The following is a 72,089-nucleotide window of genomic DNA, read 5'->3' as shown; positions in this document are numbered from 1 at the left end:
TGTAACAGTCTCAACACATTATTATACCTTTCAGTATACAGTCCCTCTGCCATTAGTGCATTGCCACCAGCAACAAGGTGTATGACTGTTTCCAATTCAGTTTTACAAAACCTACATATGTCTGTTTCTCCCACATGTTCAATGGACTTTGTAAACCAGCATGTACGTAGCCCATTATCTTGGGCTGCCAATATTAACCTTTCATTTCTTAATGTGAATTCACCTCTCCTTAACCATTCCTGCATTTGTTCTTGATCAACATGTGGCTCTTCCAGACGTTTTCTATACTTGCAACTATATTTATGTTTTTTCCACATTTCTTGCCTTCTCATCTGATCTTTCATCTTATATTCTTTCTTTTGTTTTTTTAGCACATTCAGTTGCTGCCTGGTTTTAATCTACTTCTGGTTTAATTTCAATTCCTGCTTGATTTTGACATGCTTCTGCTAAATTAAGCAGAGATGTCATCTTAGATTTAGTCTCCTCATGTTTCAGAACTTTCATTACATTTGGATCCTGTGAGGTCAGCAGATATGTGTGGAGTCCCACGATTGCAGATCTATACATGTAATCAATTTCAAGGAGGCCCATCCCTCCTTCAGAATGGGGAATATATAATATAGGTATACAAGTAGAGCCAATGTAGTACATCATGTGTTTATCTATATAGGTGGCCACTGCTGCCCCCCATTGTGAAGTCCTCCCTGGTGAGATCTGACCACAGATTAGTCTCATTAAAACTGTCAGACGTACCAAACTCCTTGCAGAAAATACAGAAATATACACTTCAACAAAGCATATGGGATGGTTTACATAGCTTGACTGCACCTCCCTTCTCAGATGGGACAGGCAAGTATGCATAGCTTAACACCCATGCATTATGTAAGCAGCAGTACATCTGCATAGACTCATCTGTACCTGACAGGAGGAACATGAGCTCCTCATGGCACAGCACACTTGTCTGGTGGACAACTGCCATTAGCAGGCTGTACAATAAGAGGTGGACATTGCTGTGTGATAGTTGGGGTGAGGGTGCCCCCCCTGAAACGGAGACATAAACTGTTCAGTTAAAACAAGCACATAGTGCTGTTGTGACATCATGTAGAAACAGTATGTGACAAAATTAGCCTCCCACACAAAGCAGAACCACAGCACACATTGTAGTTACACGTGTAACCTCAAAGGACAGGCCCAGATTGTCAGTGAACTTGTACTTAATGATACTACATATAATGGGTCTTTACTCATAGCTAACCTGTTGTCTCACAGGTTCTCCATCAACTTCACTCCCCTGTATCCATCACATGTACCACATGACTATCCTACAACCTGTCCCATACCTTCCATATCTACACCGCATGTCATAACTGACCTCTCTATGGGGATACACAGCATATATTGGACATGCTAACATCCCAGGCTGTGTCCTACATGGGATACAACAAGAATTACTAACACCATTGGGAGCTCCTTGCAATCATACTGTAACCACTGGCTACATCCCAGCTGACTGGACAATAGCAACTTTTATCCCCTTGCATAAAGGTGGTGTATCCACCAGCCACTGGAACTATAGACCTATTTGTCTGAGTAGCCATATCTGTATGCCTGTAAGGCAAATCATCATGGAGCTGATCAGCAAACCTATATATAGTCTACAAACAGTGCATATTTCTGAAGCAGTCACCAAGGACCTGGGTGAGGGGACTTCAGGGCATACAACCCCATGGACTTAACCAAGCCATGTGAATCTATCCCCCACTTAGGCATCACTGAAAAATGCACCCACCTAGGTATCCATGGTAATATCATTATAGGGGTCAATAAGTGGCTGGACATTGCTGTGTGATAGTTGGGGTGAGGGTGCCCCCCCTGAAATGGAGACATAAACTGTTCAGTTAAAACAAGCACATAGTGCTGTTGTGACATCATGTAGAAACAGTATGTGACAAAATTAGCCTCCCACACAAAGCAGAACCACAGCACACATTGTAGTTACACGTGTAACCTCAAAGGACAGGCCCAGATTGTCGGTGAACTTGTACTTAATGATACTACATATAATGGGTCTTTACTCATAGCTAACCTGTTGTCTCACAGGTTCTCCATCAACTTCACTCCCCTGTATCCATCACATGTACCACATGACTATCCTACAACTTGTCCCATACCTTCCATATCTACACCGCATGTCATAACTGACCTCTCTATGGGGATACACAGCATCTATTGGACATGCTAACATCCCAGGCTGTGTCCTACATGGGATACAACAAGAATTACTAACACCATTGGGAGCTCCTTGCAATCATACTGTAACCACTGGCTACATCCCAGCTGACTGGACAATAGCAACTTTTATCCCCTTGCATAAAGGTGGTGTATCCACCAGCCACTGGAACTATAGACCTATTTGTCTGAGTAGCCATATCTGTATGCCTGTAAGGCAAATCATCATGGAGCTGATCAGCAAACCTATATATAGTCTACAAACAGTGCATATTTCTGAAGCAGTCACCAAGGACCTGGGTGAGGGGACTTCAGGGCATACAACCCCATGGACTTAACCAAGCCATGTGAATCTATCCCCCACTTAGGCATCACTGAAAAATGCACCCACCTAGGTATCCATGGTAATATCATTATAGGGGTCAATAAGTGGCTGGACATTGCTGTGTGATAGTTGGGGTGAGGGTGCCCCCCCTGAAATGGAGACATAAACTGTTCAGTTAAAACAAGCACATAGTGCTGTTGTGACATCATGTAGAAACAGTATGTGACAAAATTAGCCTCCCACACAAAGCAGAACCACAGCACACATTGTAGTTACACGTGTAACCTCAAAGGACAGGCCCAGATTGTCGGTGAACTTGTACTTAATGATACTACATATAATGGGTCTTTACTCATAGCTAACCTGTTGTCTCACAGGTTCTCCATCAACTTCACTCCCTGTATCCATCACATGTACCACATGACTATCCTACAACTTGTCCCATACCTTCCATATCTACACCGCATGTCATAACTGACCTCTCTATGGGGATACACAGCATCTATTGGACATGCTAACATCCCAGGCTGTGTCCTACATGGGATACAACAAGAATTACTAACACCATTGGGAGCTCCTTGCAATCATACTGTAACCACTGGCTACATCCCAGCTGACTGGACAATAGCAACTTTTATCCCCTTGCATAAAGGTGGTGTATCCACCAGCCACTGGAACTATAGACCTATTTGTCTGAGTAGCCATATCTGTATGCCTGTAAGGCAAATCATCATGGAGCTGATCAGCAAACCTATATATAGTCTACAAACAGTGCATATTTCTGAAGCAGTCACCAAGGACCTGGGTGAGGGGACTTCAGGGCATACAACCCCATGGACTTAACCAAGCCATGTGAATCTATCCCCCACTTAGGCATCACTGAAAAATGCACCCACCTAGGTATCCATGGTAATATCATTATAGGGTCAATAAGTGGCTGGACATTGCTGTGTGATAGTTGGGGTGAGGGTGCCCCCCCTGAAATGGAGACATAAACTGTTCAGTTAAAACAAGCACATAGTGCTGTTGTGACATCATGTAGAAACAGTATGTGACAAAATTAGCCTCCCACACAAAGCAGAACCACAGCACACATTGTAGTTACACGTGTAACCTCAAAGGACAGGCCCAGATTGTCGGTGAACTTGTACTTAATGATACTACATATAATGGGTCTTTACTCATAGCTAACCTGTTGTCTCACAGGTTCTCCATCAACTTCACTCCCCTGTATCCATCACATGTACCACATGACTATCCTACAACTTGTCCCATACCTTCCATATCTACACCGCATGTCATAACTGACCTCTCTATGGGGATACACAGCATCTATTGGACATGCTAACATCCCAGGCTGTGTCCTACATGGGATACAACAAGAATTACTAACACCATTGGGAGCTCCTTGCAATCATACTGTAACCACTGGCTACATCCCAGCTGACTGGACAATAGCAACTTTTATCCCTTGCATAAAGGTGGTGTATCCACCAGCCACTGGAACTATAGACCTATTTGTCTGAGTAGCCATATCTGTATGCCTGTAAGGCAAATCATCATGGAGCTGATCAGCAAACCTATATATAGTCTACAAACAGTGCATATTTCTGAAGCAGTCACCAAGGACCTGGGTGAGGGGACTTCAGGGCATACAACCCCATGGACTTAACCAAGCCATGTGAATCTATCCCCCACTTAGGCATCACTGAAAAATGCACCCACCTAGGTATCCATGGTAATATCATTATAGGGGTCAATAAGTGGCTCACCAATGACACACATACTCAGAATAGGGTAATCTGCCTCCAGTAGCTGATCTGTAAGCAACAGTGTTCAACAGGGCTCAGTCCTGGGCCCTCTACTGCTTGGAATCCATTTAACCATGATACAAACAAATACTAAATGTCTGTGGCTGACAACATTGGCTGATGCCTGCAAACTGTGAGCAGTCATAGACTCTGAGTTATGTCAATATCCTACAAGAAGGTATTGATGAACAAGTGTCTGTTGACATACTACAGACCATACACTCCATGCAAATATATATGTAGTATCATTTCCACCAGTAACACCTATGTTCCTGGTAAGTAGCACATCAGTAGCAACATATGATGCACATACTCAGGGGTGATACACCTAGGCACACAGGCCTGGCCACACAGGTTTACATCTAATGTACCTAAGATCACCATGTCTCCCCAGTGGCAGGATGGGAATTATATGTCATACAGAGGGCATAGTTACCTGAAATTGACATACTCATAACCTCCATATACTCTTCCCTCAGCTTGCCAATATTTGAGTGCAATGGTCATTAGTTAATGCACCTTTTTTTCAAACACTACTGGCAATTGTACACAACACAATGTTCCCTCACAAGGGAACTTCACATCTTCAGTATCTGTTCAATGGGGATCATCTGAAATCAGTGTCATTGTAGCCTGTGGCATAGACTACTCAGAGGTGATATCTGCCTTGCATATGGGGCAATGTGTGACCCTTTTTGATTGGAAATGCTGCATATCTGTAGGTGAGTTGGTACATGGACTACTCACTCTAAGGACATTAACCAGGTATGTGACATTAGTAATACATGCCAGTGGGAGAGATCTATCTAGCAGACTTGAACACACCTTTGAAACAGAATCCTTCCTAATGGCAAACAGAGCACCTCAGTGGACCTCATCAGATGCCATCTGTATGATTGACTGGGTGCCCATCATTTCACCACAGGGCTTCTGCCTTGTCTCTAGTGGACAGGGGCAACATGTGCTGATCATGTAAATAAGGTTATAAAGTTGGCCTGGATTGTGGGGGTTGTAGGGCCATTATGCTACTAAAGTCCAAAGATCCTATGATTCCATAAGCTGATGTAAAATACTCTAACAGCCACACACACAAACCTGGGTACATTGAGGATAGCACCACTTCTAATTACTATTTGCAGGACACAGCACAGCACATGCACACTGCATGTTGGCTGCATGTAGATTAGAACACTTACCTATCTAATGGTACACACTACAGATCACAGTACTTGATGCATATGCTACACATCAAGTTTGCTATTATTGACTCTGTAGGACATCTTGTGCTTGATGACATCAGCAGGCCTAGTTGTGGTCAGGCATTTGGAGGCCCACATCACCTGCTACCACCAAAATACTGCAAAACCTTACCTCTTTCTCAATTACAGAGGTGATCCTAGTTATGTCATCTGGAGATACACACACTGAGTGGCCTGGAGTGAGATTAGAACCCCTACCTATCTTCTTTTACACACTACAGAACACAGTACTTATTGCAGCTGCCATGGCTTAAGTCTGACATTGCAATGGCAGCTGATAGTCTTTAGGTAAATTACATCAGCAGGCCTTGTAGAAGAAGGAAGTTTGGAAGCTGGCAGCAACTAACAGGCCAAAAAATGGCAGAACCACTGCAGTTTGATGTTTAATGAGGGATTCTCAGTTGCTTTGTAGGGGGATCCATGCACACACAGAGTGGCATGGAGTAAGATTAGAAACCCTACCTACATAGTCTTAAACACTACAGATCACAGTACTTATCACACACACCACAGCTTAAGTCTGACATTATAATGGCAGCTGCGAGTCTTAAAGTAAATGACATCAGCAGGCCTTGTAGTAGAGGGCAGTTTGGAAGCAATGTACATGGCCAAAAAGGGCAGAACCATTGCAATTTAATAGTCAATGAGGGATTCTCAGTTGCTTTGTAGGAGAACACATGCACAAACACACTGAGTGGCCTCAAGTGAGATTAGACCCCCTACCTATCTAGGCTTACACACTACAGATCACTGTATTTATTGCACATTCCATGGCTGAAGTATAACACTACAATGGCAGCTGGTAGTCTTAAGGTATATGACATCAGCAGGCTTTGTAGAAGAGGGCAGTTTGGAAGCTGGCAGAAACTTACAGGGCCAAAAAGTGCAGAACCATCACAGTTTGATTGTCAATGAGGGATTCTCTGTTGCTTTGCAGGGAATACACCCACAACAACTGAGATTAGAATGCTCACCTATCTTACACACTATAGAACACAGTAATTATCACACTCGCTACGGCTGACGTCTGTTGCATACATGACTGCAGACAAACTACTTGTGGATTACACAAACTTGGCTTGTGTTATACAGCATCTGTGGCCTGCAGAGTGATATTGCTTCATATTATCTGCATCAAGTAGCCTAGCAGTCAGATAATTGCTATTTATCCTAGCTATGTGGCTACAGTTACCAGTTTGATCATATGTGGCTATTTGTATTTGGATGAGCAAGCCTGTGGGCAAGAACAATGTGCCCTGTCCATGCATGCTGAGACAACATTATACATTACAGCATCGGCTCACCTTTTGCTGTATGTGTGGTGACATCCAGCAGGCACAGGGGTTTGTAGATAAGTGCATTATGTACTTTTGAGCCCTTACTTTGGATCCTTTGAGCGACATTATAGATGTGTGATAGTGCAGCTTTACTAACCATTATCAGGGTATGTAGGACAATGCATACATCCATGCACATATTTATGTATATAACAGGGATGTATATATAAATGTAGCTGGTGTGTGTATATGATATATATATATATATATATATATATATATATATATGAGATGAATGTTATATATATATATATATATATATATATATATATATATATATATATATATAAATGTGTGTGTATGTGTGTGTGTGTGTGTGTGTGTGTGTGCGTTTATAGGTATATCTCTATTTATATATACATAGAGATAGATGGGAGAGAGAGATAGTGACAGGTGGATATGTATACATATATGTAGGTATGTATAAACATATCTCTGCATAACAGGTCATTTTGAGCAAGGAGCAACAGAATTTCACTTTGTTTAACTAAGTGTATGACCATGCCCAGAGAGATTGTCAGTACTTATAAACTGACTCCATGCCACACCTACCTTACTCTACTCCGGGATGTTGTGTGTTACATACAATGGCATCTGTCACTGTTTCTGCAGTACTGCACTTTACTCAAATTGTCCACGGCATTCTTCAGCTGTCTGATATAATTAATATGTGACAGAGGTTACTAATGTTACACCACACACAGGTTGACAGTCTGTAAAAAACAAAAAAAAAAAAACAACATAATAATACCTCACATCCAAAAGATGTGGATACTTCCAAATTAGAACCATCAACACCATCACCTATGCTAACTTCCCTAGATCACTGAGCCATACAAGCTGCCAGACAGATAGGAGTCGTTCATCGCACTATCAACATCATAAATATGTATGTTGTTATTCCTGCATTAAGTGAGACCTACAATGTATGATCCATTTCTATGTTACTGCCCTGAGATTGCCTAACCTGCTGATATACCATTGATGATTTACTGTTAAATCAGTTACATGGGAACACTGCTGTGTTGGGGTTAGGGGAACAACACTGCATGTTCTGCTGGGATACACAGTAGTCCAAGTATCATGTAATCCCCCTGTGTAACATCTCCCTTGACTGATGTAGTGAATATTCCATGCATGAGGCCTAGTGAATATTAAAGGATGCATGATAGTGGACTGGGTATATGTAGTCTCATGTGGCTGTTACTTCTCTAGCCAACTATATTTCCTTGCATAAATGTACCAAATCCATACATACAATACTACATCATATTAATCCTTACAAGTACTGTGTAGGTTACATTGCAAATGCAGCAGTTGACAGAACTGTAGTTCAGGTCTAACTCTGTCTGATACAAGCAGTACACAGCCAATACATGGATAGCTACAGATTGTGTGAGTTACCTGGCATCAAGTGTAATATACGTATGTGAGTAGGAGTAAGGTGTTAGTCCCTAGGTCCTTAGGTTGTCAGTGAATGTGCTACGCATTATCTCTTAGGCAAAGCCTAAGGGACATCAGCAGGGGGTTTCTTCTCTGAGTGCTCCAGTGACTGTGGCTGTAGTGACCTAGGCACTGGTGGGTGTATCCCTTCCCTTTGCTGATCCTACTGCAGCTGTTTCCATAGGATCCGATTATGTAGCATATCACATACCGGGAACATATTTGCACATGTGCCTGGAGAGTACTGCAGGGCTCCACCAGATATATCTAGGCACAGGAACCGTGACTTCAAAAGCCCAAACACATGCTCTATGATTTTTCTAGTTTGTGCATGTGCCTCATTATGGAGTTCTTATGTGACTATGTGCATTTCTGATGGGTGTCATTATCCATGGTTCCAGGGCGTAGCCAGCATCCCCCAGTAAATGGTCATGTAGGATGTTCCCCCTAGCAAACATCTGGTACAGCTGTAATGCATGCCACATATAAGAGCTGTGATAACTGCCAAGGCTGACATCACACACATTCAGGATAATCACCTGGGCATTGATCATGACCTGGTAGTTGGTGGAGTGGTACCCCTTGCATTTGATGTAGATTCTACCCTCCTCACCTGGTGGTGCCTTGATATGTACATGAGTGCAATCTATGGTATGCAGTACTTCAGGGTAGTGTGCTACATGGTAGATGTGTTGCATATTGCTGGCCCTCACCTCAGTGGAGAGGGGAAAAGATATGTGTGGCTGGCATGTGGTGGCATGCCATCCAAGAAATGTTGGAGTATTCTAGATTCAGATGCCTGTGAGACCTCCATCATGTCCCCAGTTGGTATTTGAAAAGTACTTGTAGCTAGTATCCTAAAGGCTACACATACCTTTGTTTCCACTGGGATGGGTTCCCCTCTGTTGGCTCTGAATCTGAGTTGAGGGTGGCAGAGCTCTGTGAACTCTTTTAGTATGTTCCTGTCCATCATGTAGTGCTCTGCAGTTTCCAGTTCATGTAGCTCCTGGAAGATTACCCTGGACTTGAACACTCTTCTCCTTCTCTGCCTAGGAATATTGTCAGCACCTCCAGCAACACTAACTTCAGCATCTAGCACATACAGATGTAGCAGACCTGCAGCAGCCTCTAGCAATATCTCAGTTAAAATTCCCAAGTCTGTACTCCAATGGTCTAGAGTATTTGGGGAAAATCAGAATATAGGGTGTATGCCTACATTATACAGCTCTGCTGTAGGTCCAGAATATGTGATTGGCTAACTATGATGCATCACACCTGCCTACATTATAATTAGCATAATTTAATGGCCCTATTTCAATGTATGACACCTCGCACCACACATCATAGCTTATACAAAGGTCAAAATCAATAACTGAATACATCTGGTTGTAAGAACATGCTCAGCCAGGCAGCATGCCATGCAAACACATGCACCTAAGCTTAAAAGCTCTTATAAGTGAGAGAACACACCCTTGTGCAAACATCAAAATGGTCTAAGAGCCTACGCGAAGCAGATATGAGGACATGATTACTCCTTTCTGCTATTCAGTAACTCCACATCATGTGCTTACATATCGGTGCTGACAGCCTGGAAACTACACACTTCATAGCCCTACAACCTTAGCAAAAGCATCAATGCACCATTGTAGGAACCCCACGCAAGGTCCTATAATACATTTCTGTCACATAGTTTAAAATTCTTTTTTTTCCTATTTTTTTCTACTAAGCATGTTTGCACACAGTAGCATGTACAGCAAACATGTCAAGATTATTAGAAAACATATATTAATTTAACAAATTCCCTTAATCTTTCTGACATACAGAATAATAGTTTTCCTCATATGTGTATGTGGTATTACATTTTTCAGGGGATTTATAGCCATATTTCGACAGTTTTACACCCCATTTTGTCTGTCAAGACTCCTGTACTTAGAATTTTTCTGCATACACTATGGACACTGACACAGGGTATGAACAGATGCCTTTCTTATTCTTGGATTGCTCTACCTCCCTGAGTTGCATGAGATTCACCTGCTTATGAGGCAATTTGCATGCCAAGGAATTTTCCGTGTTTGCACGTGAATGCGTACCACTCAGCATCACTTACTGAATCTTAATATGTTTGTGTAAGCATCGTGGTGTGATGTCTACATGAAAAAAAATGTGTAGGCTTTATCGAATTCCCTCACATTGACATGGACATGGTGCTGTATGGGAAAGATAAGGTTGGGAGTGAAAAAAGAAATTAAAAAAATGGATAAAAATGTAATCATTGCTATTTGGTATTTATAGAGAGGAAAATGTGAGGAACTGGTGTATAACAAAAGAAAAGATGAAAAAGAAGTAATATGTAATATAAAGAAATGGTTGCTAAATATATTTAGGAAATGAGTATGTAAAGTATTCGTTAAGATGTATAACATGTGAAATAAATTTGTTATTTGTTATCAGAATGCTTTTGACTGAAGTAGAGAAAAACATATCATCATGGAAAGACTTTCCCCAGGAATTAATAACTCCGCTCTGTGTAGAGCCTACATGGAATGTACCCATGTACATGGCCACAGTTCCTCCTTGGCAGCAGGCTATGCATATTAATCATGGTGCACTGCCGAGGGAGAGCATAGTAATAGGGATATCGAATCCATGTAGGCAGAAGTGTAGAAGCTGGTCAGATGTTATGTGCATGGTGAGGCTCCCTGTAATGTTCCTTGCTACTGTTGAAATGTGCTATGTATTAATAGTTTGTGTACTAAATTTATAAAGTGTTATTTTTTTTTTATTTTTAATTTTTTTCTTAATGTCCGTTTGCACGGTGCAGAATACAGCAAAGCCAAGCATCTCTTACACAAAGACAGCTGACACCTGCCAGACATCTAAACATAGAAACCAGATGTCATTAATTATGATAACTGTTTTTTTTTAATATTTTATTTAATGTCTGTTTGTGTGGCATGGCACGGAGTGGTGCAAAGTCAAGCTATGCTTACATATCGAGAGCAGACACCTGCCAGACATCTAAAAATAGAAACCACATATAATTATTTATTTCTGCTTTTGTTTATGCCCATTTAAGCCCGTTTGCATGGCATGTCATGATTGCTTAGTGTATGCAAAGATATACTACTTTATATACAATCCAAATACCTAAATGGGTAGAGTGACAGTCTAAAGCATCGCAGCTCCTGGGTTCGAGTTCATAGTACATATATCATTTGTTGAATGCAAAGTAAAATGTGGTTTAAATCAAAATCAATATTTTTACATTTGGGAGAGCTGTGTGGTGCTAAGAACTGCTTAAATGTGGTTAATGGCTCATATTGTTTGTGCACTGCTAAGCTTTGCTAAACCAAAAATGTATGAGTTTTTGCGATGCTCAGCTTTGCTGGTTTGCATGATGCTAAACACCATGGTGCTTTTTTGAATTTTGCTAAATGATTATAAGGGCAAGAAAATGGCCTATATTAAGGCCAACAGGCAGGGGTTCTGTACCATTTGTTGGAGTCTGCTTATCTGCTGATATGCCAGGAGTGTTGGAGAGGGTGCATGCGTTCGGGCACAGAGATGGGATGTGCAGGAGTCCAGGGCTTTTGCTGGAATACTCTTATGCAGATAAGAACCCAGGCTGCTGCAAGGTGGTTACCAGGGCTCAGAGTGTAAGGCTGAGGCCTGGAATCAGTTGGCCAGGGATCTTACCAGTGTTATTATATCTCACACACTGGTGAGCAGTGTTGTCACCACTATGATGACCTGAAGCAGAGAAAGAGGGGAACATTGGACACCTGAGTCCAAGAAACTAGGGCTGGGCATGCCTCATAAATCTGTAAGCATTTTTTCCACTGTTTTACCAAAATGCAAGCTGAATGTGTGCAAAACTGGTATGCATAATGGTGTGCTTCTCTCCCAACAGCTGCAGCTGATAGGATTTGCAATATTCAGTTCCATGCAGGGCACCTGGTCAGGTTGTGCCATGAGTGTGGTAAGTATGGATATATTATGATAACCATAGCGCAATAAGCAATAAAAAATAGAAAAAATGTACTGCAATAAAGAATAAATAAAAACTGCAGTGCAATAAATAGGCAATTAGAACTACAGTGCAATAAATGAACAACTGTATTGCAATGAACAATAAACAATACCAATAACAGTAAGCAAAAAGATGTAAAGCAGGATTAAGGACTCATAACATAATTGCACTAGAGCTGTATGCATTGCATGTCTATGGTAAAGTTGTTGCAGTCAAGTGTACAACTGTAATAGCTGTAGAATGCAAAAATAATGGCCTAAAAATTTTACTGATAAACTCATAACATGGTTCAAGGTTGTCTCCAGGCCAATTCCAGTCACAAAATGCTCTCATTTTCTTCCACTCCAGGAACAAAAGGTATCTGGCTGAGGTAACCCACTTTATGTGCAGATACTGTGTGTAGATTTCACAGACAATTATCAGCAATACTGTTAAGCATCATTGTGGATTCCTAAATAAATATGTCCTAATATTTGCAGCATGGCTGTATTCATTGCATGTGTGTTCTACTGTCACTGCCATCAAGTGTAAAACTGTAATAGCTGTACAATGCAAAAGTAATGTCCTGTAAAATATTTTTCTCAGCTCATAGATTTCACAGAGAATTATCAACAAAACCAATAAATTGTTAATCAGCATTGCGGTTTTCTAAATAAATCTGTCCTAATATTTGCAATAGAGATGTAGTCATTGCATGTCTGTTCTAATAACCTGTAGTCAGTTGTTACATTATTTGCAGATGTCTCCTGCAGTCACAGCTATTGGGTTCTACTCCTGTGCCTGCCAACTAAGGCATGATGCCTGTCTAGTTTACTTAATGTAAACAAACATGCCTCTCTCTGTCACTATTTTTTATAATGTTATTACAGCTGCCTAATCTGTCTGTTCCCTGATTACCACATAAATGATTACCTGGAGGGCTATATATTTTCAAATTAATTTACATAGCACCTTGGTAGCTATGTAAGTCCACATTATGTGAAACTGTTCTGTGTAGTAGTTGTATACCTGCATTTGTTATTGGTTGGACCATACTGTCCCATGCTAACAGGTTGAGAGGTATGTATGTGCTACATTAGCTATAGAAAAGTTGTAGTCACTGTACTCACAACTGACTCTGCACACTGGTAGAAGTATGTAGTTGTACCCTGTGTAGAAATAGTACCTGTGAGGTAATAAATTATATGTTTTTCTCTCTCTCCCCACCCCTTATCTTTTTAAATTTATTATTATGATATAGTATTAACATATTGTGTTACACTAACTGTTTTACTGGCCTTATGGTTTAATTCCTACTAATTTGCTGTTAACATACTTACTGTTATGTCACTTAGTGTTGTGTTGCACATAATATATTTTAATATGTATTTCCATTAATAAATATTATGTTCCATTCTGTTAATATTAACATTGGTTTGGTTAATACTAACTTTAACTTCTTGTTATAACTACTTTACTATAATGTGAGCCCCCTCTACTGCCATTGCACTACCTGTAGTGTCTGGTAGTACTGCCCAGAGAGATGGTGCCAGGCTCCCCTCTGGGAGCAGTGTTGAAGGGGGAGTTGTCACCCATAGCAAACTGCCTGGTATAGTGCACAGTATCATCACACAGCTTCACTAAGCTCAGCTAAATGAAGCTATACTGATATATGTGTTTTAAATAATACACACCTGTCCCCAACATCAAACCCAAGACCAATACACCTGCAGGGTGCTGCATTAACTGGACATAGCACACAGCTGTTAATTAAAACAGGCGGTTTAAGCAAAGCATAATAATTGCAGGTTACAGTCATTAAAGTTGTTTTAGCAGAACTGCGCATCATGCCACGTCGAGCAAACATTCTTGAAGAGTAATGCAAAAAATAGGATTGCACCTTGGAGTCTGGTGCAAGAGTACACCACTAGAAAGCCAAACACACAAGAATGGATGTAAGTGAGTTCTCCAATAGCAGGTAAATATCACCTTTTATCAGCAGCATTTACAAGTACACCCGCTAAGTCATTACTGGCAAAATACATGTACAACAGGGACCTTGGTACAGAAATACATCCATATAAAGCCATGAACATCATGATGGCTGTAAAAAGGTATGTCACAGCCTGTATGCATGCACTTATATCTTGCAAATACATTTGCTGTAACAGTGACTCCGTAGCTCAGTCTGTTAAGTACCTTGCAAGCCGCACATTTTGCCACACACAGTCCTGGGTTCAAATCCAGTGGTGTGTAGCATTTAAATAATATTATTGTGAAGTCACCAATTAATCACTGAATCATGCACTCTTTATCCACACAGTGCATTACAAATAAAATGCCTGCTTTTCAGTGATGGAAGTCACAGGCCTGCAGATAAGAACAGACTTCACATATCGCTATAGCAAAACTATAAGTGCATAAAGTGTCACGTCATGCATTAATATGCATTCACAGAGGATTTTAACTCAGGAAATGCAAATGAAGCCCCACTACTATCAGAGTGCAGTACACAATCCATTCAAACTCACAGTGCAGATTAGCACAGCTGCACAACTAACATACACATATGAAGCCCCAGCTTGTAACAAGGACTGCCAGCATACATGTTCTAAATGAGTAACAGACTGTAACACATGGCCTGACAGTTGCCCAAATGGTGGGCAAAATGTTATATTTATCCCCTATGTTACTCAAGGGCACAAAAACATGTAGCCTAGTACTGTGTTAATGATACCATTGCCTAACATACATACCTTAAAAACATGCCTTAATTGAAGTAGAATGCCTACCCTCACTCTGGCTCTGTCTCTACTACAAGACCTATTGGTTCTTCTGAAGGTGCTAAAACTACTCCTCTTTCAAAGTTTTTGGACTGGAAACTAAAAATGTCATGGGGCAAACAGGCATATATACCCAAGGACTCTTGGGAGTTTTTGAGTAAGGTAACACAAGAACGTTATTCTCCCCAACATGCCTTTCAAGTGTACCTCATTACGAGGAACGTACCTCATTTGGGGTCTTAAATGTTCATATTCCTCGAAGTTCCACAAAGTTCCACATTGAAACACATTCAGTGTTGGGAATTTTTTTAAGTGAAATCCATGGTAAATAGAAATAAATCATATTAATTTATTAAAAAATCTTCTTTATAAGAAAAACCAGCATACTTTAACCATCCTATGACCTTCCTAGCTGAAGTTGCTAGTAAGCCATTAGTAAGTGTTCCACATTTTGCCCATTTATTCCACATTATGAAGGCTAGTGTTCCTTGTTTTAGAGATGGAAGGTTGAGAGCTATGCTCCCCAATTGGTATTTGTTACAGTTGATGTAATTGACCTTTTCTCAGTGATACCACATGACATTGGTCTCATGTGGTTAGAAGAGGCTATGAGATCCAATCCAGACATCACTGAAAATTTGATTTTTTATGCTTGGAACTGGCCGAAATAGTTCTCAAAAATAATGTGATGTACTTTGAGGGTGAGTTTTATAAACAGGAAACTGGAATAGCCATGGGGGCCTGTTGTGCCCCCATTCTTGCAGATATAGTCCTATTAGTTTGGGAAAAGAAATATGTACAAGGAAGCAAGTACAAAAAATATTGGAATATGTATGCCAGATTTTTGGACAACATCTGCATTTTTTGGGTGGGAGGTGTAGAACTTTTCAAGGAATTTATTCAGTATCTTAATACTACTACAAATTTTCTTAGATTCACATACCATGTTTCTCATGACAATGTAAATTATTTGGATGTTTCATTAAGTAAATTGGAACAAGGATTTATGTCTGCTATACATAGGAAAAGTACTTGTTCTAACACATATATTCACTTTTCATGTGCACACCCCCTTTTTCAAAAGAAGGGAATTGTAAAAGGCCAGTATGTTAGATCTAGCCATATGACATCATTGGCTATGGACTATGACTATGAATGCACTATCCTAAAAAGTATGTTTTTAGAGTGTGGATACCCCATTGACCTGATAACTAACATTTGTACTGAGGTCACTAATGGCAGGAAGGACATTTACAAACCCATTTTAGGTTTGGGATCTGAGTTCAAGAACCAAAATGGTCATTTAATTAACAACACCATGGGATATAATAGAGTATTTACAACCAATTTTAGTGGTAGTGCATATATAATAAAGAATATAGTGGAGAACGAATATAAAAAATGTACTGAATTTACAGACCTGCTTAACTTAAAAAATAAACATATGAAGGTAGTATTTAGAAAAGGAAAAAATCTTAAAAACTTGTTAGAACAAACAAATTTCAGGAATGTTTTCTCCAATAAAAGAAAGGGCACTTATAATTGTGGTGCCTGTAACCAGTGTTCCTATATTATGCAAGAAGAGCAACTCAATATTACTTCAAGGAATAAAGTTATTCCAAAGGGTATTCTAATTTCAATAGTTCTGGGCTGGTATATTTGGTTTGTTGCAAAGGATGTGATAGTTTCTATGTAGGAAAAAACAAAAGGTGACTTAAGCGAAGGATATATAAACACACCAATAGTATCAGCAACAAAAGCAACCATAATGCTTTATACAGACATTCTTTGACATGCTGCAAAGCTAGCTTTTGTTTTTTTGTCATTGAGACAGTACTGAAAGATCCCAGGGGGGGGACCCTGGGAATCTAAGTTAGCATATAGAGAGGCCTACTGGCAAATCTTTTCGGAAGCCAATAGACCTCCGGGTTTAAATGACAGCATTTCCCTCATACCCTTTTTAAAACTCAGGTCAGCAAAATTGTAATAAATATCTCATTAATTACTATATACAATTAATATACATTCACCCTTGTGTATTGATGCATTTTCTTTTTATAAATTCATGTATAATGTTATATATTTCTTATTTTTTGTACCTTAATAGGAATTTTAATGATTTTTTTAACATTTTAACCTTTTGATATTCATTAATTTGTCAGCTTGCCTTATTGAATAATAGGAAGGCTTTTGATTGATGTGTATATAAATTGGATGATGACATGTGACATTGTATCTGATGAAGTCTGAAGTTATCGGACGAAAATGCTGTTTTTTCATACATGAGATTTTCTGCGTTAATATATTATTAAAGACAACTTTTATTCAAGATGAGACTGTCTTTACAGTTACGGCTGGTTGGAGTTCCTTCTAATAGTCCGTTGTTTGATTATAGTTGTTTGTTTTGGGTTCACTCCTTTTTTGCAGTTCTACTACAAGGCTGCCACAGCTGCTACAGTTACCCCTACCACTTGTTCTCCAAAGTGTTCACACTCTCTGCCTGGGCCTATTAGCTGCAGCAGCAACTGCAGCCTGTATCACAGATGTCTCTATGTAACAGTAGCTTCTACAGACCTACCATCTGAGATGACATTGTCTTCTCACCCCAGTAATGTCCAGCACAACATATCAGAAAGGGCTTGTAATCTACATGGAGGCCTTATATACAGTGTTTGCATGTCAATGGCTGATAACAGTGCAAATCAGCTGTATTGCCAGCAATTAGCATTTCAGAACCACAGATTAGTTAAGAGGCAATCACCTGCTAATGAGAAGCAAATTAAAAGGCAAACATGCTGGCTATGGGGATCCATTCTGCACACAGAACATGTATTTGCAAAAACTTAAATATCACCACATATCAACAGAGGAGTTTTGCACTCCAGCAGGTATGTAACCTTTTTATTTAAAACAGGATGCAAATGTATACTTACAAGGAATAATGGTTATAGCATTTAGCCTTTCTTAGAACTGTGAGACTGACATGTCATTGATATCCAGATTTATTACACCTACAGAGGATGTACAATACATCAAGGATGGAATGCTTTTTCTCAATGTGGCACACTGGTCTCTTTGGACTGTCCCTTTTTAGTGGTTGTAATAGCACACTGCTATTTGTTTGGCACTGTTGTTTTGACATATTATTGGGGGGGGGGTTGTCCCTAGGGGAAAACAATAAACTCTAGTGATAGGTTGTTAGATTAGGAACTTTTATTTTAAAGGAGTGATTACACATTAGACAGGCTAAAGGGTAAAATTGGCCTAGAAATTGTGTTTATTTTATGCATAAAAGACAGTTAAGCAGAAATAAAGAATAACTTCACTGGTTAAACATGAGAACCTCTTTATTAGAAAGGAAAGATAAGCATAAAGTGTGTAGAAAATACTGAAATACAGAATGCTCTTTTAAGGGAAAGATGCAATCTTGCCAGCTACAGAATGTTTCTTAATGGAATATTAAATAAAGCACATATGAGACAAAGCCTGAGACCAAGGTTAGGGGAAGTGAATAAGGAAAATTATTGGACTGAAGCAATATAATATGTTGTGTTCAGGACAGCAGTTCAGTTAAGGTTAGTTATTTCATTCGACCCGATATTACAGAGAAGATTACAAATACTCGAGCCTGAGTAATGAAGTCAGGTCAAATAAAGACTGGTTCCATTTACATCATTCAGGACAATCAGAAGATATGGGCAGAATATATTTAGCAGCACTGTTAATGAAAACAGTATTTGGATGTTGTGAACATCTAATAAAGCCTTGTTAAATAAACTGCAGTGTTTAGAGAATTTAATCTGAAAAGTACCAAGACTTGGCCCATAAAGAAGAGACTCGCACCTGTTCAGCATGAGTCTGGGTAATTAACAGATAAAGACTTTCAGATCAGTCTCATTTCAGTGTTTCCAGTTAATTACAGTACAGTCATCAATTCTTTTAATGACAATCCACTATAATGGGGGAAAACTCCCAAAACCCCATAGAACTTTGCATCAGCAGTCAGATTACATGTATTCTATAACAATCTACAGAATAGCAGTGTTTTGTTCAACTTCATGTGTTCTACAGACTATGGAATATCAGTGTTTTTATTCCAGTGCATCACTCCTTGTTTCATTCAACTACATGTGTTTTTCAGAGCAAAATTATTCCAAGCAACCTTATCAGCAACACTTCAAAACATAAAACAGAAAGAGCTGCAGTAAGTAATCCTTTCAAGTACAGTTTTTAGTGCAGCAACCAGCTTAACTTCAAGGTTTAACAGTTTATAGTGACAACAATTGTTTCATAACAGACTTTTCAGCAGCATACCAGTGGTTTTTCATAAAGACTGTGAACTCTGTACAGAATAAGCCAGAAATGATGGCACTGCAGTTTCTCATTACAGAAAATACTTTCAGTAAGACAGCACTACTTCATGCAGAAAACAGACACAGCAGATGACCTCTGCATATGGCCAATGCAGCTGTTAACCAAAGTGCACAGCACCAATGTTTACTTCAGAAAAAGCCTCAAACAACTTCATCAGACCAGTATTAAATCAAAGCAGGGCTCCTTCAGAACATAAAAAAACATTATCCAGATAACAGCTATCTCCATAAATGTTCAAGTTTCCAGTGTGACATCACACAGCCAAAAAGCAAGAAAAAGCTTAATAAGCTATAGACGATGGCACATATTCTTCCAAAATAAGTCATGTAAGCCTTTATATGCACTTTATAATTAACAGCTCAAAAAAGTTTATAAGCATGTCAAGTAATAATTCTACAGTTAAAACATCAGTAAATCTTTGGTTTAATTTTAAAAACCAGGCTAAGCAGCCTAGAAAAAAATGTTCTTTTAAAGTTAAAGGTTATCAGGGTTGAGAAGGTGGCCTAATGGTTAAGATGTTTGCCTTACAAACACAAGGTACAGGGTTTGAGTCTCACAAGGGATAATTGACTCAGCTTAAAATGGCTTATAAGGGCAGTTAGCCTAGTACAAATCTATGAACCTATGTTAATTATGTCTAAATGCAAAAGGGTTAAATCACAGAGTCAACTTTTGTCAGTGCAGTCTCGATCTTAAATCTAAATGCTTCAGCACAAACAATTCAACATAATGATTTCAGTTGTAGTGTAGTTCCACATGCAAATGTTCAGAATGTAATACATGTAATTCAAAATACAGAATTATGTTGCAATATTAAACATACAATTGTCAACACAGTCAATGTACATAACATGCAGGCAATGTCTCAAGTTCGCATTACTTCATCTAGTTTCTTATTTTCAGAATCAAGTGCAATATTTGCACTGAAGAGACAGGAAAAATCAGAGTGCAGATTTTAATAAAGTAAATTCCAGTAATCTGTCATTGTTTATTTCATTGTTTACAGATGAATCAACTTCAGTTACACATAGATCTTTATTAGAGGACACAAATGCAGTTTTGTCAGGATTTAAAGGGTCAAAGATTACAGCAGCTAACAGTTCAAATTGTAACAGCTCTGCACTAGGTATGAACATGTCATTAGAGTTATATGGTGTTTTAGACTTCAGTGACAAAATTTGTGCAAATGTACAGATTTTAAAGAATTGGTTATGACAGAAACATGCAGATTTATGGGTTAAAGATAACATAGATTCCAGTTCAGCTGACACAGCTGAAGTGCTCAGAAAGACATATTGGGTGTGTCCAGTTAGATAAAAAGGGTAACTGTATACCTCTATGTCTTGTAAGGTATATCAGAAATAACAGTCAAATTAATTTGTAGAATAAAGGGTTTACAGTTACAGATTTGGCAAATACATTTTTTGTGTTATTGTTTTGTTTAGCAGTCATTAGTTAAGAGCTTTGTATTAAAGTGTTGCAATGCATAAACAATAAGCAATGATATAGACAGAGACAAAATAATGTTTGCTAATTTACAGAATGTAAAATTTGAAGTTAATACTACATTGTCAAGGTGACAATATACTTAAGAATTCAGATCCTATGTATAAAAGGGTACCATTATGTAATCTAAGGCTATATAAGTTTTGTACGGAGATGGCAGTTTGCCAAGCACATCAGATCTGATTACAGCCAGCCTAGCAAGTTACATTAAAGACAGTACTATATACCATAAGGCTGCATGGCAAAAATCAATTTAATGTATTTACAGTTTTACTATTTATCTAAGAAAATTGTAGACAGTAATGATAAATTCTTGCAGCATTCAGTACCACTGAAAATTTAAATGATGTCAGCCAAAGAAACGGTTATGGCAAGACAGTGGGTGGAGTTTCACTCACAGAACAGTATGTTAAAATCTAAGGGTCATGAGAAAAAAATGTAAAAGGTTCAACAGTTATATAGGTGCAGAAATGCACAGTTACATTACTACCTTAGTTTCATTTGAGGTTATCAGTTTGCTTACAGACTTGTAAGAGTTTATTAGCAGCAAATGTTTATTTCCTGCAGAAAAATGTAAATAAAGTCAGCACAGTAAGCAATACTATCAGTTTATAATTGTTAAATCTGCAAATGCTTATTTCATGCAGAAAAATGTAAATAATGGTCAGGACAATAAGCAATACTATCAGTTTATAATTGTTAAAGATGCAAATGTCATTTTAAGGATCTTATACTAAATACAATCAAGAACTTTAGTCACCCAGCCTTGCACAAGAAATAAAAAGAAGAGGTCTAAAGGCCTAACTATAAAAAGGACACTTTGACATTAAAGCAGGCCTTCATTTACCTCATCAGTGACTGGGACAATGCAAAGTAAAATATCGCAAGAGCTGTGATGCAAAAGTTCACTGTCTGTGTTTCAGTTATTTCTTCAATGTTTGTTTAAAGTTAAATGCATCAGTTAAAGCAAGTATGTATGTTTTCAGACAATTGTACAATAGTACTAGTTTTCAGTCCATGTTCAGACAATCAAAATGTTCTCATGATTTCAGACAATTGTACTACTAGGTTTCAGCCTTTGTTCGGACAATGTGCTCATGTTTTCAGACAATTGTACAACAATACTAGTTTTGAGTCTATCTATGTTCAGACAATCAAAATGTTCTTATGTTTTCAGAAAATTGTACAATAGTACTAGATTTCAGTTTATCTATGTTTAGACAGTGCTGACAGAAAAAACAGATTTCAGTTATGTTTTCAAACAGTTATATAACAGTACTAGTTTCAGTTTATGTTTTTATCTATGTTCAGGCAATACTGAAAAATATATATTAATAGTTTAGTCTCCAAAATATAACAATAACATATTTCAGTTTATCTGTGGTCAGGTAACACTGTCAAAATGTTCTCATGTTTCAGACAATTTGTCAACAGTACTAGTTTTCAGTCTATGGTCAGACAATACTGACAGGAAAAGGTACTAATATAACATGTACCAGTTTCAGTTATGCTTTTATCTGTGTTCAATTAACACTGGCAAAATATATTATTTTACTATTAGTTTGGTTAGTTTCCAGAATATATACAGCTATTTTAAATATTCAGTATACTCTAATATGAATTTCAGTCAAGATTCAGAATATGACATTCATACTCAGTTATGTGTTCAGTATAGTACATTTCAGTCAAACCTCAGAATATAAAAATAAAGCTCAGTTACTTCACATTATTAGTTAAGGGTAATGCGACAGAATTATTTTTTACAGGCTTATTAAAATAAGTTATCTAAATAATAGGTAGTAATAGTTATTCAGTATACTCAAGGTATAACATGGCAGGCTTAATGTGTTAGTTAGTTTGCAAATTACAGTGCACTTTACATAATTATTGTATATTAGAAAATTAAAAGGATGCTAACAGACAATGCAAACATATAGATTTGAAATACAGAAAGTATAGGTTTTAGTAAACTATTACAGTTCATAAATATTCATAAAATTTAAAAAAGGTAAGCAGCATTATAGAGCACATTTAAATAAAAAATATAGGCACAAGTTATCACAGGATATGGTAATTATGCTTCAAGACCACTTATAAAGTCATGTCTTTAGTGCAGATTTTAATTAGTCTTCAGAGAATAGCCATCATGCTTGATAGGCTATACAATATAAAACAGTACAATGTTTAAAAATTTTAATTTTTAAACAACAGAAAAAGGTTTCATTTGCTATAAGAGAGAGACATCATAGTACACTAAGGCACCAGGTCATAAAGTAAAAAACATAAGCAATAAAAATGTAACTTTACCATTACAGCATACAGAGATAAGGAAGAAAAATAGGCAGGGTGAACAATTCATACTTTGTCTACCTGAAATAAAAATTCACAAAGACAGGTTAATCAGCTTCAAAAGCCACAGAATTAAGAAACACTCATTTTCAGAATAATGTACAGGTTTTAAATATATCGCTCATACATCAGAACTTAGACTTAAAGACTCTAAGGACTAAATCTAGGTAATCTTCTTCTTTTGGCTGCTCCCGTCAGGGGTCATCACAGCAGATCAACTGTTTCCATTTCTTCCTGTCCTCTGCATTTTGCTCTGTCACACCAACCGCCTGCATGTCCTCTCTCACCACATCCATAAACCTTATCTTAGGCCTTCTTCTTTTCCTGTTACCTGGTAGCTTCATCCTAAGCATCTTTTTTCCCAATATACTCTGCATCCCTCCTCAGCACATGTCCAAACCAACGTAATCTTGTCTCTCTGGCTTTGTCTCCAAACCTTCCAACCTGGGCTGACCCTCTAATATACTTATTCCTAATCCTGTCCATCCTCGTCACACCCAGTGCAAATCTTAACATCTTCAACTCTGCCACGTCAAGCTCTGACTCCTGCCTTTTTGTCAATGCCACTGTCTCCAACCTGTATAACATAGCTGGTCTCATTACCCTCTTGTAGACCTTCCTTTTCACTCTTACTGGTACTTGTCTGTCACAAATCACTCCTGACACTCTTCTCCACCCACTCCATCCTGCCTGTACTCTCTTCTTCACCTCTCTTCCACACTCACCATTACTCTGAACTGTTGATCCCAAGTACTTAAACTCATTCACCTTTACCACCTCTACTCCCTGCATCCTCACCATTCCTCTGTCCTCCCTCTCATTCACACACATATATTCTGTCTTAGTCCTGCTGACCTTCATTCCTCTTCTCTCTAGAGCATATCTCCACCTCTCCAGCGTCTCCTCCACCTGTTCCCTACTCTCACTACAGATCACAATGTCATCTACAAACATCATAGTCCATGGGGACTCCTGTCTGATCTCGTCTGTCAACCTGTCCATCACCATTGCAAATAAGAAAGGGCTCAGAGCTGATCCTTGATGTAATCGCGCCTCCACCTTAAACGCATCCATCACTCCCACTGTAGACCTCACCACTGTCACACTACCCTCATACATATCCTGTACCACTCTTACATACTTCTCTGACACTCCCGACTTCCTCATACAATACCACAACTCCTCAAATTTAGGTAATATAAAAGTAAAATAATAAGGTTAAGAGACTTCAATCCAAATAGGCCATAAATGCTCAAGTAACACCTAGTGTTCAAAAATAAAATTGCAGATTTACCAAATAAAGACAATTCAGATTATGAGTCAGGTATCATAAAGCTGTATACAGTAGCTAGCAATACAGATATAAGGTAACTACAGAAGCAGGTCCATGTAGACTTTTCTCAGGGACCTCAGGGGCAACTGCTAGATTAGGGACTTCCATTTTAAAGTAGTTATTAGACATTAGACAAACTAAAGGGTAAAATAGGCCTAGAAATTGTGTTTCATTTAAGCAACAAAGAAAGTTAAGCAGAAAGAAAGAATAACCTTGCTGGTCAAGTATGAGGAGACAGTTTATTAGAAAGGAAAGATAAGCATAAAGTGTGTAGAAAACACAGAAATTCAGAATGTTCTTTTCTCAGTGGAAAAATACAATCTTGCCAGCTACGGAATGTTCCTTAATGGAATGTTAAATAAAGCACATATGAGACAAAGCTTGAGACCAAGGTTAGGGGGAGTGAATAAGGGGAATTACTGGACAGAAGCAATATAATGTGTTCAGGATAGCAGTTCAGTTAAAGTTAGTTAGTTAGTTCGACCTGATATTACAGAGAAGATTACAAATACTCAAGCCTGAGTAATGAAGTCAGGTCAAATAAAGACTGGTTCCATTTACATCATTCAGAACAATCAGAAGATATGGCCAGAATATATTTAACAGCACTGTTAATGAAGACAGTATTCGGATATTGTGAACATTTAATAAGGCCTTGTTAAATAAACTGCAGTGTTTAGAGAATTTATTCTGATAAGTACACAAGACTTGGCCCATAAAGGAGAGACTGACACATTTTCAGCATGAGTTTGGGTAATTAACAGATAAAGACTTTTGGCTCAGTTTCATTTCTGTGTTCCAGTTAATTACAGTACAATATAGACTTATTAATTATTCATAGGTGTATGATCATACAGCAGTATCTGTCATGGCACACATGGGAATAGCTGACTATCGCTAGTATCTTAGTTGTATCCACACACTTAGTATGTTTGCACACTGCGGAATATGACATGTGTGATCAAGCAGTGGATACTGCCAGCCATTCTGTTTTTGCTGTATCTGTACACAGTGTACTTCCATGTATGTGATCCTGACACACGTTCACATTCTGCTGTCTTTCAGGACACATGTACCCAAAATGCTGTGCATCTTTCATGGATGCAGAGAATGAGATTATATTTGAAGGCCTCTGGCAACATCATGAACTCCTACTGTCCAGGGGAAGGCAAAACAGGGAACAGCGGGCAGCATTGTAGGCTGACTTGTCTGTGATGTGAATGCTACAGGTCATCAGAGCAGGACATATTAGCAGGTTTGACACCACACCACAGACATGATCAATGCTTCAAGAAGAACAGCAGCAGATGTAGCCAGGGATAGTGACTGCACTGGTGGGGGGCATACAGCAGAACAGCCATTCTCAGCCACTGAGGAATTCTTGATGAACCTAGGCACCCACAACAGCTCCCAGGCATTCATTGTGGATGTGGGTGCCATAGTTTCCATGGCAGAGGAGCATGAAGGTAAGCTTAGTCTGATCACCATTGCAATACTGTGGCATTCAGTGTGTCATGGTGTACATACTCTTATGTGGGTGTCAACTCTGTTTTCCATGGGGGTGGAAGGATTTAACTGCACTTTGACTCTCCTGCTGAGATGTTGACCGAAATAATAATTAATATAGTAGCTACTATAAATGTGAGATATATGGATGTATTACCTTGTTGTGGTACAATATGTGGTGGTACTGACATTACTTCTTCCTCTACTTTTCACAAGTCCATTAGGTATCAGACAAGACCATGGTCCTGCTCCTGGTAAGCACAGCACTGTTTTGTTATAGATGTAGATTTAGAGCAATGCAATCCCTAAAGTGTCATCACAGGCCTGTTGCCTGGAGTGCTGTAATGTCAGCATGATTGCTAACTGCACAGATACTTTAAGACTGTACACAAGTTACAGTCATACATATGCCTTATAGTTGTCACCACACTGATAGATGCGACAATATTGTCAGGACATTGAAGATTGCCATATGTGCCAACTTTGCAGAGTCTTCACAAATGTCAACAGTGTACCTCATCTTTGCTGATGAGATTGTTGTGTAAAGAGCTTTTATTTACAAGTAACTACAGCTGTTTGTGGGAATAGTAATGTCCTCTTGTCCAAGTATATGAGGTTGGGGTTTCAACAGGTCTGTAATAGGACCAACAGTGTCTAGAGCTGTACATTTATTGCAACATAGTACTGCAGAGCATAATAGTGTAAGTATTAATGTACTGCATTTTCCTCCCTTGTCACAGATGACTGGGGGGGTTGATCTCTATCCCCTACACAACCTGATGTCAGTGTCTCTTCAGACTCTGATGATGATGGTGGTCACAGTGAGACATAGGTGAGGGTTTCAGGGGCTGAATATGTCTAAGAGGCTGATATCACTTTTCTGCCATCATTGTCACTGCACACAGTTAGTATGCTTCCACATACCCAGTCCCCAGAGGTCACAGATATTGGACAGTTAGAGGGTAGGGACATTGAATAGGAAAGTGTGGCAACTATGGTTCCAGTGAGTGCAGACATTGGCCATAGTTAGAGACTTGGTGAAGTTCCACACAGGAGGATTGATAGGGTTGCTTATAGGAGACCTACTGTCCTCCCACCACCTGTTGCAGGTGTCACATCATGGTTCACTCAGCGTATGTTTTGGGCACAGGCACATTCAGAAAGGAGATGCAGATGAATGCTCTGGGTTATGGATACAGGACAGTCTGATATCCATGACTACCTCCACTGCATTGGTGACACCCAGGATCAGTTCACTGATGCAGTGGACAGAAGGTGGGCTGAGACATTGTCTGTCTTTGAATACACAGTGTCTGTGCTTGAGTGTGTGGTTGGAGTTGAGCATCAACCTCATAGACGTAGGTCAGCAGCCCCATCTGCTGAGATTCCACATGGCCATGCACAATCACCCTCCTGTAGTGGCAGTACATTCAGCGCTACAGAGGGGAGTGTGCTGTTCACCCCAAGATGTGCAGGCCATGGGCTCATGGTGCAGGGCATTCCCATGGAGGGCATGGTCCCAGTAGACAGCAGTCACTGCTAGGTACTAGCACTGCTTCTGACCTTGGGCATGGAGGTGCCAATGCAACTCCTGGCAGAGCCAGTTCCCATGTTCAGGCTCAGAGATGGTGAACTGTCAGCTCTACCATGCACAGTTCAAAGCTGGCCAACATACACACATGTAGAGCTAGTACTGAGCTTGACTGTGTGCACACAAACACTCACTCACCACTGCCAATTGCAGGTCACATACAGACACACATGACACAATTCCATGGTCCAGCTTGCCTGCTTCCCTTCCTGACTCATGCACATGCTGTAAACATTTTGGGTCAGCTTAGCTCTCCTGCACCCCCCACACAACACCCTGTGCAAGTGATGATACCTGTACCACATCCTTGCATACTCATCATTGATGCAGCTAAATGAAGCTATGTGTCTGATGCACAGGGTGACTATATAAATCAACATGTACTTGTGTAATGCACTGTTTAGCCATGCTACTTGTAGTGGTTACTGACAGATACTGTATGCTGACCTTTGTAATGAGTAAGTCACATCATTTTGTATATCTTATGTTGTATGACTTTGTAATGGCTGTATACTTACACAATGAAAGATGTGTCATGGACCTGTTTCTGTTTCTGTTTCAGGATTCTACTGGGGACACCTATGGACACACAGCAGCAAGACAGCCATAGAAATCACAGCACAGGATAGAATGTCAGCACAGAAGAAATATGTCCTCAGTAAGGTACAGCACTATAGGTGCATGGCTCCATAAGTCCATATGTGTGTAACAGGCTAACATGGACAATGGCGTCATTCAGCTTACTCATGCTTCCCTAATCTGTGAAAAGGTCTGATACCCTAGATAAGTATCACCAGGGTTTTGTGAGCTAAGACATCTACAAACTGTGGTGCTGGGGATGACCCATCAACAAATTTCCTGTGGCCAGTACAGACATTTGTCTGAAAATAGCTATGATTGCTGGGTTCTGTATCCCATGGTGTAACCTGAACATGATGTGTGTCACAGCAGATTTGTGCTTCACATGCATTGGGGCCCTGTTACATATGAGGTGTATGGTCTGTATGACATACCTGTCTCTACAACATGTAGTATTTATTCCACAGTGACAGTGTAGGTGTGTAGGACAGGTAAGATAAGCATTAGTCCTGCCATGGATGTATGGGAGGTACGCAGTGGGATCTGACACCTCCCTGTACGGCAGCCATACACATCCTCTACAAAGCATTTATGCAACAGACTACACATGTACGGTCTTAACACAGACTCCACAGGACATGTTATCTGCAATATGTACTGCTGTACCATGGAACCTGTGTGGTTACTACAGTTGTAAGATATGCCTGCATAGTGACATAGCAAGTGTGTCATTGTATACAATGATAGGTGTGATGAGTGCCACATATAGTATGGCAATGACAGTCTGGGAGTTATATCACAGTTCTGTCTGTTTAGGTTGTTCAACATTGAATGCATCCCCTCATCTCACTGACCAGTGAAAGTCAAAGGCTACATTTGTCACTGTGTCCATACATCAGTGAGTAATGACTCAACTGTGTGTGGTGTGTTTCCCCAGGGGTGAATGACATTCCAAAGGATAGTACTGTGCAGTCACTGGCATTTAGTGTTTGTCAGTGTCTCAGACAACAACTGAATGTGTGTCACAGGCCATCCTGGTTAACTGTTGGTTCTGTGTGGGATTCAGTTACAGCTCCTGATATGCAATCACCTGCTAATGTAGCCAGTCAGAGGGCACTGACAGTGGCTGTGACTGCAGAGAGGGAATTGTTAGAAGGGGTACGCCATCAATGCTGTCTGGTGAAATGCACTGGTGACTGGCATCATTGCAGAAGTCCCACAATGCTATCTTCACAGATTCTGACTGTCAGACACTTGTCTACTCACCAGTTGACATAACACTCAGTAGATAACCTATACAGTTTCCAGCAAGGCTTGCTGGCTTAATATTGTCAAATACCTTATTAGGCCATGGTAGGAAGAGTGGGTAATATTCCTTACATCCGCTGCACAGTGTAATACTCAATGGGATAGACCAATTACAGTTGGTAAGCATGATTTGGCTTTGAGCATAACAAACAGTGTGTGGTACAGTGCCAGCAGGCATACGACAGTGTTGCTGCTCATATCCATGCTAACTCATTTCATGACATTTCATGTCACATGACTCAGAGATTTGGGGACACTTCTTGGCACTACATGCTAGTTGTCCTTTGCACAACTAAGTACTGCAGTTGCTTCTAGCATGTTCCAAGAACAGTGTCATCCAAGGTGTCTGTATAGAATGCAGACACATACATTAGGAAGTCTAATATGTATACCCTTTGAAGGTAAGATAGGGGTTTTACACAGGTATTCTGCAGTTGGACACTACCCAAGTGGTGTGCACTGGAAGGATACAATTACCTTGTGAAGACTGTGGAAAGCAGGGGGTCCAAAGAATTGCCAGTGCCTGGAAACTACGAATGCTGGTCTCACCAAAACCACTCTCACATAGGATACCATGCTATAAGTTTTCTGTCATTACACACAAAACGGTACTACGAAGCCCATGCTGACAAGCAGGACACAGCCTGTTTGTTCATAAACATAGCAGTCCTACATCATGAAAAGCTCTGTAGGCTTCACATACAGTTTTCCAATTAGATGCCTTGTTCAGGAACCTAGGCAATCATTTGGCTTTTGCATGAGTTATGCCATCTGTTCCAGGGTTGGTGGTATGTCACTAGAAAACTGAAAAGAGGGGGGTTAGTAGAACTACTGTAGTGTCACAAAATAATATACAATGTCCATTAACATAGATGTCCAGTCTTGCTGTAACAATCAGCACACTGGTAGTGAGCCATTGTAGGTGACACTTTCACAGTACTTCATGCATCTTCCCCTTCAACACATTACTGGTGCATATCTGCATGACATGGCTGTGAGGCTTACTGCAGTGGACTGACCACCTTTGACTAATGTGTGCCCATATGCCACATGTCCTGGGCATGTCAAACTGTACAGTTATGTACCCGGCACACATGCCTGTGTACCCATATAATATCACAACAACCAGTGTGCTGTCTAGTTGCTTGATAGGCATCGTACACTTGCAAGACCAACATAATGTCAGCAAAGTTGAACAAGTCTGCTATGCATGCATGGGCATCTACATCTTCACTGCAATGTGTGCCTACAAACACTGTATATCAGACTGTCAACCCCAAGGGTATGGCAGCATGACCCTACCTTTCAGGACCTGCTGCTGAGGTGTTGGGCTGTCCCCACCCCTAATGAGGTGTTGGGGTGTCCCCACCCCTCTACTCCTATGACACACAAGCACAACATGAAAAATGGGACTGTATTTCAAACCTTGCTGCCATGGTGTCTCCAAAAGCAGTCATTACATATGGCAATGAGCATTATGCCAACATGCACAGCTCACATTCTGCACCACCTACACCCACATCACACACACCTGCATGTGTGCAGCTCCTTACCAGACACATTTCCAAACAGACACCTCAGAACATACTGCCTCTGAAGTGCACAGTACATATAATATTGCATGCACCACTCTCTCACTGGTCAAACACCTGAGGCAAAACACAAAAGGTGATGACATTGTGAGACACATTGACATCTGTGTCAAGTGGCTACATATGGGACAGGTCACAGATGGCTGTCTGTGGGTTGACACCATAGGCCTTACCACACATTCCTGCAAATCAAGGGATATCAGTTAACATAATGTTGACATCATAGTTCATGCAGGTGTGTACAACTAGGGACATACGTCACCAGCCTGTATGCAGATGCATAACTGTGCTTAGTCAGTGTGTGTCTCTCACAGGTATACTCATACCTTTCTGCTGCAGTTGACACTCACCTGGGATGATGGCTCCATTCACACAGAAACTGATGGAAGTCAATAATTCCCTTAGCATGTGGTGTCATTGTCAGGGGATCTACTACATGTCTGCCTGGGATGCCTTGCTCAACAGACATCAATGCTTCACCAGTGATGGTGTTTATCTCTCACCCCTGAGATCTGGAGTAATGACCATGGCTACTGACACCTCCACAATGCATCTTAGATGCACTTTTCAGAGAAAAGTTGGCAATGAGAACACCATCTTTATATAACATTATGGTTATACTGATACACGGTAGGTATGGCAACACTGAACCCCACTCTGTGGAATGTGTCCCCACCATGGATTATGCAGACATATGTGCAGTCAAGGACATCTGGTTCAAGGCTGTGGACAGCCCCACAGCCATACTAGACTATATATCCCTCTACATCTTCACACCTCAACATGACAGTGTTCAAGTTAATCCAGGTGTTGTATACATACTCATTAAGGATAGATACACATCCAGATTTTGTGAAACACTGTGATTTCCAGGAGACAATGCAGGTGCATTTCAGTACTGGAAGGGCACATAATCAAGAAATAGCCACCTACAGGACTAGCTCTATGTATCCAGACACCCACTGTGCATATTTGTATGTACATGTGTCTACCAAGATATATCATTACACCATGTTTGTGGGGTGGCATTAATTGGCCACTAGTTGTGTTGCTTAATCATGCTTCAGCTCACTTGCCCAAAGTTTAGTCTACATCCTTAACAACAATCTCCTGGAGCAGGGCTGTGACATCCCCCCAAGGGGAACCAACGTATTGCAACATGTGTTTACCCATATGGGTAAACACTACAGCCCTCCCAATGTGAGATCCTTTCTGGTGGGATCTGACCACAGATCAGTGTCATTAAAACTACCAGCACTCACCCCCTTGCAGACAATACAGATAAATATTTCAACAAAGCCATTTATTACCTCCTGTGCAATTGTTTACTTAGCTTGACTGCACCTCCCCCATCTGATGAGATGACATGTATGCAGAGCTGTACACCCATGCATTATAGCAGCAGCATTACAACTGCAGGAACTCAGCTGTACCTTACAGGAGGAACACAGGCTCCATATAACACATCAGACCTGCCTGGTGGACAACTGCCATTATCAGGCTATACAATAGGAAGTGGACATTGCTGTGTGAGAGTTGCGGTGAGGGTGCCTCCACTAAAATGGTGACACAAACTCCTCAACTACAACAACCACATAATATTGTGATGTTGTGTAGACACAGTAAGTGACAATATTAGCCATGCACACAAAGCAAAACCACAACTCACAGTGTAGTTACATGTGTAACCTCAAAGCACAGGCCCAGATTGTCAGTGAACTCACACTTAATGATGCCACATAGAATGGGTCTGTACCCATAGCTAACCTGTAGTCCCACATGTTCTGCATTTGATTACTCCCTTGTCCCCACCACAAGTGACACATGACATTCCCACTACCTGTCCCATAACTTCCATATCTACACAGGAGGTCATAAATATCCTCTCTAAGGAGGATACACAGCTTCTGTTAGACATTCTAACATCCCAAGCTGCATCCTACATGGGATGTGTCATGGATTACTAACACCATTGGGAGCACCTTGTAATCATACTGAAACCACTGGCTGAACCCAACTGACTGGACAACAGCAACTGGTATACCCTTGCACAGAGGTGGTGCATGCACTGACCACCAGAACTATAGAACTCTTTGCCTGAGTATCCATATCTGTATGGCCATAGGGCAATCATCATGGTGCTGATCAGCACACATATATGTAGTCTACACACAGTTGACTATACACAGTTTGAGTGTCTGAAATGGGGATTATGATTGTTAAACATGGTGGACTTTTCCAAGGCAGTCACCAAGGACCTGGATGAGGGGACATCAGGGCATACAACCCTCTGGACTGAGCCAAGCCATCTGACTATATCATCTACTCAGGCATCATGTACAAACCACCCACTTAGGCATCCATGGTACTATCATTGTAGGGATCAATTAGTGGCCCACTGATGGCACACATACTCAACATAGGGGCATCTGCCTCAAATAGCTGATCTGTAAGCAGCAGTGTTCAACGAGCTCAGTCCTGGGTCCTCTACTGCTTGGAATCCATTTAACCACTATACAAGTGAATACTGACTCTCTGTGGCTAACAGTGGTGGCTGATACCTGCAAAGTATGAGCAATCATGGAGTCTGTGAGTTATGTCAGTATCCTACAAGAGGGTATTGATGAACATATGCCTGCTGACATAGTAATGGCCAAAGGCTCCATGAAAATATATATGTAGTATCATTTCCATCATTAACACCTATGTGCCTGGTAAGTAGGACATCAGTTGCAACCTGTGATGTACATACTCAGGGGTGAAATAAATGGGCACACAGACCAGGCTACACATGTTTACACCTAATGTGTCTCAGATCACTGTGTCTCCCCAGTGGTATAACAGGAATCATATTCTTAGCTGAGGGCACAATCACCTGTAATTGGCATACTCATAACCTCCATGCACTCTTCCCTCAGCATGCCAATATCTGAGTGCAATGGACATTTGGTAATGGACCTTTCCAAGCAGAACTGGCACTTGCACACAACAATATGGTTCCTCACAAGGGAACTGCACATCTCCAGCATATGTTCAACGGGGATCATCTGAAATGAGTGTCATTGTAGCCTGTGGTATATAGACTACTCAGAGGTGATCTCTGCGTTGCATACTGAGCAATGTGTGACCATGCTTGATTGTAAATGTTGCATATCTGTAGGTGACATAGTACATGAATTAATCACTGTAAGGACATTTACCACTGTAAGGGCATTAACCTAATGTGTCATTAATAATACATGCTAGTGGAAGAGATTTGTCTAGCAGACTTTAACCCACCTTTGCTAGAAAGCCCTGACTAATGGCATGCAGAGCTCCTCAGTGCACCTCTGCACATGCCATCTGTATGACTGGCTGGGCAACCGTCATTTCACCACAGGGCTTCTGCTTGTGTCCCTCTTGGACTAGGGCAATATGTGCTGATCATGTAAATAAGGGTATACAATTGTATGTGATTGTGAAGGCTGTATGGCTATTATGCTAGTGAGGTTCAAATGTCCTATGATTCCATAAGCTGATGTAAATGGCTCTAACAGCCACACACACACAAATATGGTTACATGAGGATAGCACCACTTCCAATTACTGCTTACAGGACACAGCACAGCACACACTTAGTGCAATTTGGTTGTATGTAGATTAGAACACTTACCTATGTAATTGTACACACTATAGATCACAGTAGGTGATGCACGTAACACGCCTCATGTTTGATAGTACTGTCAGTTTAGGGCATATTATGCTTGATGACATCAGCAGGCCAAGTTGTGGTCAGGCATTTGAAGCCACATCACCTTCTACAACTAAAATTCTTTCAAAACCCTACCACTTTGTAAGTTACTGAGGTGATCATATTTGTGTCATATGGACATGCACACACACACACACACACACACACACACACACACACACACACACACACACACACACACACACACACACACCTAGTAGCCTGCAGTGAGATTAGAACCCTTACCTATCTAGTCTTACACCCTATACATCACAGTATGTATTGCATGCACCATGGCTTAAGTCAGATGCTTTACTGGCAGCTGGTAGTCTTAAGGTAGATTACATCCCCAGGACTTGTAGAGGAGGGCAGTTTGGAAGCCAGCAGCAACTCACAGGGCCAAAAGGTGTATAAACATTGCAGTTTGACAGCCAATAAGGGTTTCTCAGTTGTTTGTCAGGGACTCACACAAACACACCAAGTGGCCTGCATTGAGATTAGAACCCCTACCTATTTAGTTTTACACACTATAGATCACAGTACTAATCACACATACCATGACTAATAGTTGTTTTATATGTGATGGCAGGCAAACTACTTGTGAATTACACAAACTAGGCTTGCGTTGAACAGCATCTGTTAGCTGCAGAGTGATATTGCTTCATACTGTTATCTGCATCTAGTATCCTAGCAGTGAGATAACTATTATAATTCTAGCTACTGTATGTGTCTACAGTTACCAGTATGGCCATATGTGTCTTTTTGCACTTGAACAGATAAGCCTGTAAGCAGGGACAATGTGCCCTGTCCATGCATGCATAGACAACATTATACATTACACTAGTTGCTCATGTGTTGCTGTTTATGTGGTTACACCCAGCTGGCACAAGGGTCTGTAGGTAATTCCATTATGTACAGTTGAGCCATTACTTTGGAGCAACATTATAGATGTGTGATACAACAGCTTTACTCACCAGTATTAGAGTATGTAGGACACTACAGATATCCACTCCCATATTTCTGTATATAACAGGGATGTATATATAACTGTAGCTGTGTGCGTATAATATGTATATGTGTTATGTAGATATATGGGGACAGACAGAGATGTATGTTTTTATATATGTATATAGCGATATATATATATATATAATATATATATATATATATATATATATATATATATATATATATATATATATATATATATATGTATATATATATATATATATATATATATATATATATATATATATATAGGTATATGTCTATTTGAAAATACATAGAGATAGATATACTATGTATGTGTGAGACAGATAGTGACAGACAGATATGTATATATGTATAGACATATCTCTACATAACAGGTAATTTTTATAAAGGGGCAACAGGATTGCGCTCAGTTTAACTAAGTGTTTGGGCATGCTCAGTGGGACTGTCCATATAAAGTGACTCCAGACCACACCTATCTGCACTCCAGTCCAGGATTTTGTGTATTATGGACACTGACATCTGTCCCTGTTTCTGCAATACTGCACTGCACTTCACTCAAAATGTCCAAGGCATTCTCCAGTTGTCTGATGTAACTATGTGGCAGAGGTTCATAATGTTGCACCACACACAGACCGTCTGTGACAACACCAACATTATACCTCACATGCAAAAGATGTGGATACCTCCAGATTTCAACCAATAATGGCATCACCCATGTTAACTTCTCTAGTCCACTGAGCTACACAGGCTGCCAACCAGAGAGTAGTCATACATCACACAATCAGCAGTATACATATGTACATTGTTATTCCTGAATTAAATGAGACATCCAGTGTGTGCTCAGTTTCTATGTTACTGGCCTGAGCTTGCCAGGACTGCTGATATATCATTGATGACCTACTGTTAAATAAGTTATATGGGGAAACTGTTGTGTTGGGTCTGGGTTTGCACCTCCACATATTCTGCTGGGATATACAGTAATCCAACTGTCATGTGACCCCACTGTTTAACATCTCCCTTGACTGATATAGTGCATATTCCCACCATGAGGCCTAGTGAATATTAAGGAACACATACTAGTGGACTGGGTAACTGCAGTCTAATGCGGACATTACTTTTTTTTTACATAAATGCAGCAAATCCTTACATACAATAGCATATTATAATAATCCTTACAAGTTATGTGTAGGTTAGGGACTTACTTTGCGAATGCAGCAGTTGACAGAACTGCAGTTCAGGGTTGACTTTTTCTAATGCAAGCAGTACACAGCCAACACATGGATTGGTACAGGTTGTGTGGGTTGCCTGGCATCAATTTTGCTATACGCATATGAGTAGGAGTAAGGTGCCAGTCTCTAGAGCCCTAGGTTGTCAGTGAATGTGTTATGCATTGTCTGTTACCCAAAGCCAGGGCATACTGGGCATGTCTACATCTGCCTACAGGGACATTATCAGGGGGCTCCTCCTCCAAGTCCTCCTGTGACTGTGGTGACCTAGGCAGTGGTGGGGGTCTGTGTATCCCTTTACAGATTATGTTGCAGCTGTTTCCACAGGATCATATTGTGTAGCATAGCTCATACTGTGAACATATGTGCACATGTGGCTGAAGAGTACTGCAGAGCCCACCAGGTATATCGAGGCACCAGAACCGTGACTTCAGAAGTCCAAACACAAGCTCTACTATGTTCCTAATTTGTGCGTGCACCTCATTATGGCATTTTTTGGTGGGTGGGTGTGCATTTCTGATGGGTCTCATCATCCATGGTTTCAGGGAGTAGACAGCCTCCTCCAGTAAATGGCCATCTGGGATGTTCACCCTAGTAAACATCTGGTACAGCTGTGATGCATGCCAAATATGGGATTCTTGATAACTGCCAAGGCTGCCAGCACACACATTCATGATAATCCCCTGGGCGCTGCACACGACCTGGTGGTTGATGGAGTGGTACCCCTTGTGGTTGACGTAGATTCTACCCTCCTCACCAGGTGGTACCTTGATGTGTACCTGAGTGCAAGCTATGGCACCCAGTACTTCAGGGTAGTGTGATACACAGTAGAAGTGTTGTATATTGCTGGCCTTCACATTAGCAGTGAGGGGAAAAGAAATGTGCTCACTGGCATGTAATAGCATAGCATTCAAGAACTGGTGGAGTACCCTGGATGCTGATGCCTGTGATACCCCCATCATGTCCTGAGTTGGTCTTTGGAAAGCATCTGTAACTAGTATCCTTAAGGCTACACATACCTTTGTTTCCACTGGGATGGGTTCCCCCTGTTGGCTCTGGGTCTGAGTTGAGGACAGCAGAGCTCAGTGAGTTATTTTAGTATGTCTCTGCCCATCCTGTAGCTCTCTACAATCCTCAGCTCATGTAGCTCCTGGAAGGTTACCCTGGGCCTGAACAATCTTCTCCTTCTCTGTCTAGGCCTATTGTCTGCAGCAGCAGCAGTATTGACTTCAGCATCTAGCACATACAGGTACAACAGACCTGTAGCAGCCCCTAGCATTATCTCAGTTAAAATTCCAAAGTCTGTACTTCAATGGTGCACAGAGTACTGGGGAAAAATCAGAATGTAGGGCGTATGCATACTTTATAGAGCTCTGCTGTAGGTGCAGAATGTGTGATTGGGTAACTATAATGCATTCCACCTGCCTACAATATATTGTATATTATTATAATTATGTTATAATTAACATAGTTTAATGGCCCTATTCTAGCTTAAACAAGGGCCAAAACTAATTCAAAACATTTTTTAAAACATGCTCAGCGTGGTGGCGTGCAACACAAACATGCACACGGAAGGTAAACAAAGTTAGAAGTTAGTGGAAGCACACCTCTGTAGGGATGGCCAGGTGACTCACCATGCAAACATGTGCACCTAAGCTGAAATGAGCTTAGAAGTCAGTAGACACACCCCCCGATGTCAGCTACCTCCTGTGTAAACAGCAACATAGGTCTAAGCCAACACAAAGGGGATATATAGACACGATTACTCCTTTCTGCTATTCAGTACTTCCACCTCATTTGCATAACTATCCGTGCTCACAGCCTGGAAAGTGTATGATTCAGAGCCCAACCACGTTAGCAACAGCACCAATGCACCATTGTAGGGACTTCACACACAGTCATGTTTTCTGTCAAATACCAATTTTTTTTTTTTTTTTCAATTTTTTTTTATTTTTCTATAAAGCATGTTTGTGCACTGCAGCACGCTGTGCAAACATGCCCAGATTATTAAAAAAATTTAATTTAACTCATTGCCTTTAATTTTTCTGACATACAGGATGATAATTTCGATCATATGTGTATGTGGTATGTCATTTCTGTGAAAATATCTACATTTTTACAACCCCTTTTGTCTGCCTACACTCCTGTACATGGAATTTTTCCATGTACACTACAGACACTGACACAGTGTCTGAAGAGATGCCTATCTGCTTGCTGGATCACTCTACCTGCCTCATTTGCATGAGATTCACCTGCTTATGAGGTGATTTGCATGCCACAGGAGTTTCTGTCTGAGCATGTATACACAGTGCTCAGCAGTGCTTACGGAATCTAAAAATGTTTGAGGCCATGTAAGCAGTGTGGCTCAATGCCTACATGGAAGAAAAATGCATAGGCTTTATTAAATTACCTCTTTCTGTTTCAAAATCTGAAAGTGCAATTAAAAAGAAAAATAAATGTACAGTTCAGAACACCACATCTTCACAAATTTAAGCTGAACTTTTTTCTACCTGTTTGTAGTAAAACACATGATGTCAATAAACTGTATAGTGAAAGAAAAGTTTGGATAGGAGGGTAGGAAGTATGGGTAACACTGAATGAAAGTACAACATGAACCATGTATAATAATGATAAATTGAAAAATAATCTAAAGCTTGTTTTTTTTTTCCTTTTTATTTTTGTTTTATACCATAAAAGAAGTAAGTATGTTGGGAGATAAACTCCAAGAGTATAAAAGCATAGTAAGACAATGGAGAGAAACAATGGAAGAAATTAAAAAAAGTTTTTGGTTTGGCAGAAAAGTTTTTACATTATCATTTTAAAAAGACATATCAGAAAACTAACATACTTTGGAAGGTCTATATGCTTCCAGCTAAGATTGAGAAAGACCTAACTGGGAATTTAATAAAACCTACTCAGTCTTTTTTACAATGTAGATATTGTGCCACGCTGCTTCCATGAAAGTAAGCAGGTTTGTAATCCGGTAAGCACTGCTGGATGGTGTGCACCCACGCACCAACATGGGAAGTTATATGGCATGCAAATCACCTCATAAGCAGGTGAATCTCATGCAAATGAGGCAGGTAGAGAGAACCAGCAAACAGATAGGCTGCCCTGCAGACCCCGTGTCAGTATTCATAGTGTACAAGGAAGAATTCCATGTATAGGAATGTAGACAGATAAAAGGGGCTGTAAAATGTAGATAGATGGACAGAAATGACATACCACACACAGATATGAGTGAAATATCCCCTGTTTGTCTCAAACATTACAGAAATGATGTTAAAATATATATTTTTTTAATAATCCGGGCATGTTTGCGTAGCACACCACAGTGCTCAAGCATGCCTTAAAAAAAAAAAAAATATGTGAAAATAAATTTAATATTATGAAACAGAAATGTATTACAAAATTCTGCATGGAGTATCTACAGTGGTGCATTGGTGCAGTTGCTAACATGGTAGGGCTTGTAAATGTGCAGTTTCCAGGCTGTAAACACTGATCTCTATGCAAATGAGCTTGATTTACTGAATAGCATAATGGGGTAATCGTGTCCACATATACCCTCCATGTAGGCAGAGAACCATGTTGGTGTCCACACAGGAGGTAGATGACTTCAGGAGAGGGTGTGTCCAATAACTACTAAGCTGACTGGAGCTAAGCTGCACCTGTTTGTGTGGCGCACCGCCATGCAGAGTGTGTTAGTCTGGGGGGGAGTGCACTGACATCTAAGCTTTGTTTACCTATGGGGTTCGTGTTTCCATGTGTTTGTGTGGAATGCCACTGTGCTGAGCATGGAAGTCTGGGGGGTGTGTCCACTGACTGCTAAATTTTGTTTAACTATGGGGTGCACATTCGCATGGCGTGACACATTGCTGAGAGTATCTAAAAGGCAATGATGTATTAATTAGATTTGGCCCTTGTTAAACTTAAACTAGGGTCATTAAATTATGTTAATAATAAACTAGGCAGGTGCCTTAATATATCTGGTGAAGCCCTGCATTACTCTCCAGCCACATGTGCACATATGTTCACGGTATGTGCCATGCAGCACAATATGATCCTGTGGAAACAACTACAGCAGGATCAACAAAGGGAAAGGAGACACAGCCCCCCACCAGTGCCTAGGTCACCACAACCACACTCACAGGAGGACTCAGAGGAGGACCCTGCTGATGATGTCCCTGAAGGCAAACGTAGGCATGCCCAGTACACCCTGGCATTGGCTGAGAGACAACTCATAGCACATTCACTGACAACCCAGGGCCCTAAGGACTGACAGCTTACTCCTACTCACATACATATATTAAAATAGCTGATGCCAGGTAACCCACAAAACCTGTACTTATCCATGTATTGGATGTGTACTGCTTGCATCACACAGAGTCAGCCCTGAACTACAGGTCTGTCAACTGCTGCATTCACAAGATAAGTCTCTAACCTACACACTAATTTCAAGGATTACTATAATATGGTATAATATGTATGGATCTGCTGGTGTTTTACAAGGAAATATAGTGGGCTATTTGGGCAGATGTAACATCCACATGGGACTACAGATACCCTGTCTAACAGTATGTGTTCCTTAATATTCACTAGGCCTCATGATTGGAATATTCATGACATCAGGCAAGTGAGATGTCAAACAGTGGCCACACATGATATGAGAACAACTGTTTACCCAAGCTGATCATGTGCTGTTGTTCCCCCACCCCAACATAGCAGTGTACACATAAAACTGCTTTAACAGCAAATCAGCTATGATGTATCAGTGGACCAGCCAATCTCAGTGCTGTAACATAGATATCGCTCACACATTGTATGTCTCTCTTCACGCAGGATAACAATGTACATATTTATGCCACTGATTGTGTGATGAATGAATCATCTCTGTCTGGCGACCTGTCTGGCTCAGTGGACTAGGGAAGCTAGCATGGGTGAGGGTGTTGATGATTCTAATCTGGAATTACTCACACTTTTTGCATGATGTAGTACTATGTTGGTGTTTTCACAGACTGTCATACCTCTCAACCTCTTAGTGCAAGAAATGTGGATAAAGCCAGAAAGATTGGGGGCGCAAAGGCCCAAACACATCGGCAGATCTTAAGTATTGTTTCCATAAACCTAGAAAGTTGCTGGAATTAAAGGTGTTACATTATTACATATTTTCTGAAGGATATAAAGGTTGAAACACAAATGCTTGTCTATATTTAGTATAATGTAGTGGCATCAATATTCAATAATTCACCAGAAGACCACAAATGTATGAGGAACAAACCAAATATATGAGGCAAAACTCTGGACATTCTGTGAAAATCAGGACAGTTGAGAGGCATGCAGACTGTCAGCCTGTTAGTGGTGTAACATTTCCAACCTCAGTCACATATTAAGTACAGCACACAGCTGGGGAATGCCATGGACATTTTGAGTGAATTGCAGTACTGTAGAAACAGGGGCAGATGTTAATGTCTGCAACATGCAAAATTTCGAACTGGAGTACAGGTATGTGTGGCCTGGAACCACTTTATCAGTACTGACAGTCTCACTGGGCATGCCCAGACATAGCTAAAATTAGTGCAGTTCTGTTGCTCCTTCATCAAAATGGCCTGCTATGTATAAATGTCTCTACATATAGACATATATGTATACATATCCATCTGTCACTATCCCTCTCTGACATGCATAGTATATCTATCGCTATGTACTGTCAAATAGATATATACCAATATATATATAGCTACATATATTAAAATGTTACACACACTCACCCTATATATCAACATAATGTATACACATAGCATACACACACACACAACTACATTTATATATACATCAATGTTATATACAGAAATATGTGAGTGGATGTCTGTATTGTCCAACATACCCTAATAATAGTGAGTAAATCTGCACTATCACAAAACCATACTGTTGCTGAAAGGATCCAAATTAAGGGGCAGCAACAGTACATAATCCACTTACCTACAGATCCCTGTGCCTGCTGGATGTCACCACATAGACAGACACAGGTGAGTAGGTGGAGTAATGTATAACGTTCTCAACACACGTATGGATAGGGCACACTGTCCCTGCCCACAGGTCCACCTATGTAACTGCAAGCAGCCACATATGGCCATAACTGGTAAATGTACACACATAGCTAGGAAAAAAACAGTTATCTCACTGCTAGGATACTCTATGCAGATAACAGTATGAAGCAATATCACTCTTCAGGCCACAGATGCTGTTTAACACAAGTCTAGTTTGTGCAATGCACAAGTACTGTGCCTGCCTTCACATATACAACAGACTTAATGTGTCATGTCAGTTATAAGTATTGGGATCTGTAGTGTATAAGACTAAATAGGTAGGGGTTCTAATCTCACTCCAGCTCACTTGGTGTGTGTGCGTGTGTGTGTGTGTGTGTGTGTGTGTGTGTGTGTGTGTGTGTGTGTGTGTGTGTGTGTGTGTGTGTGTGTGTGTGTGTGTATTCCCCTGCAAAACAATACACATACCCTCATGGGCTATCTGCCTACAATGGTTATGCACCTCTTGGGCATGTAACATGCTGCTGGCCTCCAGACTGCCATCTTCTATGAGGCCTGATGATGTCAGCCACCTTAAGACTACCAGCTGACAGTACAGGATCAGATGTAAGCTGTGATGCATGTGATAAGTACTGTGATCTATAGTGTATAAGTCTAGATTGGTAGGGGTTTTAAATTCACTCTAGCACACTTGTGTGTGTATGCATTGATATGGAATAACCTAGACATAGGTAGGGTTTTGCAGTGTTTTATTTCTAGCAGGTGATGTAGACCCCCAAAGGACTGACCACAACAAGGCCTGCTTATTTCATCAAACATAATATGTCCTAAACTGATAGTATTAGCAGACATGATGTGTGTTGCATGCAATATGTACTGTGATCTGCAGTATGTACCTTTACATAGGTACGTGTTCACATCTGCATACAGCCAACTTGCAATATGTTGCGTCTTGGAATGTCCTGTACACAGTGATTGGAAATGGTGCTAGCCTCAACATAACCATGTTTGTGTGTGAGCCTGTTAGAGCATTGTACATCATGTTATGGAACCATAGGATGCTTTTATAATGAACTAGAATAATGGCCATACAGCCCTCATGATTATAGACATCATTATACCCATAGTTACAGGTTCAGCACATATTGTCCCACTCCAAGAGGGACACAGGCAAATGCCCTGGGTTGAGATGATGGTCACCCAGCCAATCAGACAGATGGCATGTGCTGAGGTGCACTGAGGTGCTCTCTGTGCCATTAGGCAGGGTTCTGTTCCAAGGGTGTGTTTCAGTCTGCTAGACAAATCTCTTCCACAAGCATGTAGTACTAACATCACATACTAAGTTAATATCCTTAGAGTGAGTCATCTATCTACTATGCTATATAGCCAGTACAACATCATACAACATAAGGTACACAAATGTATGTAGTGCACACATGACAAATGCCAGCATACAGTATCTGTCGGTAACTACTACAAATGGCATGGTGAACCAACACTGCATTATACAAGTGCGTGTTAACTAATATAGTCACCTTGTGCATGAAACACATAGCTTCATTTCCCTGCATCGATAGTGAGGATGACAGGGATGTGGCACAAGTATTATTACTTGCACAGGGTGTTGTGTTTGGGTGCAGGAGGCCTAGGCTGTCCCAAATGGTAGACAACATATGTGTGAGTCAGTAGGAGAGTATGTAAGATGGACCATGAGGAGATGCCATGTGCATCTGTAGGTGACCTGCATTTGACAGTGGTGTGTGAGTGTGCACATGTATACAGTCAGGCTCAAGTGCTAGCCCTACACATGTGCATGTTGGACAGCTTTGGACCATACATGGTAGAGTTGACAGCTCACCATCTCAAGCCCCGAACATGGGAATTGGCTCTGCCAGAAGTTGCACTGGCAACTCCATGCCCAAGGTCAGAAGCAGTGCTAGTACCTGAAAGTGACTGCTGTCTGCTGGGATCGTGTCCCCACAGGACCACCCAAGACCATGAGCCCATGGCCTGCCATGTCATGGTATTGACAGTACAATCCCCTCTGTAGCACTGGATGTACTGCCACTACAGGAGCATGAATGTGCACAGCCATGTGGACTCTTAGCAGATGGGGTTGCTGACCTTCATTAACAGGTCTGATGCTTAACTCCAACCACATGTTCCAGAACAGACAATGTGTGGTCCAAGACAGACACTGCCTCAGCCTGCTCTCTGTCCACTGCAGGAGAGGCAGTCATGGATGTCAAACTGTGCTGCATCCATAACACTAAGCATACATCTGGTGTTCCATTCAGAATGTGCCTGTGCCTCCATGATAGCCAGAAACATGCACCGAGTGACCTGTGATGTGACACCTGCAACAGGTGGTAGACAGACAGCAAGCCTCCTACAAGCACCCCTGTTAATCCACCTGTGTGGGACCTCACCAGCTATCTGGCTATGGCCAGTGTCTATACTCACTGGAGCCATAGTTGCCAAACTTTTCTGTTTAATGTCCCCACCATCTGATATATCTGTGGCCTCCGATGACAGGGAATGTGTGGGCATACAGACTGTGTGCGGCAACAATAGGGGCAGAAGAGGGTGTCTACCTCTGAGGCAGATTTAGCCCCTGACATTCCCACCTGTGCCTCACTGTGGCCACCATCATCAACAGAGCCCAAAGAGATACTGACATCAGGTTGTGTAGGGGACAGACACCAATCCCCATGGTCACCTCCAATAAGAAAGAAAAAAGCAGTACATTAATACCTGCACTATTATGTATGAAAAGCTTCCAAGACTCATAACAATGAAGACGCACAAGATAAGTAAAACTGCAAGGAACCACCATGAAAAGTAAAAACGTTTTAATATAGAACGAGCGCTTTCACGCACACACAGGTGCGCTTCATCAGGTTACTGAAGACGCACAACTGGATTAACAGTCAAACATTTTTCTCCACTTTCATCCACAAATCTCTTCCTTGGAACAATATACAAATTCAACTCAGGACCTTTATAACAATCACTTGCAGTAAATCTAGTAAAACATGACCAGTAATTAATCAATATGATACTACACTTGAAAAAACAACAGATAAAAACCCAGTACAACTCTCTTAACAAATATATGGAAATGCACATTTCACTGCCTAATGTATTTACCTTGAACCTGTTTGTATTTTAAAAGGCATTTTGGATTCCTTGCTTCATTTAAACCAGGTGCCTTATCTGCACTTAATTGTAGCTGTTTGTTGAACTACACTACTGGGACTACCCCTTCTAGAAACCTTAATTACCTGCTCTAGACAGAAATTTAAAAACATCCTACATTGTTTACACATATAGCTATGTTTACATAGGGCATTATTCTGGCCCTTAACCATACTAGAATATAATTGTTCCTTAACAAAACAAGTGTCATGCTTACCAGGAGCAGGACCATCTCCTTGAGCAATACCTGACAGACTTGTGAAAATTTCAGGGTCAGGTAATGTCAGTACCACCGCATGCTGCAGCACAACAAGGTAATATGTCCATATATCTCACATTTAAAGTAGCTACTGTGTTACTTGTTGTATTGGTCACAATCTGTGTATGAGTGTATAACTGAGGTTAAACCCCGCAAAGAACAAAGACCCAACACCCACATAAATGTATCTACTGCCTGACACACTGACCACTACAGTATTACAATGCTGATCACAGTAAGCTTACCTGCACGCTCCTCAGCTCTGGAAACTATGGCACCCACCTCCAGATATGTGGTGTGATGATTGCCTAGGAGCTGTTGTGTATACCTAGGTATGCCAGGAATTCCTTAGTGGCTGAGAGTGGTTGTTCCACTGCAGGACCTCCACCAGTGACAGTATGATCTCTGGCTACATCTGCTGCCCTTTGTCATGCAGCATTTATCATTTCAGTTGCCTGGTGTCAAACCTGCTCATATGTCTTCCCCTACTGGCCCATGCCATTCAGTCACGGACAAGGTCTGCCTACAATGCAGCCTGCTGTTCTCTGCTTTATCTTTCCCTGGATAGTAGGATGTGATGATGTTGCCTTAGTGTTTGCAGTATAATTTTATTCTCCACATCCGAGAAGAGTGCATGGCATCTACGGTACATAATTCCTGAAGACAGCAAAAGGGGGACACATTACAGGATCACATATGTGGATGTAGACTATGTACAGATGCAGCAAAGCCAAAATAGCTGGCACTAACCACTGCATGCTCACACATGTCATACTCCACAGTGTGCAAACAAACAAAGTGTCTGGATACAACTGAGATAGTAGCAATAGACAGGAATTCCGATGTGTGCCACGACAGCTAGTGCTGTATTATGATACACTCAACACTCATGTCTACTATGGTGTGTCCCCTATGGGCAATCCCTCGATAATATCAACCATCTAAAATATAGTCAACTCAGGAATGACACAAAAAAATCTATTTTACAGGACAAAAAAAGCTTCTACCATAATTTCCTACAAAAACACCAAAACAACCCCCAAAAGTTCTGGGCAGACTGAAATCAACTACTTCATCCAGGACATTCTACCACCCCAACCCCGGCTAACCATACCCATAGTTTCCCAGGGACCATAGCTAGCGCTTATAACTTTTTCACTGAAACAATCTAATCCCTAGCAAATCACCTAACCACCACAAACTTAAACCACATGCTTAATTTATCCACAAATCACCCCAAATTTAGCCTCCGACCAATATCCACTAGTTTTATCAAAATTATCATAAAAAAACTAAAACCTACCACCCTCACTGCTGACCTCCTCCCTGGAGAGTTCCTACAAATATCTGCAGATGCCATTGCATCCCATATCTATCCTTATCAACAGAAACTTATCCGAAAATGCTATCCCCTCTCTCTGGAAAATATCCCACGTCATCCCACTCCATAAAAATGGTAGCTCAATAGACATGTCCAACTATAGAACCATTGCCATTCTTTCCCTAATAACCAAAATAATGGAGAAATGTGTACACAAGCAACTAATGCAATACCTTACACAGAATAACTTACTATCCAACTCCCAGCATGGCTTCAGGCCATACCACAGCACCACCTCAGTCTTCCTTTCCTTTACTAATGCCATAAACAATAACAGAAATGTCAAAATGCTAACCTCCACCCTCTTCCTTGACCTATCAAAAGCCATTGACATGGTCAACCATGAACTTCTCATTCTCATTCTTTCTCTAAAATCCATTTCCCTCAACACACACACTATCCAGTGGTTCCAGTCCTACCTAACATGTAGACAACAGGCAGTACTATGGCAGGGCAAACTCTCCAGTCAGCTACCTCTCACACTTGGTGTCCCTCAAGGCTCGATACTAGGCCCACTACTCTTCTATATTTTTATCAATAATCTTCACACTGCTATCCCTAAAGCTACCTGTATTCAATATGCAGATGATTCTACTCTCATCTCTTCAGCCACCTCCCCATCCAAACTACAAATCTTAACCCAAAATACATTTAACACTATTGAGAACTGGCTCGCCAACCAATGCCTACTACTGAACCCCAATAAAACTAAACTTCTATGCTTCACCCCCACTAGTAGATATGCCACAATTTCATTCTCTGTCACATCTAACAATGGCACCACTATCTCCCCAGATCAACACACTAAACTTCTAGGGGTTATCATAGACAATAATCTCAAATTTGACCTACAGGTCAACAAAACCATACAGACCATCCGTAAGAAGCTTGGATCACTGTATAGAAACAAGACACTCTTAACCCCACTGGCTAGGACTGAAATCACCCGATCACACCTACTCTCTACTCTTTTTATGCCTCACCTGTACTCTCAAACCTCAATAAAACCAAACTAAGTAAGCTGTCCTATACCTACAACCAGATTGCTAGATTCACCACTGGCTCCACCTATAGAGCCCATCACTGCCAGAATGTGAAACAACTAGAATGGCTAGAACTGCCCAGCTTAATTCAATTCAATCAACTCCTAATAGCGCACAAAGTTCTGTACCACCCTAAAGATACCCCCTCTCTTATAAATATTATTAAGCCATATAGCAACCTGAGATCCCTATGGTCAGCCAAAAAATTACTGGTCCAAACTCACAAAGCTAATAACTCAGCTGGTGAACCCCTGTTCACCAACTTTGTTGGCAAAACCTAGAATGCCTTGCCAAACTATATAACCCTACAATCCTCCAAAAGTCTCTTCAAAAAAAAAAAAACCTCAAACAGTATCTCAAATTGAGCTGGCTATGCCCATGTACCAACCCAGATTAAGTTATAAAACAATAGCATAATCAGTAATTATCATAGCATAATCAGTAATTATCATAACATCTAACTACATCACCATGCTATGTATCCAATCTTACTTGTAATTGCGTCTGCCCATGAGAATTGTGAGTCACTACTACGGAACATTACTAAACCAATGTACATAAGATATATTACCACTTTGTTTTTATATATTCTAATTGTTTTCTAACTTCTTGTGTAACCTTTGTATGTCTGTCCATGAGAACTGTGAGTCCCTACTAGGGAACACTTCTAAACCAATGTACATAAGTTATATTACCACTTTTTTATATATTCTAATTATTTTCTAACTTCTTGTGTAACCTTTTGTATGTTTGACTATGTGGAGCTTTACTCCTTGGGCCTCCACTGAAAATGGACATGTATCCAGTCGGACTATCGCGGTAAACAAATGTAAAATAAATAAAATATATAAAATATGTCATAGGAACAATGCCACATGAGTAGCAGTGTGCTATTACAACCACTATAAAGGGACAGTCCAATAAGACCAGTGTGCCACAATGACAAAAGACAATGTACCCTTGATGTTTTGTATGTCCTGTGTATGTGTAAGACAGCAGGAGGTCACTGGCATGTCATTATCACAGATCTAAGACAGCCTTAATGCTGTAACCACTATTCCCCATAAGTCCGATCACCCATCTGCAACCTGTTGTACACAAAAACATTTGCATACTTGATGGAGTGCGGTACTCTTCTGTTGATATGTGGTGATAGTATAGTTGCCACAATATCATGCTCGGTGTGAGGAAGGTCTCATACAGAATGGTTCCCCATAGCCAGCTGCTTGCCTTTTAAACATGCTTTCCAGCTGTCATTCTGAAATGCTAATTGCAGCCAGAACAGATAATTTACACTATCATCAGCCAATGACATGCAACCACTGTAGAATATATATAAGGCCTTTATGTAGATTAGGGACCCTATCTGATATGCTGTGATGGAATTCACTGGGGTGAGGAGACTACATCGTCACACAGGGTAGGTCTGCAGCAGACACCTTTACATAGAGATGAGTGTGCTACAGGCTACAGTTACTGCTGCAGGTAATAGACATAGGCAGAGTGTGTGAAGACTTTGGAGGACAATAAGCTGTAGGAGTAACTGTGTTAGCTGTGTCAGCCTTGTTCTAGAGCCAGGCCCAGAGTGAGAGTACCCTCTACACTCCAATGAAGGCATGTGTTTAAGGTAAGTATGTTAGGCAACAGTATCAATAACAGAGTACTAGGCAACATGTTTGGTGTGTTCTTGAGCAAGATGGAGTATATATATATATATATATATATATATATATATATATATATATATATGTATATGTATATATATATATATATATATATATATATATATATATATATATATATATATATATATGGGTCTACTTTAAAACACCGGGGACGAGAACACCAAGACCGGAAGATCGACAACTGAGATGACCAACAGTTTAAAAGCCCAACGCTGAGAACACCGACATGTTAAGGTAAATGTGCGATAGTGACAGACTTTAGGGTAAGGGGCGGGTTAAGTGAGTTAGGGTTAGGGCGCGGGTTAGGTGAGTGTGCGATAGTGACGGACCTTAGGGTTAGGGTTTGGGTTAAGGTTAGTGCATAGGTAGTTGTGTATGTAAGCTTTAGTGTAGGTTTGTAAGTTTTTTGTTGTGCTTGTGTTGTGTGTGTGTCTTTTGGAAAAGGTATTTGTTTTGTTGTGTTGATTGTCGGGATTGTGGTTTGTCGGGTATGTGATGTTTCGTGCTTTTAAACTGTCTGTCATCTCAGTTGTCGATCTTCTGGTCTCTGTGTTCTCGTCAACGGTGTTTTAAGTGTCGGTGTTTTAAAGTAGACCCATATATATATATATATATATATATGTGTGTATATATATATATATGTATATATATATATATATATATATATATATATATATGTGTGTGTGTGTGTGTGTGTGTATATATATCTATATATATATATATATATATATATATATATATATATTTATAGATAGATAGATATGTGACTATGCCCACCATTTGGTCATCTGCTAGGCCATGTATTACAGTCTAGTAATAATTTGTAGCATGTATTAGGGCAGTCCTTGCTACAAGCAGGGACTTCAGATGTGTATGTTCATTGTTCAGCTGTGGTAATCTGCACTGTGACTCTGACAGGATTGTGTGGTACACTCTGATATTAGTGGCCTTAATTTGCAGTACCTGAGTTGACATTCTCTGTGAATGCATATTACTGCATGACGTGACAGTTTATGCACATATACATTTGCAATAGAGATATGTGAAGTTTGTTCCGACCAGCAGGCCTGTGACTTCCATCAGTTAAAAGCAGTCAATTCATTTGACTGCATTGTGTGGATAAAGAGTGCATGACTCTGTCATTAATTGCAGCTTCACAATACTGAAAATTCAGTGCCACATACCACTGGAATTGAACCCAGCACAGTGTGTGGCAAAAATGTACTGTTTATGAGGCATTTAACAGACTGAGCTACTGCATCACTGGTAGGACAAGTGTATTTGAAAGACATATGTGCACACCTACATGATGTGACAGGTTCTACATCCATTAGCATATGCAATGCTTTATATGGATATATTTCTGCACCAGGGTACCAGTTGCACATGCATTTTGCCATTAATGCCTTAGCAGGTGTCTTTCTACATGTTACTGATAAAAGGGCACCTGTACCTGCTATCAGAGGCCTCACCTACATCCATTATTATGTCTCTAGCTTTGTAGTGGTGTACTATTGCACCAAAGTCCCAGGAACACTCCCATATTTTTCATTAAGTTTTATTCAAGTTTGCGTGGTGTGGCTTACAGCTATGCTGAAATGTGCTTAATGACTGTAACTGGCAATTACGATGTTTTTTTAAAGCACATTTGTCAAGTAAGAGTTGTGTGGCATGGCAGGTAAATACACTGGTCTGCAGGTGTGAAGGTATTGGGTCCGAAAAATTGGACAGGTGTTTATGGTCTAAATGTGTAATAGACTTTTAAGGACACATATAATCAATATAGTTCTATTTAGCTAAGCTTAACAAAGCTGTGTGATGCAGTGACCCCCAGAGCATCACCCTAAAAAATAAAGAAAAGAAAAATGGGAAGCTAGGAAAGTGGTGAAATGGGGAACAAGCAGGGGGAAAAACATAGTGGAAGGTAGGTAGGGATGTGCAGGAAGGCTGTAGGAAAGAAACATAGCTATCCACTTCTTGTACAGCAACAGCTGTGCACTTTGACAGAATATATACATAGATTTGAATTCTCACCCAGAGAGAGAGGGGTGAGGACAACATAACTGCATTATCAAGCCAATTGGGACTAAATTACTTGCGTCCACTGGACACATGGGTGAAATGGAGAGCTATGTATGGGATGATATTTTTTTTGGGGGGGGGGGGCAGTTGCCCATTTTTTTTAAGGTGTGAGTGGAATGTTGGGGAAGGGAGATAGGTACCTGTGTCAGAGGTAAGTTTGGTAGGTGAGGATGCATTTTCAGACAGACAAGACAGCAGACAGGGGCAGTGTGTGACACATGAGGGGGGTGAACACTTTGGAGAGGGAGGGTGTTATGGAATCCAGATCCCATGTGCCTATAGATGGCAGCAGCATTACTCAGATCCCCACCCATGGGACTGTTGGCACTGTTCCTTCACTGCCCCGAGGGTGGCAGTGTTGGAGGCTGGACACTGGGATGAGGCTGCCTCACCAGGTGAGCCAGCATGCCCTCCATCTGGCACAGGCAGTGGTTAAACCCCTGGTAGACTATCCTGTCCACCAAGACCAGCAGCTCATCCTGGGTGACAACACTCCCTCCACCACCACCATTCCGGTACAACCTGATACTGCAGGTAGTGCAGGGGCAGCAGAGGGGGCACCACCTCTCTGGGTCCCAGATGACACTGCTAGCTGAAGCAAGTAGGGCGATCAGCCAGAACCAGCCTACTTTGACATGCTGTGATGATAGAGGTATAGATAGGTTAAGGTTAGTAATAACCAAACCTTTGTTAGTATTAACAAAGTAGAACATTTTAAATCATACAAATACATATTAATGTATAGTATGCATAACACAACAGTAAATAACATAACAGTCAGTATGGTAACAGCAAGCCAGTAAGAAGTAAGCCATAAGGGCAACAAAATAGTTTAACAAAGTTTGTTAATAGTGAATCATAATAACACATAACAATATTACATCACATTTTGCAAAAATATAGTTAGTTAAACAATATATGATATATTAAATCATAATAATAAATAAATGAAGATAAGGGGTGGAGAGAGAGAAAAACATTCCATTAGTGGCATTGCAGATTATATCCCTGAAAACACTGATAATAAATACTCTAGTGGTGTGTTGTGTCAGTTTTGGTACAGTGACTACAATTCTCCTATAGCTGATGTAGCACATACATACCTCTCAAGCTGTTAGCATGGAGTCAGTATGGGCCAAGCAATAACAAATGCAGGTACACAACTACAGAGAACAGTTTCACATAATGTGGACTTATATAACTACCAAGATGTTCTGTAAGTGGATTTGGTAATACATTACATTCCAGGTAGTCTTTCTCTGGTAATCCTGTGACAGAAGGATTAGGCAGTTTTAATTACATCACAAGAAATTGTGACATTTGAGAGGCATGTTTGTTTACAGTACATAAACTAGACAGTTGCTGTGGCTTAGTTGGGAGGCATGGGGATAGAACCCAATAGCTGTGACTGCAGGGAATATCTGCAAATGTTGTAATAATTGACTGCAGCAACTTAGTGCAGACATGCAAGGAATGCAGCCATACTGCAAATAAACAGATTTATTTATGAATCAACAATGCTGGTGAACACTTTCTTGTTATTGATTTTAAAATTCTGTGAAATGTAAACACAAAATCTGCTCATAATATGGGCTACCTCACCCATATACCTTTTGTTCCTGGGGTGAGAGAAAATGTGAGCATTATGTGACTGATACTGAAAATTTAGTTCTACACATCACTGGATTTGAACCTGGGACTGTGTGTGGAAAAATGCATTGTGGATAAACATTTAACAGACTGAGGTACTGAGTCACTGCTTACTATTTAGTAAATGACAGTGGCCTAGAGATAACCTGGAACCATATTATGAGCTGAGCAATACTAGTTATGGGACATTCTTCTTGCATTCTAGAACTATTACAGTATTATAAATTGACTGCAGTGACTGTAGAATGCACATGCATGGAATACAACCATTCTGCATATATTAATACAGCTTTATTTTAGAATCAACAATACTGGTGAACACTTTTTATTGGTACTGCTTTGAAATATCTGTGAAGTCCACACACAATATCTGCCCATGGAGTGGGCTACCTTACCCATATACCTTTATTACCTGAAGTAGGAGGAAAAGAGAGCATTATGTGACCGATATTGGCCTGGAGACAGCTTTGGACAGTACTATGAGTTAAGCAATACAGTTTTCAGGCCATTATTTTTGCACTCTACAGCTATTACAGTGTTACCCTTGACTGCAGCAACCTTACCATAGACAATCAATGCATACAGCCCTACTGCAATGGTTATGATAACACAATCCTGCTTTACATCATTTTGCTTACTGTTATTGGTATTGTTTATTGTTTATTGCACTATAGTTGTTATTGTTCATTTATTGCACTACAGCTCTAATTGCCCATTTATTGCACTACAGTTGTACGTGCCCATTTATTACACTACAGTTTTTCTTGTGTATACTTTATTGCAGTAAATGCTTTACTTTTTCTTGCTTATTGCACTACAGTTAGCATAATACATCCATACTTAACACACTGTGCAATCTGGCCAGGCGTCAGGCATGGGACTCGACATTGCAAGCCCTCACAGCTGCAGCTGTTAGGAGAGAAACACACCATTATGTATACCTGTTATGCAGACATTCAGCTTGCATATTGGTAAAACAAAGGAAAAATTACCTACATATTTGTGGGGCATTCCCTGCTCTAGCTTCTTGGACCCAGGTGTCCAAGGCTCCCCTCTTTCTCCTCTTCAAGTTGTCATAATGGTGATGACACTGCTGACCTGTGCAGGAGATACCAGTAACACTGGTGAGTTCCATTGTCAAATGGTCCCAGGCCTCCACCTTACATTCTAAGCCCTGATAACTGCCCTGCAGCAGCTTAGGTTCATGTTTTTTTTCCAGGAGTCCAACCATGATGCTGGACTCCTGAATACCCCACTTCTGTGCCCAAAAGTGTGCATCTTCACCAGCATTACCTGCCATATCAACAGTCAACTGAACACCACTGAATACTGCAGAATTCCCATCTATTGCACTTAATATAGGCTGTTTTCCCACCCTTACAGATCATTGAGCAACATTCAAAAAAGAGCTGCATTACTTAGCAGTGCGCAAACCAACTAAGCAGAGCTGAGAAGCATGAAAACTTGGACAACCAAGGTTTTAGTGAAGCTTAGCACCGCACAAACATTGGTAGCCATTAGCATATTTATGCAGTGCTTAGCATGGTTGAGCAATACTTACAGAGCACAGCAGTGCAGTATTTCACAAAGCTTTTATTAAATTAAATAAAAATTGTACATTGAACTACAAACATGGCCTGCTTGCGATGGACTTGAACCCCGGACCTACTACACATAAGGTTATAACTCTTCCTATTTAGCTACTTGGATATTATGAACACTGGTATACCTTCACACATACTGCTTGGCTACCTGTTAGTGCTGCTGAGCACAGTGCCATGCTGTGCAAACACACATAACCAAACCTATAAATAATTAATTAAATCTGGTTTCTATTTTTAGATGTCTGGTAGGTGTCAGTTATGTATGTATAAGTAGGGCTCGGTTCTGCGGCACTTTGCGCTGTGCTGTGCAAACGGCAATTACAAAAAAATTACAAAGGAAAAATAAAATAATTACTTATGATAATTGATTATATCTGTTTCTATTTTTACATGTATAGCAGGTATCAGCTGTCTATATGTAAGCATGGCTTGGCATTGCTGTGCTCCATGCCACGGAAACATGTAAAAAATTATAATAAAAAATAAATAAATAAAACCATATAACTTATATATTACACATTCAACACAATTCACAGCATTTCAACAGTGGCAAGGTGCATTACAGGGAGCCTGTACATAACATCTGACCAGGCATCCACAACCATGGATAGCCTCTACACATCACCCTACACTGATTAAACATCCCTGTTCCTATGCTCTCCCTCAGCAGCGCACCATCATTAATATGCAAGAGGTGCTGCTGAGGGGGACCTTTTTCTGTGTACACAGATACATTCCATGCAGGCTGTACATGGTGCCTACACAGAGTTTATTAAATCCTGGGGCTAGTTAAAAAAGGTGTGATATAGAATAAAAAGAAGAAGGAGATTTGCATAAACAAGTAGTACATTTAGTACCTTATGACTGTTTGGAATAATAATAAATGTAAAACAGAGAAACAAAACGTAATAGGAAAAATGTTATATGTGAAATATGAAGAAGTATGGAAAATCAAGGAGGGAAGAAAAAGAAGTAATAAATAAAAGACAGAAGAGAGAATATTAAAATAAAACTAAGTTATAGAAGTCAAATTTAAATAATTTATTGGAAATAGGATGGAAGGTATAATATGCTAATAAAAAAATGTACACTTGAATTCATGAAAATAATTAAAGGAAGAGGTAAAGAATACTGTAAAAAGTAGAGAAAAAGGCTTGAGATGTTTTATGTGTCAGGGGATTTTCTATGGAGATTTTTTCCTCGATGAATTACCGATAAAAGATAATATGAAATATAGAGTAATAGAGGAAAGGAACTGTAAAGTATGCAATGAGAAAATATTGTTTTCTGGGATTAAAAAAATAAAATACTTTGATGAAAGTATAAAAATGTGTATAAATGGAATGATTTAGATTCAGAAATATAAATAAGGGTATGATACTGTATAGAAAACGCGATAAAATATTGTTTGTATCATATGGATTTTGCAAAAAGACAATCCCCAGGGTTTCATAAACTCCGTGCAGGCTCCATGTAGAGCCTACATGGAATGTACCTGGGTACATGGCCACAGATCCCCCTGGGCAGCGCACTATGCATATTAATAATGGAGCACTGACAAGGGAGAGCATAGTTACAGGGATACTGAATCCATGTAGGCAGAAGTGTAGAGGCTTGTCAGATTTTATGTACATGTTGAGGCTCCCTGTACTTTATTTATTTATTTATTTATTTATTTATTTATTTATTTATTTTAAATTTGTTTACCAGGATAGTCTGACTGGATACATGTCCATTTTCGGTGGAGGCCTGGGGAGAAAAGCTCCGAAAAGACATTCAACAAACTGTTACATTTTTACAGTGTAAAACACAAAATAAAACACAAATAAAAGGATTTTACACAGATGTAAACAAACACAAAAACAGATACATAAACAAATGATTAAATTTTTACTCAGATGGAAAATTCTAGACAGTGTTTTTAAGAATTATAGGGTATTGAACGACTAGTAGGCTAACCTTTTAGTAGATCCAAGGAGATCATAGAATTTATAAGTTAAGAAACAATAAAGTGTAGGCAAAAGTCCTCCATGTGCACACAAGTGATGGTTAGAATTAGTCTGGATTAGGACAAGGACATAGCCATCATTTTTTAAAGTACTGAATCAGACTTTTCTTGAAATGAGGTAGAGAGCATTCAGATGTAAGATTAGCAGGAAGAGAATTCCAAGTTTTGCCAACAGAGTTAGCAAATAGAGATTTACCGGCTGTGTTGTTGGATTTCAGAGTTTGAACTAGTAGTCTTTCAGATGAATGAAGTGTGCTAAGGTTACTGTAAGGAGTGATGAGGTTTTTAAATACGGGTGTATTATCTGGTTGGTACAGTTCTTGTGTGCAACTATTAGTTGGTTAATCTGAAGTAGGTTAGGCAGTTCAAGCCATCCTAGTAGATTTAGTTTATAACAGTGATGAGTTCTGTAGGCTGCATCGGTAGCAAATCGAGCAATGTGATTGTAGCTGCTAGAAAGTTTATTAAGGTCAGTTTTGCTGAGGTTTGTAAATAGACGGGAAGCATAGAGGAGGGTGGAGAGTAGATGTGTATGACCAATTACAGTTCTGGCTAATGGCGTTAGGAAGGGCTTGATCCTGTATAGTGAGCCAAGTTTTTTATTAACTGTTTTAATAGTTTTATTTATATGCAGATCAAACTTAAGGTTATTATCTATTGTAACTCCTAACAGTTTGGTTGAGGGATCTGGGGAAATAATGGTGCCATTGTTGAATTTTAATGTAAAGATTATAGAAGCAGACCTGTGAGTGGGTGAGAAAAGCAGCAGTTTGGTTTATTAGGATTTAACATGAGACAACGGTTAAGGAGTCAATTTTCAACTGTGTTAAAAGTATTTTAGTATAGAATCTGCAACTCTTTAGGTGAAGTGTCAGAGCATACTAAAGTGGAGTCATCTGCATATTGAATGCATGTTGCATTTGGGATGACGTTATACCAATTATTGATGAAAATGGAAAATAATAGTGGACCTAGTTTGGAGCCTTGGGATACTCCAAGGGTGATGGGTAAAAGGGTGGATAGTTTGCTCTGCCATAGGACAGCTTGTTGTCTACCACTGAGATATGATTGAAACCATTGGATGGCCTGGTCCTCTAGGGAGATGCATTTCAACATGTGTATGAGTATTTGGTGGTTTACCATACCAAAGGCTTTTGAAAGATCAAGAAAGATAGAAGAGGAAAGTTTATTATTGTTTCAGTGTTGGTTAATGATGTTAGAGAAGGCAAGGAGGGCTGAGGTTGTACTATGGAATGGTCTAAAGCCATGTTGGGTGTTGGCTAAAAGATTATTATGGATAAGATAATTCAGGAGTTGATTGTGGATGCATTTTTCCATAATTTTAGACAAGGGTGACAGAATAGCTATGGGTCTATAGTTTGAAAGTTCAGGAGACCTGCCCCCTTTATGGAGTGGGATGACATGAGATATCTTCCAGATGGAGGGAATAGATGCTTCAGTTATAGTTCTATTGATCAGGATAGTAATGGGGTATGCTATGGCATCTGCAGCTTTTTGTAGATATTCTGCAGGGAGATCAGCGGACAGGGTGGTAAGCTTTAGTTTTTTAAGTAATTTTCGGAACAAAGATGTGCAAACTGGCTTGAAGTTAAAGGGAAGTTGGGAGCAGGGTGTAGTGGCCCAAGAATATGGCCATCCAGGGGATTATTGGTTAGCTAAGTTCTGGATGGTTGTTGTAAAGAAGCTGTTAAAGGTATAGGTAATTTCTGTTGGGTAATTTTTTTGGTTAGAATCCAAGGGGGTAGGAGTGGAGGACTGTCCTGGACTAAAGAGTTTGTTTATACCTATCCAAAACGGTAATAGTTCTTCTTGTCTAATGTGGTGGATTTTTTTGTTTCATTTTGGAGCAGTCTGTATCTAAGTTGATCTATGGGTTTTTTTGTTGTGGTCCCCAAAGTGGCCCAAGCCCTATTTCTAAGTAGCATTTTATGCCCGGTTTCTTTTGAGAGCCAAGAAGCAACTTTTGTTTTGGTTCTAATAATCCGTGCTGATGTATGGGTGTCAAAGATGGATAGGAAATTGGTATTACAGTAATTTACTGCTTCTTCGACTGGTAATTGTTTCAGAACTGAGCAACTGAAAGATTTGAATTCATTTTGGAAATTTGTGCAGTTGACATTTTTATTGTATCTTATTGCTTAAAAAATGGACTGGTTATGGATATCAGCTTTTTGCCTGATTAAATAGGTGAGGAGGTGATCACTTACATCATCAGGCAGGGTCCCACTCTTGTATTTGAGGGGATGGGTGTTAACAAGAATCCAATCCAGAATACTTGCTTTATTGTGGGGTTTACTGGTCCTAGGGGGGATTATATGACCTGTGAAAATCCATAAAGGTTTATGTGGTGAGTGGGGGGTTCTGAGGAACATGTTCCATGCTACTGATGAAATGTGCTATGTATTAATAATTTGTGTTTTAAATGTATAAAGTGTTATGATTGTTTGTTTGTTTTTTAATTGTTTTAATGGCCATTTGTGCAGTGCGGCATGGAGTGCAGCAATGCCAAGTCATGCTTATACATACACACTCACAGATGCCAAACATCTAAAATAGAAACTTGATGTAATTAATAATGGTAACTGGGGTGTGTGTGTGTGTGTGTGTGTGTGTGTGTGTGTGTGTGTGTGTGTGTGTGTGTGTGTGTGTGTGTGTGTGTGTGTGTGTGTATGTGTGTTTAATTTTTTTTTAATCTCTGTTTGTGTGACGCTGCACAGAGCTCAACAAAGCCAAGCTGCTCTTACAAATACACAGCAGACACCTGCCAGACATCTAAAAATAAAAAAACAGATGTAATTATTTATTTCTGCTTTTGTGTATGCCTGTTTAAGTCCATTTGCATGGCATACCATGATTGCTAAGTAGTGTATGTGAAGATATACTACTTTATATACAATCCAGGTAGCTAAATGCATAGAGTGACAGTTTAAAGGTCTGTAAATCCTGGGTTTGAGACCCTAGCACACATACCATTTGTTGAATGCAATGTAAAATGTCTTTTAAATTAAAATCAATATTTTTATATTTGAGAGAGCTGCATAGTGCTAGGCATTGCTTAAACATGGTTAATGGCTAATATTGTTTGTGCATTACTAAGCTTTGCTAAAACCATGAGTGTGCGAGTTTTCACGATGCTCAGATCCACTTAGCTGGTTGTCATGATATTAAACCACCCAGCACTTTTTTGATGGTTGCTAAATGATGTGTAAGGGTGGGAAAACAGCCTATATTAAGGCCAAAAGGTGGGAACTCTGCATTATTTGTTGGAGATGGCTTATCTGTTGATATGCCAGGTGGTCTTGGAGAGAATGCATGCTTTCGGGCTCAGAGATGGGGTGTGCAGGAGTCCAGGGTTTTTGTTGGGCTCCTCATATAGAATTATAAACCAAGATTACTGCAGGATAGTTACCAGGGCTCAGATTGTAAGGCTGAGGCCTGGGATTGGTTGGCCAGGGATTTTACCAGTGCTACTGATATCCCCCACATCAGTGAGCAGTGTCGTCACCACTAAGATGACCTGAAGAGGAGAAAGAGTGGAACATTGGAACCTGGGTCCAAGAGGCTAGGGTGGGGCATGCCCCACAATTATGTAAGTATTTTTCCACTGATTTACCAAAATGCAGGCTGAATGTGTGCAAAACTGATATACATAATGGTGTGCTTCTCTCCCAACAGCTGCAGCTGAGATGACTTCTAATATTCAGTCCCTTGCTGGGCACCTGGCTAGGTTGCATCATGAATGTGGTAAGTATGGATATATTATGTTACCTGTAGGGCAATAAGCAATAAAAAATAAAAAATGCACTGCAATAAAGAATAGACAATAAAAACTATAGTGCAATAAATGGCCAATTACAAATGCAGTGTAATAAATGGGCAATTATAAACTGTGGTGCAATAAATGAACAATAACAACTGTATTGTAATAAACAAGAAAATTATCAGCAATACCAATAAAGTGTTAAGCAGCATTGTGGTTTCCTAAATTAATCTGTACTAATATTTGGAGCATGGCTGTATTAATTGCATGTGTGTTCTACTGTCACTGCAGTCAAGTGTAAAGCTGTAATAGCTCTACAATGCAAAAGGACTGTTCTGTAAAATATTTTTCTCAGCTAATACTATGGTACAAGAATGTCTCCATGCCAATGTCAGATACATAATGCTCATATTTTCTTCCACTCCAGGAACAAAAGCTATATCGCTATATTGAGGTAGTGCACTTTATGAGCAGATAGTGTGTGTAGATTTCACAGATAATTACAAACAATGCCAATAAAGTGTTAAGCAGCATTGTGGTTTCCTAAATAAATCTGGCTTAATATTTGCAATAGGGATGTAGTCATTGCATTTCTGTTATAAGCTGTTGCAGTCAATTGTTATATTATTTGCAGATGTCCCCTTTAGTCACAACTATTGGCTTCTACTCCCATGTTTGCCAATTAAGGCATGATGCCTGCCTAGTTTACTTAATGTACACCAACATGACTCTCAACTGTCATGATTTTTTGTAATGTAATTACAAGTGCCTAATCTGTCTGCTCCATGATTACCACATAAATGATTAGCTGGAATGCTGCATATTTTCAAATCCATTTACATAACACATTGGTAGTTATGTAAGTCCTTATTATGTGAAAATGTTCTGTGTAGTTGTGCACCTGCATTTGTTACTGCTTGGCCCATACTGTCCCATGCTAACAGTTTTACATCAGCTATAGAAGCATTGTATCACTGTACTCACAACTGACACTGCACACCTGTCGAAGTTTGCAGTTGTATTTTGTGTATTAATATTACCCAAAAGGCAACTAATGGTATGTTTTTCTCTCTCCACCCCTTAGCTTCTTTAATTTATTATTATTTATTATTATGATTTAATATTAACATATTTTGTAACTAACTGTTTTACTGGCTTTATGGTTTAATTCATACTGGTTTTGCTGTTAACATACTTACTGTTATGTTACTTAATGCTGTGTTATACATGATATACCTTAATATGTATTTGGATTAATAAATATTGTTATGTTCCATTCTGTTAATACTAACATTGGTTTGGTTAATACTAACTTTAACTTATTGTTATAACTACTTTATTACAGTGCGTCAAGGTCAGCCGGTTCCTCGTGATCTGTCTACTTTGCCTCCTACAGCCATGGAACCAGGTCCCAGCACAATTGGGAATCCAGCCTGGTAGTGCTCTGTCCGCTATCCCTGCACTACCTGTGGCGTCAGGTATTACAGCTGCACTGGATGGGGATGGGCCCCCCTCTGGAAGCGGAGGTGGAAGGAGAGTTGTCACCCATGATGAACTGCTGGGTTTGGTGTACTGGATCATCCACCATGGCTTTAGACAATATCTGCATCAGATGGAGAATATGCTGGTCACCCTGGTGGGGCAGACTTGCCCCAGAGCCCAGCCTCCATCACTGCCACCCACAGGGCAGTGATGGAGCAGTGCTATCAGTCTCATGGGTGGGGATGTGAGTCACTCTGCACCTTGTGGAGGCACATTGGACTGAGAAATCAAAACAGTCTCCCCATCCAAGGTGCTTTCCCCCTTTTGTGTTAGACACCACCCCTGCCTGCTGTCCTCTCTGTCTTGTCTGTCTGCAAAAGCTTCCTCACCTACCCAACTTACCTCCCCCAACATTCCACTATCACCTTAACAAAATGGGCACCAGTCCCAAAGAAAAAATTTCATCCCATACATAGCTCTCCATGTCACACACTGTCCACTAGACACACATAATTTGTTCCAATGGGCTTAATGATACAATTATGGTGTCCTCACCCTTCTCTCTGGGGGTTAGAGTGCAAAGTCAGTTACAAATTCTGTCAAAGTGCATAGTTGTTGCTGTACAAGAAATGGATAGCTGTGGTTCTTTCCTACACTCTTCCTGCACATACCTATCTGCCTTTCACTATATCTTTCCCCCTGCTGGCACTCCATTTCACCACTTTCTTATCTCCCCATTTTTCTTTTCTGTATATATTTCTAGGGTGACGCTGCATGATGTGATGTGTTGTGCAGCTTTGCTAAGCTCAGCTAAATGGAGCTATATTGATATATGTGTTTTGAATAATAAGCATGTACAAAATAAACACCTGTCCCCTACTTCAAACCCATGACCATCGCGGCTGTAGGGTGCTGCATTAACCTGCCATGCCACACAGCTGTTAATTAAAATAAATGGTTTAAGCAAAATGTAGCAATTGCAGGTTACAGTCATTAAGCATGTTTCAGTGGAGCTGAGCATTGTGCCACATTGTGCAAACTTGCCTAACGATTAATGCAAAAATTGGGACTGTACCTTACAGTCTGTTATAATAGTACACTACTAGAAAGCCAACCACATAAGAATGTATGTAAGTGAGGACTCTAATAGCAGGCAAATGTCCCCTTTTATCAGCAACATTTACAAGTGCACCTGCTAAGGAATTACAGGTAAAATACATGTACAACAGGGACCTTGGTGCAAAAATACATCCATATAAAGTCATGCACATAATGATGGCTGTAAAGAAAAATTGTCACAGCCTGTATTTGTGTACTTATCTTTCAAATACACCTGTTGTAACAGTGACTCAGTAGGTCAGTCTGTTAAATTTCTTGCAAGCAGTACATTTTGCCACACACAGTCCTGGGTTCATATCCAATGATGTCTAGCATTTAAATAACATTATTGTGATGCCACCAATTAATCAGTCATACACTCTTTATCCACACAATGCATTACAAATGAAATGTCGAATTGTCACTGATGGAAGTCACAGGCCTGCAGATGGGAACACACTTCACATATCCCTATAGCAAATCTATATGTGCATAAAGTGTCACATCATGCATTAATATGCATCCACAGAGGATTTTACCTCAAGTAATGCAAATGAGACCCACTACTATCAGAGTGCAGTACATAAACCTTTCAAACTCACACTGCACATTAGCACAGCTGGACAACTAACATACACATATGAAGCCCCTGCTTGTAAAAAGGGCTGCCAACATACACCTTCCAAAGGTGTAACAGACTGTAATACGTGGACTGACAGTTGCCCTAATGGTGGACATAATGTATATCTATCCCCTATGTTGCTCAAGGACATGACAAACATGTAGCCTAGTACTCTATTAATGATACTGTTGCCTAACATACTTACCTTAAACACATGCCTTAATTGGAATAAAATGCCTACCCTCACTCTGGCTGTGCCTCTACAACAAGGCTGACACAGCTACCATAGTTACTCCTACAGCTTGTTGTCCACCAAAGAGTTCACACTCTCTGCCTATGCCTATTACCTGCAGCAGCAGCTGCAGCCTGTACCACACACACATGTCTATGTAACAGTAGCTTCTACAGACCTACCCTTTGTCATGACGTATTCTCACCCCAGTAATGTCCAGCACAACATATCAGAAATAGCTTGTAATCTACATGGAAGCCTTATATCTTGTACAGTGGTTGTATGTCATTGGCTGATGATAGTGCAAATCAGCTGTGTTGCCTGCAATTAGCATTTCAGAACCACAGATTGGTTAAGAGGCAATCACCTGCTAATCAGAAGCATATTAAAAGGCAAACATGCTGGCTATCAGGAACCATTCTGTATGAGACTTTCTGCAAACAGAATTCACATTTGCAAAAACTTAAATATCACCACATATCAACAAAGGAGTTATGCACTCCGGCAGGTATGTAAACTTTTTGTTTGCAACAGGATGCAGATGTGTGAATATACTGACAGGGAATAGGGGTTACAGCATTAAGCTTTTCTTAGAACTGTAATAAAGACATGTCATTGATATCCAGATATGTTAAACCTACAGGGGACATAGGTACATAGGTTTATAGGTAGGTACTAGGCTACCTGCCCTATGGCACTTATAAGCCTAGCCAACATGTTGGCTTTCGCCTCCCTTTTAGACTAGATTCCTGAGCTTCTGTCCACCAAGGCCATAGAAGTGATCCCATGAGTAAATTTCTGATTTCCCATCCACTCATCAAGATTTCTCTTGAAGAGGGTCAGCGAGGGGCTCTGCCTAACATGAACTGGAATTCTATTCCAGAGCGAGGGAAGCCTTTGGGATATGAATCTATCCCTCCAGCATGTCCTGTTTATTGTTGTGCTAAGGTTTAAATCCCTGGAGCTTGTAGCTCTAATGGATTTGGTTTTCTTGAGGTGGAGCATGTCCAACAATTCCGGGTTAGACATGGCCTTGAACGTCAGGCAGAGATCTCCTCTGAGTAGGCGGTAAGCAACTGAGTAGAGCTGGAGCTTCTTTAGTCAAGCTGCATAGGGCATCTGTTTGAGGCCCATGATCCTCTTGGTGAGGTATTTTTGAGGTCTCTCTAGCTGTTGCAGGTGTTGGGTAAGGTACATCCCAAATGGGGCATTGTACTCAATTATGGGCCTGATGAGCGATAAGTAGAGGGGCACAAATACATCTCTTGATCTAGATGTGAACCTTTTTGTGATTAGGTGAGCTATATAGAAGGTTTTTCTAACCACTTTGGCAGTGTGATTGCCAAAGGAGAGGTTACTATCCACTTGGGTCCCCAGATCCCTAATTACTTCTTCGGTACTTAGTGGATTACCTCTTATGTGGTAGTTTGTGGGAACTTTGTTTTTTCCAAAGGGGATGACTATGCTCTTTTTGGCATTTAGCTTGAGGCCATGGTTCTGACACCAGGTATCTGTCTCCGTAAGGCCCTTCTGGAGGATGCTTGTGTCAGCCGGAGAGTCTATTATGGCTCCCAGTTTGCAGTCATCTGCAAACATGGTAAGCCCCAGTCCTCCCATGTTTGCCTGTACTTCTGAGAAGTATATACTGAGCAAGATGGGTCCCAGGACTGAGCCCTGTGGATTGCCACTTGTAACCGGTTTAAAGTCGGACATGGCACCCGTGATTCTGACCATGTGACTTCTATCCCTGAGCTAGTTTGCAACCCATCTTGTGACATATGGGTTAATATTTAAGCTGGTAAGCTTATTTATGATGCCAGAGTGGGGTATTGTGTTGAAGGTCTTTGCGAGGTCCAGGTAGGCTGTGTGGACTACCTTTCCCTCATCTATGACTTTGGTAACTGTTTTGAAGAAGTCAACTAGGATTAAGAGGCAAGATCTGCCCTTAACAAAGCCAAACTGGGTGGGGTCCAGTGTTTGGGGGTTCCCTATGTCTTTGTTTATGAGATCCATGATGATACGCTCCATAGCCTTGCAGACCAGGCTAGTCAGGCTTATAGGGCGATAGTTCCCTGGACCCGTTGTGGCACCACCTTTGTGGGGCAGGATCACTGTTGCTGTACACCATTCTTGGGTACATAACCTGTGGTAAGGCTGAGTTGGAATAGTGAATTTATGTGAGGGTTTAGTTCATTTTGGAGCTCGTGTAAGACGCAGCCCGGGATACCATCCGGTCCCATTGATGCTGTGTTTTTTACTTTGGAGAAGGCTGCTTTCACCTGTGTGTCTGTGATGTCTGGGGGATGGCATTCTTCTGGGATAGACACTGGCTCTTTAGGGGGGGATGGGGGGGTAAAGTTTGCACTGAACCTGTCCGCCAGGATGTTGGCAATGTCAGTGGGTTCAGTGTATTTTGTGCCATTTTACACCAGCTCAGAGCATATCTGAGAGTTGCCACCCAGATTTTTGACTTAGCTAAAGAACGCCTTGTGATTATCTTAGAGTCTTTGGCGATTTTTCTTTCAAAGCTAGCGTTTTATGATTTTATGAGGGATCAAAGCTTCTTGCTAGTACTGATCAGGGATGCCTTCCCTTTTTGGAATTTTGCCTTTTCATGTAATAGTTTCCTCCTCCTGTTGTATAGCTTATTTATGGCTGGGGTCCACCAGAGGGGTCTCCTGTTTTTGGAGGAGTGAGTCTTGGTTTTACTCATATATAACAAGGGTGGAATGATTTTTGCCAACTTGGCACACTGGTCTCTTGGGACTGTCCCTTTATACTGGTTGTAATAGCATACTGCTATTTGTTTGGCACTGTTATTTTTACATATTATCAGGGTGGGTTAGCCCTAGGGAGCACAGTACAATAGACTCCAGTCTTGGGTGTATGATCATACAGCAGTATCTGTCATGGCACACATGAGAATAGCTAACTATCGCTAGTATCTTTGTTGTATCCACACACTTAGTATGATTGCACACTCTGGAATATGACATGTATGATTAAGAAGTGGATACTGACAACCATTCTGTTCTCACTGTATCTCTACATAGTGTACTTTCACATATGTGATCCTCACATGTGTTCCCATTCTGTTGTCTTTCAGGACACAAGTATCCAAGATGCCATGCACCTTTTATGGATGTGGAGAATGAGATTATAAAAACACACAAGGCTGAAGTCCAAGCACATCTGGAACAATGGTCAAAAGTTCAAATGAGAGGAACCACAAGTTGAGAAATATAAAAACACCAAGTATTTAATGATTCCAGTAGCAAGGAAACAGTTAGCACTTTCATTTGAACAAGTTTCAAACTTCATCAGACAAACTATTCTACATGCATTCACCTTAAATACCATAACATTTACTTCTATTGGTTAAAAACAGTGTCAGTCATCATGATATACAGCTGAACATAAAACTGTTGCCTCATATGAACCTAAAGCTGTCAACATTACATTAAAAACAATTTAATACAACTAATGTTCAAAAAAGTATATATGTATGTATATTTAAATATATATGGAAATGTATAAATTAATATATAAAACTCTATGTTGTTGCCAGTTGTCAGATAACCCTATTTTTGTTGTTTTAAAACCTTTTTTTTTCAAGTGCTTTTAGTTTCAGTATGGCCGAGATAGAAGTGCGGTCATTGATGCCAGGCCAACTCTCTGCTTGAAAACCATTTTAGCTCATTTATTTCTAACTGTAAACCTCAAGGCTTGTTTTCATCAATAGTGACGTGATCAATTGTTACAAAAGACAATTTATGGTTCACATTTTCAGAAATATGTTTGGCCAATGCATTATTCAGATTGTCATGCTCATAGATTCTTTGACTTAGCTTACGCTCAGTCTTTCCTATGTAGAACCCAGAGCATGAATCACACATGGCCAAATAAACCACTGCTCTGGAATTACAAGAATATTTCCCTTTTATCTGATTCTAATGTTTCTAACAGTTATATTGTCAGTTACTTTTACCATATGACACCATGAGCAAGCTCCACATCTAAAAGTTCCTTGTTTATTTGCATGGAAGGGAACCTGCCTGTTCTTGAATAAATCCTTAATATTATTACCTCTTCTGTATACAATAGCTGGTTTAACCCCTAAGTGCTTCCTGATGTTAGCATCCTCTAACAAAACTGGCCAGTTCTTTTCAAAAATAAAAGTTAAAAACTTAGCGTCCTGGCTAAAAGTTATAGTTAAGGCTTTTTGAAAATCTGGAGGTTGTTGTGTAGTACCATTGCATAGTTCTACCATGGTACTACATGCTATAGTACTTAATGTTCCCTGATACCTGCCATTATCTGATGTAAGTGGAATGGTGCCTAAAATAGGTTGAAAATTACCATTTAGTCTCTTGGTAATGACTTCCATACTTAGTTCTTCCACTAGTTTTGCCGGATAACCTCTTTTCAGGAACATACCACATAGAAACTGACATTCTTTCAAAAACTCTTCATGTGTTGTGACCATGTGAGCAGCCCTGACCAATTGGCCTTTCATAACAGATTTTTTTTTTATATAATGGGTGTTAGCTTGTGAAATGCAGAAAAGTGTTAGAGTATGTAGCTTTTCTATGAATTTTAGACACATATCTGTCACCTTCATCATCTTTCATCAAATTCACATCTAAATAATCAATGCTGCCTGAATCATATTGCAATGTAAACTTTAAGAAACTAGTAGTTTCATTAATATATGACAAGAATTCACATACCTCAGCCTTTTCATACATATTTAAATATACATACATATATACTTTTTTTGAACATTAGTTGTATTAAATTGTTTTTAATGTAGTGTTGACAGTTTTAGGTTCATATGATGCAACAGTTTTGTGTTCAGCTGTATATCATGATGAATGACACTGTTTTTAACCAACGGAAGTAAATGTTATGGTATTTAAGGTGAATGCATGTAGAATAGTTTGTCTGATGAAGTTTGAAACTTGTTCAAATGAAAGCGCTAACCATTTCCTTGCTACTGGAATCATTAAATACTTGGTGTTTTTATTTCTCTCAACTAGTGGTTCCTCTCATTTGAACTTTTGACCATTGTTTCAGAGGTGCTTGGACTTCAGCCTTGTGTGTTTTTGTATCAGTTTGGTGACTTTGTGTTTTATGAGAATGAGATTATACTTGAAGGCATCTGGCAACACCATGAACTCCTACTGTCTAGTGGAAGGTAAAACAGAGAACAGTGGGTAGCATTGTGGGCTGACCTTGTCTGTGATGTGAATGCTACAAGTAATTAGAGCAGGATATATGGGCAGGTTTGACACTGCACAATGGACATGATCAATACTGCATGTAGAAGAGCTGCAGATGTAGCCAGCAATCATGGGAGTCACTGGCTCTTCCAGGAGTTGCACTGGCACCTTCATGCCCAAGGTCAGAAGTGAAACAACCACTCTCAGTCACTGAGGAATTCCTGGTGATCCTAGGCACACACAACAGCTCCCAGGCATCCATCACACCATACATCATGGATGTGGGTGCCACAGTTTCCATGGCAAAGAAGTGTGCCGGTAAGCTTAGTATGATCACCATTTCAATACTGTAGTATTCATTGTGTCAGGGTGCATGTACTCTTACGTGGGTGTCAGGTCTGTGTGCTTTGGGGGGAAGGGTTTAACTGCAGCTTGACTCTCCTGCTCAGATGTTGACTTATATAATAATTAACATAGTAGCTACTGTAAATGTGAGCTATATGGCCGTATTACCTTGCTGTGGTGCAACATGTGGTGCTACTGACATTATCTCTCCCTCTACTTTACACACGTCATTTGGGTATCAGACAAGGTCATGGCCCTGCTCCTGGTAAGCACAACACTGTTTTGTTATAGATGTAGGTTTACAGCAATGCAATCCCTAAAGTGTTATCACAGGCCTGCTGCCTGGAGTGCTATACTGTTAATGTGATTGCTAACTGCACAGATATTTTATGACTGCACATGTTACAGTCATATGTACTGTATGTCTTGTAGGTGTCACTACACTGACAGATGCTACAGTTTTGTCAGGAAATTGCAGATTGCCATATGTGTCAACTGTGCAGAGTCTTCACAAATGTCAAAAGTGTACTTCATTTTTTCTGATAAGATTGCTGTGTACAGAACTTTTATTTACAAGTAACTACAGCTATTTGTGAGAATAGTAATGTCCTCTTGTCCTACTATATGAGGTTGGGGTTTCAACAGGTCTGCAATAGTGCCAAGAGTGTATAGAGCTATACATTTTTTGCAACATAGTACTGCAGAGTACAATAGTGTAGATATTAATGTACTGCTTTTTCCTCTCTTATCACCGGTGACCAGGGGGTTGCTCTCTGTCCCCTACACAACCTGATGTCAGTGTCTCTTCAGACTCTGATGATGATGGTGGCCACAGTGAGGCACAAGTGGGAGTTTCAGGGGTTGAATATATCCCAGAGGTTGACATTACTTTTCTGACCTCATTGTCACCTCATACAGTCAGTATGCATACACATACCCAGTCCCCAGAGGCCACAGATATTGGACAGTCTAAGGATGGGAACATTGAACAGGAAAGTGTGGCAACTATGGCTCCAGTGAGTATAGACACTGGCCATAGCTAAAGAGCTGGCGAGGTTCCACACAGGTGG

This window comes from Protopterus annectens, chromosome 5.part0 (genome assembly GCF_019279795.1).
Source record: "Protopterus annectens isolate FY-2018-M chromosome 5.part0, PAN1.0, whole genome shotgun sequence".
Taxonomy (NCBI): domain Eukaryota; kingdom Metazoa; phylum Chordata; order Ceratodontiformes; family Protopteridae; genus Protopterus; species Protopterus annectens.
Note: the sequence above shows the minus strand (reverse complement) of the source record.